Genomic DNA, 72,089 nt, shown 5'->3' with positions numbered 1-72,089 from the left:
CGGACTGCTTACCAGGCTGAGTGAGGATGGTGTCGGAGGAGCAGCGCTGGACTGGATTAAATCCTATTTGTGCAACCGGACGTTTCAGATCTCGTCCTCACAGGCTCAGTCAGACACCTTTGTTTCGCCCCATGGCGTACCTCAGGGCTCAATTTTGAGCCCGTTATTTTTTAATCTGTATCTCCGCCCTCTCGCCGATCTAGCAGAGCGAGCTGGTCTAGAACTCATGACCTATGCGGATGATTCGCAGATTATTTTTTCTCTCACCAATTCGGATCCTTCATCCCCTTCTGTGCTGAAACTAGGTCTTCATGAAGTCTTCAGCTGGATGTCAACGAACCAGCTGAAGCTTAATGGGGAGAAAACGGAGATCCTTCTCTTAGGTAAAAACAGAGACCTTTGGCAGGATACTCACTGGCCGCCATCCCTGGGCGCTTTTCCCATTCCAGCTACCCATGTCAGAAATTTAGGGGTGCACATCGATGACACACTATCGATGAAACAGCAGGTCAACAAAGTAGCTGGTACTTGCTTTACTATCCTCAAATGGCTGTGGAAAATTATCTGGATGCTGCCTGTTGATACCCAGAAGACCGTAGTCAATGCCCTTATTACATCTCGGATTGACTACGGTAACATCCTTTACCTGGGTTCCAACTTAGCCGTGATCAGGCGGCTCCAGCTAGTCCAGAACTCCGCAGCCAGGTTGCTGTGTAAAATCCCCAGGAGAGCAAGGATCTCTAAGCACCTTAAAGACCTGCACTGGCTCAGGGTGGAGAACCGGGTTCGGTTCAAAGCCCTGAACTATATGTTCAAAATAAAGGCAGGAACCGCACCAAAGTACTTGCAAAAGTTAGTTAGGCCCTACTCTCCTGCACGTAATCTTCGTTCCTCAAATGGAGCAAATTTTGTGGTACCCAGATTGAAACTGGCCAGAATGGGAGGGAGATCCTTTTCCTATCTGGGACCCGTCCTCTGGAACTCCCTTCCCCCAGATCTACGAAAGGAGGAAAATGTTGCCAGCTTTAAGAAAAGCGTTAAAACCTGGCTTTTCAATAAATAATTGTGGTCTCTGGCCGTTTTGCTTTCTGTGTTGTTGGATTCTTAGTCCTGGCGCCGGGAAACCCTTTGTGGGTATCTGCGCGCATTACAAATGCAAAAAATAAATAAATAAATAATAAATAGAGTATTTGGCGGAGAAAGAACCAGAAAGTACAGATATTTTGAAGACAAACATGTTGGATACATACTATACATACATACATACTATCCAAATAGAAGTCCTCATCTTGAGAACGTTTGTCTCTATGAAGTTCTTCAAAGCTATATTTATAAGAGGAACATCAGAGAAGATATCAATAATGGAAATGGAATATGGAATATATGCTGTCATTGGATGTGAAACAGAGAAAAGGTCATTTGATTAATCATCGAAAATTGAGTTGTGAAAATCCAGACAAAAGAGAATTTTACTATTTGGCTCTTTTGCAACTCTTTAAACCATGGCGAGAAGAAGAGGAACTACTTGGAGATTTTCTCTGTTATGAAGACTCTTTTAATGCTACGAAGGATACCATAGAATGTCCTGTTTTTCCAAATTATCTGCAAATGTTGAATGAAGAAATAGAACAAGAAGCAAAAATTGCTGCAGAGATTGCGAGAGACAGTTCTCAAGGCAGTCAGAGTTCTGCTTCATTGAGTCAGGATCCACTAGGAGGACCAATTACCCAAAATGAAGCTGCCACTGCCATGGATGAGGTGGAAAGAGCTATGGAGCAAGCTCAAGAGGATGTAATTAATTTAGAAGATTTGGTGAAACAATTAAACGTTGAGCAGAAACTGATATATGACGAAGTCACAGAACAGGTTGAACATGGCTTGAGTCATGAGAAGAAAGAGTGCTCATGTACATCATTTAAGCCTGTCCGACTGTACGTGAGTGGAGAAGCGGGAACTGGAAAAAGTTTTCTGATTAAAGCAATTGCATCTTATCTGCAGAAAAGGACTGAATCACCGCTGTCTTGTGTTGTTACCGCTCCAACGGGGCTGGCAGCACATAATATTAAAGGGATTACTTTACATCGTTTACTGATGCTGCCAGTGGAGCATGATAACAAATTGCAATATCACAAGCTATCTGGAGATGCGTGTTCCGAAGTTTCGAGAGTCCTGAAGAAAATGAAACTTCTTAACATTGATGAAGTAAGCATGGTGTCAAATATAATGCTTGCTTTTGTGCATTTGAGAATGCAAGAAATTCTTAGAACAGACTATGATGTTTTATTTGGAGGAAAACATATTATTGTTTTTGGAGATCTTCTGCAGTTGACTCCAGTGAAAGGACAACCTGTGTTCAAAATGCTCATGCATGAAGATACCAGGAAGTGCCTAGGAAGCATTGGAAACGTTAATATATGGTTAAACTTCAAATATGCAGAACTGCTTCAAAATATGCAGCAGGCAAAGTATGAAGATTATAAAAATATTTTACAAGACGTAAGAGTAGGAAAAATAAGTCAGCAAGGGAAAGAAGCTTTACATGGACGGTTAATTTCAAATTTGTACCCAAATGAAAACATTCTTCCAGAGAATATTTTTAAGAAAATTAACGAGAGGAAATCTGCCATATGTTTGATGCCAACTCTGAAAGAATGTTCCATGTTCAACAACAAAATGTTAAATTTAGAAAATGAAGAGATAGTGAAACTGGAAGCTACAGATAAAATAGAGCATATGGGAGCAACAATTGTTTTGTCTGAAAATTTGAAATCAAAATTGGATTCATTAGAGAAGAGTATATCTAAAACTGCTGGTTTTGAAAAGACTCTGAATGTGTGTTTGAATTGTCATGTCATTTTGAGAAGGAATTTAAATGTTGAAAGAGGTCTGGTAAATGGAGCAATGGGTCATGTTGTTGGTTTTGTGAATTACAAAAATAGAGATGAATTGAAATTATAAAAATTAAATTTGATGGCATTGATGAAATAGAACAAATTTGTCGTTGTTCAGCTAGATTTTTGCTCGTGAAAGACTTATATGTTCGCCGAAAACAGTTTCCTATTTGTTTGGCATATGCAGGGACAATTCATAAATCTCAAGGTTTAAGTGTAGATAGTGCTTTGGTGAACATTGGAAGTTCTGTGTTTAAAGAGGGTATGGCATATGTGGCTTTATCACGAGTCAGAACTTTATCAGGATTGTACTTGATTGAGTGTGATGAAACAAATATTTGTGCTGATCTAGATTGTGTTAAAGAATACAATAGGTTAAGAAGAGAGTATGCTCCACATTTGCCTCAATATCCTCTGATTGAAAAACGTGTGGTAGGCCGAAAAAGAAGAAATGAGAGTAATTGCAGTGAGGTAGTAGCAAAAAGACAAAAAGTAGATGAAACTGTAATTGTAAGCAGAAGGAAAAATCAATCAATCAATCAATCAATCACAGCATTTATATAGCGCGCTACTCACCCGGAGGGTCTCAAGGCGCTTGGGGGGGGGGGGGGGCGCTACTGCTCGAACAGCCAGGTCTTGAGCTGCTTCCTGAAGGCGAGGTGGTCTTGGGTCAGGCGGAGGTGAGTCGGGAGGGAGTTCCACGTCTTGGCCGCGAGGTAGGAGAAGGATCTTCCTCCTGTGGTGGCTCTTCGGATGCGGGGGACGGTGGCGAGGGCGTGGTTGGTTGATCGAAGCTGGCGTGTGGGAGTGTAGAAGTTGAGGCGGTGGTTGAGGTATCTTGGTCCTTGGTTGTGTAGGGCTTTGTAAGCGTGGGTGAGGAGTCGGAACGTGATTCTCTTATTGACCGGGAGCCAGTGCAGGTCTCTCAGGTGTCCGGAGATGTGGCCGTGTCGGGGGATGTCCAGGATGAGCCTTGCTGAGGCATTCTGGATTCGCTGGAGTCTCTTCTGGAGTCTGACAGTGGTTCCGGCGTAGAGGGCGTTGCCGTAGTCCAGGCGGCTGGTGACGAGGGCCTGGGTGACCGTCTTCCTGGTCTCGGTGGGGATCCACCGGAAGATCTTACGTAGCATGCGCAGGATGTTGAAGCATGACGAGGAGACGGCGTTGACTTGTCTGGTCATGGAGAGGGAGGAGTCCAGGATGAAGCCCAGGTTGCGTGCGTGGTCTGTTGGTTTGGGTGCGCTGCCCAGGGCAGGGGGCCACCAGGAGTCGTCCCAGGCAGAGGGCGAAGATCCTAGGATGAGGACTTCCGTCTTGTCTGAGTTCAGTTTCAGGCGGCTGTTCTTCATCCATTCGGCTACGTCTTTCATCCCCTTGTGTAGGTTGGCTCTGGCGGTGGCGGGGTCGTTGGTGAGGGAGAGGATCAGCTGGGTGTCGTCGGCGTAAGAGATGATGTTGAGGTTGTGTTGGCGTGCGATGGCCGCAAGGGGGCTCATGTAGACATTGAAGAGGGTGGGGCTGAGCGAGGAGCCTTGAGGAACGCCGCAGATGACTTCGGTGGCTTCTGATCCGAACGGGGGGAGGCGGACTCTCTGTGTCCTTCCGGCGAGGAAGGAGACGATCCATTCTAGTGCCTTCTCTTGGATTCCGACGTTGCTGAGGCGCTGCTCTAGGGTGCGGTGGCAGACAGTGTCGAATGCCGCGGAGAGGTCCAGGAGGATGAGGGCCGCTGTTTCCCCGTTGTCGAGCAGGGCTCGAATGTCGTCAGTGGCTGCGAGGAGGGCGGTCTCGGTGCTGTGGTTAGCCCGGAAGCCGGACTGCGAGTAGTCCAGGGATCCATTCGTCTCGAGGAAGGTGGCCAGCTGCTTGTTGACTGTCTTCTCGATGACTTTGGCCGGAAACGGGAGGAGCGAGATGGGGCGGTAGTTTTTGAGTTCGGTGGGGTCCGCTGATGGTTTCTTTAGTAGAGCGCTGAGTTCGGCATGCTTCCAGCTCTCCGGGAAGGTCGCGGTGTCGAGGGAGGTGTTGATGATGTCCTGCAGGTGGGGCGCGATGACGGAGTCGGCCTTGTTGAAGACGTGGTGAGGGCAGGGGTCGGTTGGAGATCCGGAGTGGATGGAGTTCATCGTGCGTAGGGTTTCCTCAGTGTTGATCGGGGTCCAGGCGCGGAGGGTGGTGGTGGGGGGTGCAGGTGCTGTCGTGGGGTGCGCTGGCTGTGTGCTGAAGCTGTTGTGTATGTCCGCGATCTTGTTGTGGAAGTAGGAGGCGAGGGAGTTGCAGAGGTCTTGTGATGGGTTGATGTCGTTGTTTCCGGCGCTGAGAGCTCTTTGACGATGTTGAAGAGTTCCTTGCTGTTGTGGGCGTTGTTGTCCAGTCGTTCCTTGAATGTGGTTTTCTTGGTGGTGCGGATCAGTTGGTGTTGTTTTCGAGTGGCGAACTTGAGGGTGGTCATGTTGTCTGGTGTTGGGTCTCTGCGCCAGGCTCTTTCGATGGTTCGGCAGTTCCTCTTGGAGCTCTTGAGTTCGTCGGTGAACCATGGTGCTTTCTTGCTGCCGGGTCTGCTGGGCGGGGTCCTCAGTGGGGCGAGGTCGTCTGCGCAGTTGCTGATCCACTTCGTGAGGTTGTTGGCGGCCTGGCTGGGGTACGCTGAGCTGGCGGGGGGGGGGTCCCGGCTCAAGGAAGCGGTGAGCTGGTCGGCTGTGATCTTGTTCCATCTTCTGCGTGCAACCTGTTGCTGGTGGTGGTGGATCGTGTTCTTTCTGTAGCTGAAGTGGACGCAGCTGTGGTCCGTCCAGTGGAGTCCGGTGGCGTGGCTGAAGGTGCTGTCCTTGCTGGAGGAGAAGACGGGGTCGAGTGTGTGTCCGGCGTAGTGGGTGGGGGTGGTCACCAGGTGCTTGAGACCGAGGGTGGCGAGGTTGTCCAGCAGGGTGGCGGTGTTGCGGTCGTTGTTGATTCTGTTGAGGATGTTGTTGGATTTCAGTTTGAAAACAGTTCTGGTGTCAACTGCTATGCTAATGTAGTAGTTAATGTTGTTTTTTTCTTCAAAATTTACAAAAACAGATTGTCGAAAATCGGGAACAAACATTGTGCTGTTTATTGAATTCTGTGTTAGAGAAATGTAGTAGTGATAGAGGAAAAATAGAAAGTGTTTCAGAAATTAGAAATCTTGTAGACATATGTTCAGGTCAAAATCAATTTTCACAGATAATTCAGCATGATTGTCAGGAATTTTTAATGTATATGTTTGATGTATTGGAAGATGAAGGAGTAGATATAAAAAATCTTTTTAACCTTTCTTATCAATGGCAACATGACTGTGATAACTGTGCTTCATCAAGTACTACTAGAATAGACTCTGAAAGATTTATATATTTGACTTTACCAGACTGCAAATCAGTGCCTTTTAATAATCTAGTTAAAGCAGCGGATCACAATATGGTGTGTACCCAATGTAAGTCTACAATGCTGTCCACATTATTTCTACAAAATTATGGTCACTATGTCATTTTAATGTTCCAACGATGTAGACCTGATGGAACTAAATTGACAACTTCTATTAAAAATTTTGTGGCTTCTCAGTTATCGATATCAGGAAGAACCTTTGCAACTGTAGCTATTATTTTTCATGATGGTCCTTCTACAACATCAGGGCATTACACATGCTATTTAAAAACTTCTAAAGGTTGGACCCAATGTAACGACACTCATTTGACTTTCAAACAACGTTTGCCTTTTGGCTTTATAAATTCATACCTAGTGTTTTTACAGCCAAAATTTAGGTAAAAGTAATTGGCCAATGAAGACGGGAGCAGTTAATAAAGGTTATTTTGCTGTTTAAAAATATATTCTGAGTAAAAGTGATCCAGGCAATATAAAAAAATTACTTGTCATATAGGTACTGTAAGTGGATCTCATAGTAAGTGATATTAGTATTATACAAAATGATGAACATGAGTGAGTCAGAGATGGTTTTACAAATACTTGAATATTGTGAAAATGTTGTAGAGCCTTTCTTTCAGAACGTCGGTAAAAAGGTAATTTCAGAGTGCCTTAGAATTAATTTGAACAAATACTCATACATGGAGAGAAGTGTGGAGAAGTGTGGCTCAATGGTTAGAGCAGGCAGACCTTGATGCAGAGCTCTGGCCAGGGACCAGGGTTCGATTCCCGCCTCGGCGGGTCTCTGGCTCATTAATTCCCCTGACTAGATATTCTCGCCTCAGTGCCTGTTCTGATCATGGGTCCCACGCTGCAACACTGGGCAATAGCTTGCTTAGTCTCCACAACGGCCCCAAAAGCGCTGGGATGCCTGGCTGCACCTGGGGGGTGCCCAGGAGTGGACATTTCCCAGGAAAGCCAGGAAGGGTTCCAAAGCGGTATACGGACAGCGCCGGGACACCTCCGGTGGAGGTAGCTGTGCGCTTTACAAATTCCGACATTTACATTTACATCTGACACTATTTGGCCAAATGGCCAAATGGAAAGGTGCAGGAATGAGTAAAGAGTCATGACTGAAAAAACGGAGTATATGAAAATATTGAAAATATTTCAGATGTTCTTGGAGCTTTTCTTATAGAAAGTCGATGAAATGGATTTTTAAGTGAACAGCAAAGTACTTTCCAACGAGAAAAGGACCACCATGATACAGTATTTGGCCTCAAGGAAAAGTATGTCAATCTAAGTTTAGCGTACATTTGTCATTTGTCAGTATTTAAGTTTTTTTTTTTTAAAACTCAATCTTTTAGATTGTGTTTTTTTTTCCCGCTGTCATATGATGAGTAATTTGAACTCACTGTTTTAAGTGAAATTCAATATATTCTGAGAACAGCAAAAATAAACTATGTAACATGTTGTACAAGTTATTCTATAGTTTGTATTGTGTAATTTAAATTGTATTCCCATTGTCTCACACTCACTTTCCTTTTTCCACCCTCTTTCAGCTCTTTTTACTCACTTATAATGTCTTTCTCTCACTTTCTGTAACCCCCGTTCCTTTACTCCACTTCTTTCACAACCCCTCATTCTCATTTCAACTGTCTGCATCCCCTCTCTCCCTTGCATAACTATTCAGCTTTCAGTCTCTCTGCTTTACTTCTCTTTTCCGTATTTTCCTCCTTTGCTCTTTTAGTAATTCCTCTTTACTCACTCAGCAGTATTGTTGCACTCTATCACTATAAATCACCCACTCTCCCTCGCTTATCTTTGTTTGCTCCTTTCTTTTGACCTCTTCTCTCTATATAATTAAAAAAAAATCGATTTTCCCGGGGGGAGCGCCCGGTACGCGCACCGGGGAGCGTACTTTGGTGAAAAATAGTGAAAATAATAGTGTAAAATAATCATTTTGAGTGATTACAGGTAGGGTAGCTCTGAAAAGAGCTTTTGGGTTCTGTGGCTGTTTTAGGTACCTACAAGTACGTCCCACACACACCCACACGCACACAACCCCACACCCCCACACCCACACACTCGCCACACACACTTCACACACGCACACCTCCACCCACACCCAAACACCCCACACCCCCACACCGACACCTTACACATCCACACCCACACCCACATCCCACACACCCACACTCACACACACACCTCACCCCCCAACACACACACACACACGCACACACAGATACCTCACAGACACACCCCACACATCCCACACACACACCTCCCCCCCACACACACACAAATACACACCTCACAGACACATCCACACATCCCACACATACATACACATCCTACACACATACCCCCCACACCCACACACACCCCACACACACCTCACACACCCACACTCCCACCTACACCCAAACACCCCACACACCCACACCCACACACACACCTTACACACCCACATCCCCACCCACACCCACATACCCCACACACCTATACACCTCATCCCCCCCCAGACACACACACACACACATACACACCTCACAGACACACCCCGCACATCCCCCACACACACCCCCCCACACATGGGGAAAACTCAGTGAAACACTAAAATAATAATTTAAAGTGCTTAGAGGTAGGGTATCTCTGAATAGAGTGGTTGTGTTGTGTGGGTGATTTAAGTACCAACATATAGGTACCAATGCAGAGTCTTAAATTCAATGTACACCGTTTCCTCTGTAGATAATTTGCATGTTGTCATAGAAGTTATTGTGGTATATGGAATCCATACCATAGTCTGTCAGGAAAGCAGAAAGAACATGGAGGCAGGAGATGAAAAAGAGATGTCAAATACACATTGGAGATAATATAGTGGGAGAAAGGAAGTATCTATGAGCAAAATTACTATGTAACACAAAAAAGTTGCACAGTATACTATAAGTCTGACTTTACATTATAATCAATGTGGTACTAGTTTAAGAATTACATATAAAAATGAATAATGTCTCAAACAATTTTAGAATTATTAAATATACATTTACTTTTCAGATTATTTTTCTAAATTAAACATAACTTCTATCATTTGACTGTCAGAAATGTCCTCATATTGAATTAACAAATCCACAGATTCTACACATTGTAGAAGTTCATGGTCCCGTGATTCATCCATGAATTCCAAGTCATTGGGTTCAATGATTTCTTCATTGTTCATCTCCAGGACAATTTCAAAGGAAACGTTTTGTTCTCCTTCCATTTTTGTGATGAAATTTGCATAAAAATAAAAAAAAATCAGTAGAAGTATGGCACTGTTGGGTTTAAGTTCACCCCTCTTTACTTATACTACCTGGTCTTTTCTCACTTTCCCTCATCGTTCTTCATTTATCGTGGTTCCGCCACTACCCTTCATTCTCCATGTTTTACTGTCCTTTCTTTTTCTTTTAACAGCCAATCACAGTCTCACACTATCTCTACTTTAGTGTTCTTCCTCTCTCTTCCTTTCTTTCGCTCCTTTAGTCATTTTACTTTTCTCACTTTGCTCTTTTTCTCTTAACATAACTCTCTTTGTGTCCTTCCCTCATGCTAACTGCTTCATTACATTTTTTTTTTCATTTTTTTGGGGGGGCGCGCCCCGGTACGCGTACCCTAAGGACAAAAAATTGACAGAGATCCTTTAAAAAATATAGCTTTAATTTTATGAAATGAAAGGTAGTTCTAAAAAGAACTGTTTTTTTATTCTTTTTGTTGTTTTATATTTTTTTTAATGTTTTTTTAACATTTTGTACTTTTTTGGCTTTTCAAAACAGTTTTATATTTTTGTTGTATTTTTTATGGGAAGAAACAAAGAGAAAGGGAATTGAAAATGGCTCAACTGGAGCAAAAAACAAAAAACGGAAAAAATTACTTCTTTTGTTTGGGGCAAATATGATTGTCACCAGCAAGGACGATCAGCTTTACGCTCTTTTCACCATAGGCGATGAGCTTGCCACATTCAGTACAAGTGACACTAAAAGTACCAAATCGTTCTTGGATACAAGGCATCACCTATGATGTTTCTGGTCCCGATTGAGTGGATTGCTTTCTTTTGGAGCTGGTCCTTGAACACTGGGGGAGGTGACTGGCCAGTTCCCTGATCTCTGCACGAGAATAGTTAGCAGGATGCTTCCGGGTCATAAGCCGAATCATGGTATTATTACCAAATGAATATTTTTTATCTGGATTGCCCCTTGAGAGTTCTGCACCACAGATTCGACATGTTACCTTAGCAGCATTAACTTTTTTCTTGCCCTCTGGAAGTGAAAAAAACTCCCATACAATGTGTTCTTTTGGCTTGTATGGGGTATTTTCTTCAGGCAGCCATCTGCTCCCCTCCTCCTCTTCCTCTTCCTCTTCCTCCTCCTCCTCTTCTCCACCAGCAATGTATTGTTGTGGTGGTCCTCTTGGTGGTTGTGGTGGTGGTGGTGGTGCAGATGCTCCAGCTGTTGCTGCTACAGTAGCCATTTCAAAGTACAAAAGAATTGTCTCTGTAGATGAAACAGGTCTTCCTCAGTCAAAGGACAAAGTCAGAGTGAGGAAGAAAGGTGGGGGTTTTTATCATTTGGAAAACAACTGTGCTGAACCAATCAGAAGTGTTATTTTCAGGTCACAAGACCAAGGCTTTACTCATATGGAAGCCAAAACTGTTCTGCACCAATAGAAAGTGCTATTTTCAGGTCACAAGACCCAGGCTGGTCACAAGACCCAGGCATTACTCATTTAGAAACCAAACCTGTTCTGCACCAATAGAAAGTGTTATTTTCAAGTCACATGACCCGACGCGCTTACGCTATGCGCCCCGGGGCGCACCCGTAGTCGCGCTCCGGGGCGCGCCCGCGGGCGCGTAGCGTAAGCGCGTCAGGACGTTTCGCGATCGTATGCGATCGCGTGCTTTCGGTTGCGATTACGCTGTGCGCCATATGACGCATCACTCGTGTACCTGATACGTCACGATGTTGTTTTCGTTCGCGGCAATAGCACTCCCGGGACGCTCCCCGGTACGCGCCCCAGGGCGCGCCCCAAGTTAAATATAAAAAAATAATAATCATTTTTGACATAATTATACAATATAAAATTCGTTTTAAAAGGTATTATTTTTTATACCTATAAAGATTTGCTATTAAAAAACCATTGAAATTCACTGAAAAAACCATAGGTTTCACACCAGTTATAGTTAGGAATTAGCATTTAAAAAACCTATTAAATTCACTGAAAAAACCATAGGTTTTACACCAGTTATAGTTAGCTGGAAACTTTACTTGCATAAAACCATTGAAATTCCCACGTTATAGTTAGTTGGACTCACTATAACTTGCGCGTGCAATGCACTGCTGATGATGTCACATATTACATCACTCATGACATGGTCAGTGACATCACTCATGACATCACTGATGACACCATCCTTGTGACAGAGTGACAGACCTCCTTTCACTGTAATGTAACCCTTGAAACACATATTCAAAAATAGAAACAAAAATTTTCAAAAAAATGGAGAAACCCATACCAGTTACAACAACCAATTCAGTAATTCCACCATCTATATACACATCCACTCATTCACCAACAGTTCTATGTAGTCACTCATACATATACTCACTCATCATATGTAGTGATACACCTATACATCCTGTTACACACCGACAGTCATCCAAAAGATACTGTCACACATACTCACACATGCAAATAAACTATTAAACATCCCTTTATTTGCATATACAGTTATACACACACTACCACTTTACTTTGAAGGAAACTTACACATACTTACTCTCTTAAACAATCACTTATAGAAACACATACTCATTTAAAAAGGAACTCTTACAATCCCTCACTCTCACAAATACTTACTTATATACATCAATATTCACATATACTACATTAAAACATATGTAGTTACTGATAAAGACACTAGTGAGACAGTCATTCCCTCACTAACATACACATATACACACTCATCCACCCATACAGTCCTGCACATGTGCTGTATTCAAAACACATACAAACAGAGAGTCAGTCATTCATGCATCTATGTGCTAAGTAATACCCCCACCACACCATACAAACACTTATACTGATACTAAGAAAAACATCTAATAACCCATATACCTACACATGTAGCTACACACCAACCCATGCAGCCACTTATACACAAAGTGTTACATTAATACATATATTTAAATATTTAAACATTACTCACTATTATTTATTTTTCAGAAAGACACACATTCACTGGATGTGTCATCAGTGATGTCATGAGTGATGTCACTGACCATGTCATGAGTGATGTAATATGTGACGTCATCAGCAGTGCATTGCACGCGCAAGTTATAGTGAGTCCAACTAACTATAACGTGGGAATTTCAATGGTTTTATGCGAGTAAAATTTCCAGCTAACTATAACTGGTGTAAAACCTATGGTTTTTTTCAGTGAATATATATGTATATATGAAGCACACCCAATCCAGGAACCCTCGAACTCCAACATCCACCGGAGCACTTCAAGGCGAGGAAAGAGGAGCTGACCCAGAGAATGCAGTGAGCAAATTACATTTTATTTGTGGAAGCTCGCCCTGCCAGCATAACGTTTCGGCCTTCACAGAGGCCTTGGTCACATGACGGCAATGTGGGAGGGGGACTATTTAAAGTGCAAGTGCAAAGGGAAAAAAGGTTACAATTGGTCAAAAAAGGCGCTTTGCTATAGCCATAAACAGAGGACAAAGTAACTGCATAAATGCATGCTGCCCCACTCAATGCTGCATATTAACAAGACCATATGGAATGTTAAAAACATGTAAACAATGCACTCAAATCTACTAAGTAAAGACAATAATTGTTCTAAACATGTAGATACAGTTAAATGTTGCTAATGAAAATACAATTAATAATAGCATATAATACACATAAATATTTAAAAGCTCGTAATTATATTAAATACAAAAACGTCTTCATGAATGTGCAAAATATGCTAGGCAGCAAAAAGTGCAAGTGCAGCAGCAAATATCTGACTCTAAGTAGCATTAGCATCCACTATATATAGATGCTGAATGGACAGAGAGGAAGCAGCATTGTGTAAATATACAAACGGCTAAATTTGTCTAACAACATATTATAGCCCAAGTGGGCTCGTAATCCTTGTATTGACCTATATACAGAACTCTTAAAGTGCAAGAAAAAAGTGTGAACTGTGCAAATTATATGTGTTGTTTAAAATAGTCAAATACAAAGTAATGACTAATTGTTTTTTAGGATGATAAGTGACTAAGTGTCAGAGAACAGACAACGAGGTAAAAAAGATTTTATATATATACAGCAACGTGACTATATTATAAACAAGAAACCAAACCAGACACCATACTCGACGGCCTGTCGACAGGCTGAGTCATGTGTTTTTCATATCGTCGAGAATAATGTTTTACGACCCTCTTAAAAGAATCAGAGGCAGGTGTAGAAATCCTCTGTGGCGTTAAGGCCGCCCGGGGTTTTGCTATCGAATTTCAGGATATACTTTGTCTCAGTGAGTCACAAAAGTGCTTCCCTATCACCACCTCTCCTTAAAGGGCCAATGGCATCCACGAGATAATATTGTAACAGTTCACTCTTGTTATCATGATGTACCTTAAAATGTCGCGCAACAGGATATGATGCATCGCTGGTGTTAATGGCCCTGATGTGCTGGAGTATCCGCTTGTGAACCTGCAACTTGGTACTCCCAAAATATCGCAGGCCACAGGGACACTCCAGCACATAGATAGCAAACTCTGTTTTACACGTGAGTTGCTTACTGATTTTGAAAGGATTCTGAAGCAGAGGCCGGGCCCACGTTATCGGCGTTCCCCCCGCTTTCATGTGAAACCTCACTTGAGCTGCTTTCCTGTCTAAAATCAGGATCCCCCTTGGATGCATGCCCGGCTAAATGCCTAAGCAATGTGGCTTCAGCTGTAAACTGCTTGCTGAACCCCCTGCTTAACATGTCTCTGAGTTCCGGAGTGGTCCCTAGAGAGTGGAAGCATGCTCTCATTCTCCCGTTGATCAAAAAACCTCTGCTTGACCCCTTGCAGCTGGCCAACTATAGACCAATCTCCCTCCTCCCTGCTTTGGCGAAGGTGGCGGAGAAGCATGTTCAGCATACTCTTACCACCTTTATTGAGAATAACAAACTGCTGCATGACTCCCAATCTGGTTTCCGTGCCAATTATAGCACGGAGACAGCTCTTGTGGAGGTGACCGACGCCATCAGGGAGACGCTTGATAATGGGGGAAAAGCTATGTTGGTCCTGCTGGACCTGTCGGCGGCATTCGACACCGTCCCACACGCAGGGCTCCTTTTAAGACTCAGGAGATAGGACTGCGGGGGACGGTGTTGGATTGGTTTCAATCCTTCTTAGCCGACTGTCGACAGGTGATCTGGGCTCCACCGTTCTCTGCGGAAATGCCTTCGCTAGAGGTGGGGGTGCCTCAAGGGTCCATCCTGAGCCCCACCATCTTTAACATTTACATGGCCCCTTTGGCGAAGGTCGCGGAGGCATTTGGAGCCCGGGTCATTTCATACGCTGATGACACCCAGCTCCTGTTTACTTGCAGGAAGGGAGAGGTTTTTGACGGCGGCAGAATCAAAGACTGTCTGAGTGCAGTCTTTGCATGGTTTCAGCACCAGAGCCTGAAATGCAACTCGGATAAGTCCGAGCTGCTCTTTTTTGGCTGTGCCCCTGACCCTGGCTGGAGGACATGGTGGCCCCCGGACTTGTTTCCCCCGGAGAAACCATCCTCCCAAGTAAAAAATCTGGGAGTGGTGTTTGACGACGATCTCTCTTTTCGTCCACACATCACGGGTCTAGCGGGGAAATGCTTCGGCATTCTCAAGATGGTGAGAAAATTTCTCCCATTGCTCTCCCTACAATACCGCAAGAATATTGTTCAAGCGCTTGTGGGATCGCGTTTAGATTATGCTAACGCACTTTTTGCTGGACTACCTAAATATCTGGTGTCCAGATTACAAACTGTCCAAAATTCAGCGGCCAGAGCAATTTTCGGCCTTCCACGGAGAGCCAGTGCCTCTCGCGTGGCAGGTTGCATTGGCTATCAATGCCTTGCAGAATCAGGTTTAAAATCCTCACGCTGGCATTTAAAGCCCTCCACTCTACGGGCCCTGCTTACCTCAGGAAGCGTATTGCTTTTTACGTTCCCCGGAGGAAATTGAGATCTGCTGATTTGGCGAAAGTGGAGGTGCCAGTGATCAAACGAGTGCGGATGGGAGGCCGGTCTTTTCAGTTCTTGGCAGCCCGTTGCTGGAATGAGCTCCCTCTTTCACTTCGCAAGGCTAATAACCTTCTGGCCTTCAGGAAGGAGCTGAAGACCGCCCTTTTTTCTGCATAACCTGTGCGCCTTTAGTGTATTCGCCTCTGGGTCTTCTTGGTTCTGTTCAGGCCTCTTTGCTAAAGCGTCGGGACACCCTTTCCGGGTAGCCGTGCGCTCAAAAAGTGCGGTTTTAACATAACATAACATAACATATCGGAAAAAGGGGTGATAACCTCAGTTTTGTTAATGCCATGCTTGCAGGCTTTGCAAGATGCACATTTGCAAAATCCTCTGCTCGTGCTAAGCCAATTGACCGGGGCCATGATTTCAGGGCTGGATTTAACCAACTCATCGCCCAAAGAACGGGCTTTTCTGAAAGTGATTAAGGGTTTTAATGGCATACACTCACCGATAGATGGATCATTACGGATGAGGTTCCAATGTTTATTCACAATCTTTCTCAATGCACTGTGTTGTTTGTTAAACAACCAAATCAGTCTGGTTTGTTGCTGAGGCTCCCCACAACTAGAGATCATATTTTTCTTATATATTAGTGCCTCCTGTCTAGATAGTGCATTGGCTTTGCGAATTGCCATGTTAATGTCTTTCTCCTTATAGCCTCTTGCCAAGAATCTACTATGGCTAGCTCGCTGGGCAGACTCACACTCCTGATCTGTACTACAAATGCGTCTTATTCTCAGCATCTCCCCGTAGGGGATGCTGCGTATAAGATGGGGTGGGTGGTGGCTGGTGGCATGCAACAAAGTGTTGCCAGCCGTAGGTTTCCTGTATAATTAAGTTTGGATGTGGTCATCAACTATTGAGATCTCTACATCAAGGAAATAGGCTGTTGTGCGGCTAATATTGGCAGTAAACTCAAGATTTAACATATTGACATTGATGTTTCTTACAAATGTTTCTGCCTCTTCAAATGACCCACGCCAGATTAAAAATATATCATCGATATATCGAAACCATTGTAGAATGTTATTGCGGCAAATGTCTTCGAAATCACCATGGAGGACCTGTCTCTCCCAGTAGCCCACATGCAAACAGGCATAACTGGGAGAGAAACAGGCCCCCATGGCAACTCCTCTGACCTGTTGGTAGTACTGCTTATTGAACATAACAAAATTATTGTTCAAACAATGGCTAATCATGGCCATAAGCATTTTATTGTGCTGTGACATAGCTGCTGGTCTAAAATCTAGAAAATACTGGATTGCTCTTACACCATCCTGATGATGGATACTCGTATAGAGCGATGTAACATCCAATGTAATTAACCAGCAGTCAGGGTCCCAAACGATGTTATTAATTTTTCTAAGGAAATCACCAGTGTCTTGAATGAAAGAAGGTAAACCACTCACAATATCCTGTAAAAAAGAATCTATGTAGATGGTCATATTTTCCAGCAAACCTCCACAAGCCGAAATAATTGGCCTGCCAGGAGGAGTGGTAGCGTTCTTATGGATTTTTGGAATGAGATAGAAAACTGGCATAATTGGATGTTCATTCTTCAAAAATTTCAGTTGTTCCATACTCAATAATCCCATACTACGCCATCCCAACAACAAGGAGTAAAATTCAGATTGTGATTTGGTAACTGAGATCTTATCACACCGTCGATAACACAACGAGTCATTCAATTGTGAGAGGGCTTCCTGTAAATATAATATTCGAGGCCATAAGACGACGTTACCGCCTTTGTCCGCTTGGCGGACAATTATATTTTGATCTCCTTGGATTCTCTTTACCAGGTTAGTGTATTGATTGTTCCGTCTAACCTGTTGGCGACTGGTTTTTAAGACTTTGGCATGTATTTCTTGATTTCCCTAGCAGTCATTTCATGGAACACGTCAATATTGTCATGAATCATTACTGGTGCAAAGGTGTATATATATATATATATATAACAAAGGTTACATGGAGGTTATAGTTAGGAAATAGAATTTTAAAAAACCTTAGAAATTCAGTGAAAAAACCCAAGGTTACTGGGACATTATAGTTAGACGGACATTTTGCTTTTACAAAACCAGAGAAATTCAGCAGTTATAGTAAGTTGAGCTAACTATAACTCGCGACCCCGCAATGCACTGCTTATGACCCCAGATATTACATCACTCATGACATGGTCAGTGACATCACTGATTACATCACTGAAGACATCTTAAATTACATCACTGATGACATCATCCAGTGACTGTGAGTGTTTATAAAAATGTTTATGAGTGTTAAATATATATAACAAAGTATATTGATGAATCAGTGGCTGTACGAGTGCCTGTATGGATAATTCATTGGGTGCATGACTGTCTGTATAAGTGATTAGGTGTCTCAGTGAATGTATGGGTGAGTAACTTGATTTTGAGAATGACTGTATCAGTCAGTCAGATGGTGGGTAAGTGGCTGTATAGGTTGGTGAGCGGGTATGTGAGTGGTTGTATGGGTGATTGGTTGGGTCTTTGAGTGCATGTAGGGGTGTATGAGTGTCTGTGTGGCTGGGTGAGAGAGTGTGTGACTGCCTGCATGGATGAGTGAGTGGGTGGGTGAGTCAATGGTTGTACGAGTTAGTGAGTATGTAAGTGAGGGGCTGTATAGGTGATTGAGTGTGTGTATGGGTGTATTGGTGAGTGAATGAATATATCAGTGGTATATGGGTGAGTAAGTGGATATGTGAAAGGCAGTATAGGTGAGTGTTGTAGTATATGAGTGACAATATGTGGGAGTGACGGATTGTGATAGTGGCTGTAGGGGTGAGTGTGTCTGTGTCAATGACTGTATACATGATTGAGTATGTGTTAGTATCTGTATGAATAAGTGAGTGAGTGTGTATAACTGTAAAGGTGAGTAAATGGCTATGTAAATTACTCTCTAGGTGGGTGAGTAGGTGTGTGAGCATCTGTATGAGTGAATGAGTGGATATATCAGTGGCTGTATTACAGCGTGAATTGCTGCATGGGTGGCTGTATTAGTGACTGAGTGGATGTGTGTGTAGACCTACTAATCAGAGAGTGGGTGTGTTAGTACTGGTATGGGTGTGTCAAAGGTTTTAAGAATGGTTGTGTGGAAGTTGTAGTTGGTGGATAAAAGGTTATATGGGTGTGAGTAGGTGCATTAGAGATTTTGTTAATGATGCCATCAGTGATGTCATCTATGATGGCATGTGAGATGTCATGATTGGTATCACTGACCATGTCATGAGTGATGTACTATGTGAGGTCATAAACAATGCATTACAGGGGCACAAATTATAGTTAGCTCAGCTAACTATAACTGCTGAATTTCTCTGGTTTTGTTTGAGTGAAATTTCAGGCTAACTATAACGTCCCTGTAAAATGGTTTTTTTCTGAATTTCTAAGGTTTTTTAAATGCTAACTCTCCACTATAATGTCCCTGCAACCTTTGTTCTTTTCAGTGAATTTTTAAGGTTTTTAAAATTCTGTTTCCAAACTAAAACAGCCATGTAATCTATTTTCTATTTAAAATGGCTCTAAGGGGTATATTCTTATAAGCTTGTATTTTCTCCTTTACACTTTTTATATTTGTGCTGACTTCAACAGGGTGTGTCTAAGTCATCTGAAACTCTGCATCCTGTCTTATGTTTAGCAACCATATACACACAAACAACGCAACAGCTCTTGTCAGAGACCCCCTAATACCCAAAACAAGTATTTCGTAAAGGGTTTTTTTCTTTAGTTTTTTTGGGATCTTCACGACGATGTCGCGATCCCTGCAGAAACGTCGCAAAAGCAGAAAATAAAAGCAGACATTCAATGACCACCAATACATCCAAAAATAATATGGAATATGGAGAAGGTAGGCAGCAATCGTGCTCTATTTGTTAATATATATCTCTACACTTTTCCCCTTAGATCGCTGATCCTAGCAGAGTATAAAATGGAGAAAATGCTTCACCTGTTTTGTACGCCTCCCCTCCCCCCCATTCTGACTCTTGATCACAGTCGGAGTCAGATATGGCAGGGGTCCTGACCGTTTGTGATTTTCTCATGCTCAGAACTGTTCCATGTGTATTTGAGAATATGCTTGAGCCCAGCACGCCAACTGATATATTTGGCGTGGCATCCTCAACCGATGCTATTAACGCTTACCCCAGGAGCCAAAAGGGAATTTTTACTGACTTCTAAATTTCTCTTAATTAAATAAACCACTCATAATGGTATCTATTTGACCATTACCCTGCACATATTACTATATACATACTTCTTTAAAAAAATGTTTAATCTCAAGTTTTTATAGTTAGGGCCTCATTACGATGTCAACCGATTACGATGTTCGCAGTCAAATTGTAAACTGAACCGTCTTTCCAAATGGGTTCTGACTGGTTCTCAGAGAATTTGTGTCGGTCAGAACTGCATCGTACAGCTATACGGACAGCGTTTCTTACTGAGCGATTACGATGCCGGTTTCCAACAGCCTTTCCGAGTTGGCCTGTCTGACATGAAAAGGCAGCCGGAAACTGACTTTGAGGGCCCCTGGCAGGTGTCTCTTCATCCTGCGTCCTCTGGTTTTGGGCCGAGTGGTACCTAAGGGACCCCCTGTAAAACCCTGCACTGTGTGGCAGGCACAATGGGGTGCCTGTGACAGAATGAAGGGTTTTCCTCACACCCCCCATTTTCCCATAGGAGCCTGTGTTGCCAGGCGAAACACAGGCTCCCGTAGAAGTCAATGGGAATCCGACCGAACAGAGTTCAGTCAAATCGTAATCGGTCGGGCAGAACCTCCGACCTCAAGTTGGTCGGTTCCGATTCTGAGCGAGTCAGGCAGAGAATTTCTGCCCGTAGGAAGTACAATAACCATATCAAAAACAAGAAATACCAGCTTCTTCCGGGAGGTACTGGATAGTGCCAAAAATAGACAGAAGGAGCTCTACAGCATCATCAGACAACAAACCTCCAAGCCAGTGGCCTCATCCGTACAGGCGCCCAAAGATCTCTGCGACAACTTTGCCCACTTCTTCAACAACAAGATCACAAAAATCAAACTTTCATTAGCCTTAAACAATTCTCACCCCACAAAGAATATCACAGCTGTCCCTCGTGCACTCTCTCCTGGCTCTTCGCCCACCCCCTGGCTTAGCTTTGGCCCTGTTCAAGAAACTGAGATAATCTCGTTGATCTCCACTGCCAAACCATCAGCGCATATCTCTGAGCCCATTCCTCCCCTTCTAATCAAAAAAATGAAACACGCTTTTGCACCACTCTGGGGCAAAATCATTAACAGCTCTTTAAAAAATGGAGTGGGTCCCGATTGCCTAAAAATGGGGCATGTCACCCCCTTGCTGAAGAAACCCGGTTTTGATGCAACAGATTTGAACAATTTCAGACCTGTATCAAACCTCCCCCTGCTCTCAAAAACACTCAAACAATGCGTTCTTCATCAACCAACACAGCACCTGGACAACATCAACCTATTGGACCCCCACAAGTCTGGTTTTCGAAAAGGTTGCAGCACAGAAACTGCGATCCTGAACATCATGGATGATATCCATGGATCACTAGACTCTGACAAATGCTGCCTCCTCATTCTCCTTGACCTCTCGGCAGCTTTTGATACGGTGGACCACAATCTCCTCATCGAGGCTCTTCAAGAAAAAGCTGGTCTTGGCGAGGTAGTTCTCAAGTGGTTTTCCTCCTTTATACACAATCGCACACAAAAAAATCAAAATCAAGAACTTCACCTCCGAAACGCAACAAGTCAGCAAGGCGGTCCCCAAGGACCGGTGCTCTCTCCACAACTCTTTAACATCTACATGGAACCACTAACCAAACTACTCAGACAAGCCAACATCTGCTTCCACCTCTACGTGGACAACACGCAGATCTATTTGGAAACTACCTCTCTCAAAGACATCCAAAGATTAAACGAGGTCTTGAAAGATGTTCAAGAATGGCTGACTAACAATCATCTGAAACTAAATCCAGACAAAACCGAGACACTCCTCATCTCGAACAAGGAGGATAACCCACAAATCGCTGAATGGTTAAAGGCTATCGATGCGCTCAAAGGAAATCTTACTCTAGCAGACTCTGTCAAATCTCTAGGCATCACCTTAGACCCAAAATTGAACATGACGAAACACATTAAAAACTCGGCCAAAAGTGCATTCCTTAACCTTAAACTTCTGAACAAAATCAAACCCTATATTCCAATAAAGGATCTCAAACTGGCCACACAATCTCTTGTACTGTCAAGACTGGACTATGGGAACGCAGTCCTAACAGGAATTCCTAAATCGCATCTAGCACCGATAAAAACAACATAACATGCGGCAGCCAGAATGATCACCGGCATCAAAAAATCTGATCATATCTCACCTGCACTTAAACAACTCAAATGGCTTCCTGTAGAAATGTGAGGTAACTTCAGAACAGCCTGCCTAACCCACAAAGCTCTACATACAGGCAAACCCGATTACCTGGCAAAAAAACTCAAAAAGGCAGGTCAAGCCAGAAATCTTCGAAGCTCTAACTCCCTCCTTCTCATCCCACCCAAAACCAGAAGGAAAAGAACAGCGGACTGCTCTTTCACTAGAAACGCCCCCAAACTTTGGAATTCCATCCCTCCGCACATCAGAACCATACACTCCTTTGTGGAATTCAAAAGTCAACTCAAATCCCTCTTCCTTACCCGTTCCTTTGGTGGTGGACAACACAGGACAGTCAGCAACCATTGAGCTATGTGACTCCCAAAATCCTCGAAACCATAGACTCTCCACAAGACAATTAGGTCGCTCTATACTATGTTATTCGTTCACTGTCTATCGCCCACTGTCTTGTTTTTGTTGATTATATACTTTGCTCCCACTGTAAAGCGCTCTGATACCTTCAGGTCTTGACAGCGCTATAGAAAACCTCTAAAATAAATAAAAATAAATAATGTGGCCCTAAGTTTCTTTAAAATCAGTCTTTCAGACCTATTGTCCGTTTTCGCAGTTATTCAGGACTTGCATTGACATTGTTAACCGTGCCAATCACCCCTTTTCTTTAAAGCCTAAAGCATATATATCCACACATACTACAGTATTTTACACACTTGTGGTTTCTTACAGTAGTCTCTAAAGTCATGTTTTTGTAGAGAGTTTCTATAAAAACCATCCCTAAAACCTATTTTCTGTTTTAACTGTGATGCCAGAGATCATGAGGATGTCAGTATTCACGATTCCTCCGGACACGTCACGAAAACGGAAAGCAAAAGCAGACGACATTCAATGACTACCAACACATCCAAAAATCCATTCTGAAAATTGCTCTACACATATTACCATATAAATACTTCTTTCAAAGCATGTTTAAACTCATATTTTTGTACTAAGTTTCTATGAAGACTCTCTTTCAGACCTATTTCTCGTTTTCGCAGTTATTCGGGATGTTGCGATGACGTTGTTAACCGCAACAATTGTGCCATTTCCATAAAGTGTAAAACACATATATCCACACAAACTACAGCATTTTACACACTAGTGGTTTCTTACAGTATTCTCAAAAGTTATGTTTTTTAGACTGTTTGTAAAAAAAATTCTCTAAAACCTATTTTCCGTAATCACGGTGACCCCGGGGACCGCAACAACGTCGGTAATCTCAATCCACACAGACATGTTGTGAAACGGGAAAACAAAAGCAGACATTCAATGGCCACCAACACATTAAAAAACTATGTGAAAAAAAATCCTTTCTTACCTTTGCCCTACACATATTACTATATACATACTTCTTTCAAAGCATGTTTAAACTCATATTTTTGTACTAAGTTTCTTTATTAAACATCTTTCAGACCTATTTTCTGTTTTCGCTGTTATTCAGGACGTCGCAATGACTTCACTAATGGGGTTGATTGTGCCTTTTCCATAAAGTGACAAAACACGTATGCACACACATTACAGTATTTTACACACTATAGGTTTATTACTGTACACTTGAAACTCATGTTTTTCTAGTGTATTTCTAGAGCAATCATCTCTAAAACCTATTTTCCATTTTCGCAGTGAAGCCAGAAATTGCTATGACATCTGCAATCATGATCTCCGTGGTCACGTCATGAAAGCAGAAAGCAAAAGCAGGAATTTAATAGCCCCACCACATTAAAAATATATACCTATACAATTAATTCTAACCATCACAGTAAATAACTCACCATACAAATAACTCTATAAAAACATTTATCAATACCTCAAAATCTCTGTACAATGCCTATTAATGAATCAGTGATATATACTTTATATTTCCACTAATATTCTTGACGACGTTGAAAGTTGCGATGGTACATGGGGGCCGCATTGGCGGTCCCGTCGTCGTCACGAATATCGTACACGATTAAAAAAATCAATTTTGGACACATATCTTGAGTCATCAACATCTCCATTTCTCAACCATGGGATAAATGTATTTCCAACCTAAGTCCTTATGTGGGCTGTCACACAGAAATTCAGCCCCATTAAGCATTCCCCATAGATAAAATGATGGCCACAACTTTCTATTCAGGGTGTGTCTAGAGCCTACCTGTTGGCGTGTGCATCAGTTATTCATCATGAAAGCTTTGCGAAATATCTGTGGCCAGAGATATCACTATAATTTAAAAGTTACATTTCCCCAAAACTACTGAACCGATTTACATCAAATAAGCAAAAGGCACTTCCTTGAACCGACATCTACCTCCCAGACAAATTTGATGGAAGTCCGTTCAATGGTTCAGGTTGTACAGGTGGCTAAATGTTCATAAGGGAATTAACATTACAAACACAACCTTATTTCACATCCCAAACTCTCAGTCCCCACTGCACGAGTCACCCTCAAACTGTCCCTAACAATAGTTCCCACTGTGACACTTTTTGGGCATAGTTTCATGCAGATTGGTCAATTGACGCCAAAGTTATAGCCAAGTCAAAAACTGCTTTTCCTATGCAATGTAGGTCCTAACTATAACTACCTTCTGGGGACTGCCAGTAGGTTATTTATATATATATATATATATATATATATAGCTTCTAGGAAAGAATGAAAAAAAAATTTTTTTTAGACTTTGCATCAGAGTGAAGAAATATTGCTCCTCTTCGTCTCCAGTCAGCGTACAATTGTAGTGCCATGTTAACATTATCTATTCAGTTGGCAATATAATCAGAGCCAATGAAATTATGTGATTCTGCAGCACTGTGTTTTCCGCTTAAATATGGAGTTGCCCCAGTTACCACATTAACCATCATCTTCCACATAATCTGCAGATTATAACAATAAATGTTGTTTCTAACTCAAACGGATCAAAAGTTACTAAAATTGAGGCAACACATACTGCTGTTCAGTGGAAAGGCAAAAGTTGAATGGTAATCTCTTGGGTGAGTCTTTGGATATTAAACTCGTAGTAATGAGGTGCAACCTTTGCACATACCATGTTTTATTGGGAAAAAAGGACAAAATTATGAAGTGACACTATCTCAAAATGTGCTGCATTATGTTGCATAAATTGCCTTTTATTATTGCATACTTTAGTCAATCCTGCTACATAATTTGGTCCTCTTGTGCTTCATAATTCCATTGGTCTTGAATATAATATATCCATCAGTTCATCAACATGGCAAGTAATGTCCTAGCTGCCTTACCATGTTTTGGTGTGGAAGAAGATATACATTTCAAAAGATGAATGCATTTAGTGTCTAGTTATGAGTTTGGTGGTCCGACGACCATCAAACTCATTGTGGCGTAGCAGTGGTGGTCCGGCCGCCGCTGCACCAGCAGTCTGACTGCCCTATTACAAGTTGGGCAGTTGGACTGCGATGGGACTACCGCATCCTCCAGGGATCAGAAATCCCTGGCGGTGTTTGCAGCGGACTTGAAGGCTGCAATATGCCTGCGGTGCCGCTGTACCACTGCCAAGCATATTACATGTTTTCTCTCCTACCGCAGTTTTCATGGTGATTAGCGCACCATGAAAATTGTGGCAGAGAGGAAACAAAGGGGGCCCTACAGCACTATGGGTTGCAAGCAGGGGGGCACAGGTTGTGCCCACCTGTGGGCATGCACCTGAGTTCCTGTATGACATGAACTGCGCAGAGTCAATGCCGTACAGGAACTGCCTTTAGCACTCCCATTGCAGTGCCCATTTTCAGGGGCACAGCCATGGGACTGCTAAAGAAATGCCACCAAGAAATAGATAACACGTAATCTGATGGTTGGTGCTCACACAACTTTGGCGGTGTGGGAGAGGGGCAGTGGCATGGCGGCCCCACTCCCAAATTCTTAATCGAGCCCCTAGTTCTTTTATGGTTTTTGGTACTTTGTTTTTTTGGGTGATTTTTTACTATGAGTCAACCTTAAATACGTTATATGTTGCATTCAAAGTTCATCTTTACTTGAGCCATGCCCACATTTTAGGGCCTCTATATCAAAATCCATGTAAAAAGAATACCTTTATGTGCCTTGACTCTTGAATGCAGATAATCTCAGTGTGCCAACAATTCAATCACTGCGGCACCTGTTGTTGCTTCAACACAATAACAGCATGCTTGCACAGAGAGTATTTCATAGTCATAAATCTTTTTGGGCCAATTCAATTAAGCCTTAAAAATTTAAAATGTAAAACAGTTAAAAATCAGATTTAAACCAAATATAGTCTGCATCCAATTAAAATGGTTATCATCACAATCCTGCCTTCAAAAATGTTTAATAGCGTATTTTTTCCTTAACCTAAAAAGGGTAACTATGTAACTCAAGACAGCAGTACAATTTTCAAGTGAAGAAAGTCATTCTAAATATACTAATCACCTTTATACGAAGTAAAGTGCTTATACATTAGTATAACTCATAAAAAAAGCCTTCTAAAAATATTGTACAGGGAACAAAAAAATAAATAGTGTGCAGTCAATTGGACAGATGTACCATCGCATGGGCAGCATGGGAGAGAGTTAAACCACGTACCAGCTAAAGGAAAAGCTACTAAAAAGTGAATTGTGTTGAGTCTTAACCTAGTCAAATAAAATCTATGCCTTTGGCTAACAATCCAGGATAAATAGTGTTCCGAACCTATGGTTATAACAATTTGCAGATACCTATTAAATGAGCTCATGTCCAATGATCTTTCTAGTCTCGTGGCTTCTCTATGTGATTTGAAACTCCATTTGACTATTTCTTTAGACTAGGGAGTAATCCTTTATGGTATATATCAAATAAATGTCTCAATCCCAAGGTATAAAGGGTATCTTTGACATAAGTCAGCCATGGAATAGCAAGCATATTATCTAGACTGAGACAGTCCATTAACAACTCTCTGGAATATTCTGCCCGAGGGTTGTACAATAGCTTTTGCCACATTAAGAGTGTGGCAATCTTAATTTGGTCCTCCACAAAGCCCATACCCAGTTCTAAATGGGAAATGAAACTTAATGTGGTTTTTAGGATAGCTAAGAGCTTACATAAGAGACTATTTTCTGCTACTTGTAACCTGCACAGAGAGTGAGGAAAGCAATGGCATTGGAACAGTTTTCAGAGTGGGGGTGCTGCCATCACTTTTACATCACTGAAGTCATAGGGACTATGAAAAATACCATGCACCACACAAACTAAAACCATAGCAAATGATCCTCGCCCATTCAGCAGTAAAATGTAGCTGATGGAGCAATTTGGAGCACATTGTTGCTAATGTATGACTAAAGTATGGTGTGGTAGCGCACAGTCATTTACAGAGACCACTCTTTAAATGGCCGCTAAACTTGCATTGGACATGCAGTTTTACTGATAAAGCTATAAGTTGAACAAATGGTAATGTGTGAGGATCGGGTCACAGTGAACATTTATTATTTGTGTATCAAAGTAGTATAGTGTGTTGATTTTTGTGATCCTATTATAATCTTTTTTTGCATCACACTTCAGAATGTCAAAAAACAGCACACGTCATTTCGGTTTTCTTTAATGCTTACGTATGTTGAAACATGTTTACAGTTTACTTGTAGGTGTTTAAATCTTGTTGTCTGTTAGAAAAAATTGACATCCTACAGCCTTCGATTTCACAATCCTTCTACCCTGGCAAGATTGTCACATAGCTCATATTACAAACTCCTATGAGTTTTCTGTCAGAGAAAGAAAAGAAAACACTAGGGGCCCAATTACGAGTCTGGCAGTCCGAGGGCTGCCAGACTTGTGGTGGTGTGGCCGTTGCGGTCTTGCAACCACCACATTATGACCCTAGTGGTCGTGCCGCTCTGGGACTGCTGACTCCTCCAGAGAACCGCCGTTCCCTGACAGTGTCATGGCGGTCCAGAGGCATTGAATAGCTTGGTGGCCCTATGAAGACATTGCCTGACATTTGATTCTGTCTTTGACCACAGAGCAAATGTAACTGATACAAAAAATATAAAGGTATTTTTACTGCTCATTCACCTTTTGAACTCCAGCATGGCTACTTTGGGAGTACAACAACATCTCCGCCTCCTTTACTGGAGGCGTCAATGGGCAAAAGATGGCGCAAAATGGTCCTCTTACCCTTTTGTAAGCGTCCCCGCAGGTGATTTTTGTGCACAGTGTCACAGCTTAAGTTATCATCTGCTAAAATGCAATAATGCTTACATCAGGGCCAAAAACACACATGCAGAAAGAAATTCTTCTGTCAAAGCATCTATTGCACCAAAGTTGGTGTAGTTCTGAATATGATCATGACTTGCTTAGATTCAAGCAAATGACCTTCATGAAAAAACACCTTAGCACATTAAACTCTTCTCTCCTATTAGTCAAAATACACCATATTTGTCCTGCATTACTGGACTCAAACTATAGGGCCACCTAGCGGCAAGGGCCATCCACCATCTTAAAAATGGCAGCCTAACAATAAAAAGGAACGAGGGACCAATAGTTTGACTCTCCCACCTCTGTTCACATATGAAGAGAGATTTGTTTGCGGTGGTAGGTGTACCTACTTCCCCAGCCCTCGAGGAAGCGCATGAAATAAGCCGCACAGGTGCTGCAGTCAAATAGTTATCCCTCCGCATGCACTCACACCCTGCACATTATCTCCTACTCAGTATTAACCACACCCTAACACCTCCCTACATATGACATAGTTCCTGTTCAGATTCGTCCCAGAACCATGAGGGTCCTAAAGAGCATAAAATCAAAATGCTACAATAGGCCATCATACTTTTTACTATAAAACTGGTTATTTATTTATATATGAAAAGGGGGGCTGAACAAGGACTGAGACAAACATACAACTGCATGAGGTCAGAATGCAGACATTTCTATTGGTTAAGATGTATGCCATTTGTCACCCGAAAGGCTGAATGACAACGGGACGCAGAGCAACGCCATATTTGAGATGTTCAAGAGTGAACCACGTTTATAAATAATCCAGTGCTTATTTTGAGCCAGTGGTTTCCAGTGGTAGGCCCTGGCACTTAATTGTTAACACCCACACTTATGACAGTTTGCAGCACGGTGGTACTATCTATCTTATTTAGAGATGAGCACAACAATAGTTGTTTATTGATTTTATATACATTAAAATTATTTGTATCTGCCGCTCAAGTCATTCTTAAAGCTTTGGGGGCCTACAATATTATGAATTGTCACACTTGTAACAATGTGTTGGTTAGTGGTTTTCATTAGCAGTGCTGGCAGGAGCAATGGGGAGTACAAGATTCATTGATCACCTGACCAGGGCCCTGGCACTTTTTTTTTTAACAATTTAGGCCCTGAGGTAATCCATAGCTTGCCAGCCACCGATTGCCATGATTTGGCATGTTTTGGTACAGCAATTTGACCCAGCTAGTTGTGTGAGGGATGGAAGGAGACGCGCTCAAAGTTTCACTCTCTCCCAACCCGCCTGTTGCCCACATGTTTTGGCCTTTCACATCACTAGAATCAAAGCCTTCCATTGTGACGAAAAGCCCAGGAGGCGACCAATCAGCGCTGGTTGTGTTGTTTTTAATCCATCGAGCTACGAAGCCAGAGTCTATGGTCTATTTATAGAATAAGAAGGAGAAACCCGACAACAGAAGGAAGATCCAACATTTAGAAAACAATAGGTTGTTATTCAAATAGTTCAATAACTGACTTGTGTTTGTCGGTGTTGAAGCGCTACCCCACTGAGCCATCCTGATTTCAAGGAGCTGGCTTTGACTTGACAGGCATTATTTTTACATGTGCTTGCTTTCCAGCAGGGTACACTGTCTGCGTCGCTTACACTAACAGTCAATGCGTGGTGCTCCGAGATACACGTCTTTGACTGTCACAAAGTACCCTATTTCTCATGGCCTGGGAAGCTTGATGGAATAAAGCCAGGTCTTCAACTACAATGTACAGGCATCTAACCCCCTTATGGCTTCACTTGTTGTTTTCATCTCTGTCTTAATATGAATTTTGCTCCATTCTTTTAGTTTACTGCTTCATACCAGCAATATGTCTTCCCATTTATTTTCTATCGCGTGCTCTTCTTCCACTCCCTGTTCATGAAACCTGTTTTTGACCAATCACCCTTGAAACTAAACACCTTAAAGTCACCTTCATTTTGCTTTCGGCAGGCTTTCTTGAATGCCTAATGGATTTTAGGGTGTCTTATAAAGTGGGTCTTGGCAAGCTATCAAGAAATGCAATTTCTGACTTCTTTTGCAAATTATACTCAACTGTCCAGATGTTTCTCCTTTTAAAACTTTTGGTTAGCTTTGTGGAAATGGACCAAAATAAAGATTTGAGTTTCTCGTTTTACTTAGCGAGAGGTAACATTTAGAACTGGCCATCTCTCTTTTTAGAGCGTGAACCTATTTCTGTGGAAGAACAGTGATTTATTTACTCTTCTTATTGGACTACACGCAAGCAGTGGCAGAATGGATCATCGAGTATAACTCTCATGACGGATATATATGATAATATAGAGAGCACAAGTTCATGACCTACCAATTTAGCCTGTCAGTCTATACATTTAGTACTATTAAGTTAGTTAATAGTAATACATTATCATTTACTGCACTAATACACTAGATGAAGGGAGTATGAAGCAGAGCTCAATTTAAGCTGGTGGTTTCCAGTGCTCGGCACCAGCACTTAATTGTCAACACCACTACTTATGACAGTCTGCCACATGGGGGTGCTGTGTGTCTAAATTAGAGGTCAGCACAACAACAGTTCTACATTAATTCCATTTCATTCCAAGAAACTTTATTTCGGTCAATATAGACCATAAAAAGTGCATGTGTGAAAACAGTTTACACAGGTAAAAACACATAACATAGAACCGTTAACACATAAATAGGTATACAGATTACACATTTGGCAATATTAGAATACAACAGAGTGATCACAGGGTGGTCGATTCGGGGAGTTCATGCCTTCAGCCCATCCTCAACCAGCTACCATGTCTGTTTCCCTGTGTAAGCCTACTATGGTCCTAAACGGGTGCACATACAATTTTGTCCAGATAAAATCTCAACTCATCAGTAAACTTAATTATTAAAACATTAGATAGCGTTCAAATGAGTTAAAAGATTGTGAAAAAAAGAATGCATACAGTATGGGCTTTTATGGGTAGGGTGGCAAGTATAACAAGATCCTACGACTACATCTTGTAATAGTAGTAAATTGATTCATAGTATCACAAGGATTTTGTGCCTCGTTTCAATCATCCCAATGCATGTTTATCCTCAGTGATACCCAACAGGTACTGTGAAATTAGCCACTGTTTCAAAATAACGAGGTCTATTGAATTTAACATCGGAATATGGCTTTCACTGTTTCAAGTCTTGCACCTCCAAAATAATAGACCTTGTTATTTTGAAACAGTGGCTAATTTCGTAATACCTGTTGGTTATCACGGAGGATAAACAGACCCCTGATGAAGGGTCTATGACCTGAAATGCATTGGGATGATTGAAACAAGACATGCAATCCTTGTGATACTATGAAGCAATTTACTCCTATTACAAGATGTACATTCACATGTGAGAATTAACATAGTGATGTCGAAACATCCAATAAAAATACATTTTTCTGGATAAAGAAAAATTGAACAATTGTGGAACTTATTTGAATTTGAAAAAGGTTACACTAACCGAACAGGAGTGCAACAGGGGGACACTAAGGAAGACAAACTTAGTGCTTTATTTTGAGTTTAGCTAGGTTGAAGACCATAAATTTGGTCTTCTGTCTGTTGATCTCCAACCCCCTGTTTTTGCAAAAAATAGCAAAGCTATCAAAACCCTCTGGAAGCCCATGGCGACCTTGATAATAACAGTGTGTCGTCCGCAAACATCATTGCTGGCACCTTACTATGTGCCAGCTTTGGGGCATCATTGTTCGTTACCTCAATAAGTTTGAAAACCAGAGCGTTGATAAATAGGCAGAACAGGGTAGGGGCGAGTACGCACCCCTGCCTTACTCCTCTATTGACTGGGAAATGGGAAGTTAGTTCACCACATTTCCGATACATCACTGGGCAAAGTTGCCCTCGTGCAGTCTCATGAGCAGACTCAAGAGGTAGAGGGGGATCCCCAGGTCTCTAAGTATATCCTACAATTTAGTTCTGGGGACCAAATCAAAGGCTGTCTTCAGATCTTCAAATATTAAATAGAGACTGCCACCCTATATTGAATTGTTTTCCAATATAGGAGTTGGAGTCTAAATATTTGGTCGATGGTGGAAATGTTTTTTCTGAATCCGGCTTGGTATGGGCTCAGGATTTCATGTTCCTCCATCCAGACTTGAAGGCAATCGAGGAGTACCCGTGCAAACAGTTTCTGGGTAACATCGATCAGGTTGAACGGCCTATTACTTGTGGGTAAGAGGGGTGAGCCCTTTTTAAAAACTGGGAACATTTCTGCCCTGGCCCAAGCTTCAGGGATCGCCATACCTCTCATAATAGCATTAAATATTGTCCATAGGTAGGGTCCCCATATTTTTTGTTCTGCCTGAAAGAGGTTCCCCGGTAGCGTGTCCAGTCCCGGAGCTTTGCTGAGAGGAAGCTTTCTTATAGCGTTTAAAAATTCTGTTAGAGTGATCTCGGGGGCCTCTTCGTGGATGGTCCCTAGGGTTATAGTGGATGTTTCACCATTTGGGCCAGCAGCTTACTCCGTGTTGTAAAGAGCCTGGAAGTGTGTCTTCCATACAACAGCTGCAATGTTTGGTTCTATGGCTGACTTCCATTCACTACTGCCAGTACAGACTTTTTACCAGAACGCCTTCATGTCCCTGTTAGATAGGGCGATTTTGAGGGCATTCCATCTTTCTAATTTTCAGCTCTTCTTTGCTTATTGGATGTTGTCTCTGTAAAGCACCCTCATTTGTTTAGTTAAGTGCCTGTCCTTGGTTTTGATGGCATCTAGCAGAGCTCGCTTAGCCTTTCGGTAAGTGTCATTGAACCAGGATCGTTTGACCCCTTTTCTCGCCTTGGAGGAAACCCTAGGATAAAATATATTGCCCAAATTGGATGTCAGCTCTGCATGCAATGCCTCTATTCTATAAGTGTTTGGAAAAGAGCCCATTGTGGTGGCAGCCTCCCCTATTTCTAATATGGATGGAATGATTAAAGAATATAGTGTGGCCAGCTTCTTGGATGAATGCTCGATTGCCCCAACCTTATTCTTCTTCTATTGTTTGAAAGTATTAATCTGCTATCTAAGGAGGTACCACTAACCATGGCATTTACAAAGTCCCGCAGCTCCAACTCCATGGTCAATGCGTTGTGATCGCTGTCCTGTCGCAGCAGGACAGCCAAATCAACAACCCTTTGCCATAACCTGGTCTCCACAAAACTTTTGTCCAGCAGGGAGGATTGGCCTGTTCTATTAAAAGTTACCTTCCCTGTTGTGTCTGATTTGGTACGGCCATTACAGGATTGGGTCAGTGTGACTGAGTTGATCTTGAGTGCCAGCGGGGTCCAAGCCTTAATCGGTGGAATTTGAGGGTCAGGAATTAGCCAATGCAGATCCCCTTTGCTGGGGATTGTATCAGTAGGATCAGCAAGGGGCTCAAATTGACAGGTAAAATCACCCCCAATATTTAACCACATATTTGTGGTAACTGTAGCAATGAAGGTGTTCAATTGATCGAAGGTCGGTGATTCGTGGCTGAGGCTTACGGGTCGAGAATAGAGATTGATAAAGGCTACTTTCAATTTGGCAGAGAAAGTAAGTACAACGCAGTGGATATCGTTAGAAATTGGATTCAACTGTTCCACTGTGCATCCCAGGTGCGTAGCGACCCAAATACATAAGCCCCCAGATGGTCTGCCTCTTCTCCCCACAATGGCAGGTAAATTGAATGTTGCAAACCCCGGCCTTACTATGTCTTCCCTTGCCCAAGTTTCCTGAAGCATGCCCACTTTATGTTGCTCCACAAAAAGCCCCCAATCTGGGCAGTGCAATTTGCTTTTTAGACAAGCAATGTTCCAGGATAAAACCCTCAGCTTGTTGTCTGAGTTAAAAGGGTCATCGAGTGTTAGGAATTTGGGTATCTTCCAGCTGGGCCGAGGGAAAAACTTTATTAATTCAATGTACATTAAAAATGACTATTACACCTGCCTGCAAGACATTTTTGATAGCTTTAGGGGTTGTAAATAGTCTAAAATGTCACAATTATATGGGTGTATGATGGTTAGTGGATGTGTTGGTACCGCTAGTAGGTGCAATGGGTGGTGCAAGTTACGGTGGCCTCTTGGTATTTACAAATTAAGAACTGGCATGAAGCATTAAACATTTACATCCTATTAGCAGTTATCGTTTCAAAACTTATACTTATCAAACTTTTCACCGGCATCTTAAACAGAAGTGCTAGTGACAGTGTCACATGCATTCTAGGCCATATTACCACATGAACTGCAAATCTTTTATGGTGGCCAGGATCCTACTCCCGCAGCCACCACAGATTAATTTTGCTACTACTGTGCCTATACTATCAGCTAAATTTAAGATGCAGATATGTTATCAGATCCTATATATATTTCACACCTTATCCCTCCGACCTCCAGTTGGTTGGATTAAACAGATCCAATCTGACCTTGCACGTTATTTGGAACGGCCGCAAACCACGGATGAAGCAAGCCTTGACGATGCTTCCCCCCGAGACGGGGGGAATCGGTGCCCCCGACCTCCTCCTTTATTACCAGGCGGCCCAGCTGCGCCACTTGGTGGAATGGAGCTGACTAGAGTCGGAGAAACACTGGCTTTTCCAGGACCAGGCGACAGCTGCTAAACCACTACAGAGCATCCCCTTTCTCAATAGTAATTGCAGACCGCCATCCCTGTATGTGTCCCACATCACCCGAGCTACCCTAGACACATGGGACCACACTAATCTAAAACACAATCTCACCAGTTTCCTCTCGCCTCTTACCCCGCTGTTTGAAAACCCTGATTTGCAGACGGGGATGGACTTGTCGATGGCCACCAGATGGAGGGCCTCTGGATGCCGGTCGGCAGGCCACCTCTTTGAGCTGAAAGTAATTATTCAATTTAATTAGATGAAACTAGAATATGGTCCCTGTGAGTCTGAGAGATTTCGCTATGGTCAGATTCGTCATTGGGTCCTTCATCCTCAGATGTAGCTGGGGGTTAACAGGCTCCTAACTACATACGAAAAGTGTCTGGTCACCCGCACGTCCGACAAGAAACTCACATCCGACCTCTATAAAATGCTCCTCACCCGGAATACACATACATACAGCACCAGCCGCACGAAGTGGGAGAGAGACTTGGGAAGGACACTAACTCATAAGGAATGGGAGGGGATATATTACAAGGCGGTCACTCGGCCTACCACATGGGTTTGACAGAAACTCTCACCAAACTTGTCTCTTACTGGTATAATACCCCCAAACGACTCCACTCCATAGACCCCTCTCAGGAGGTCACCTGCTGGCGGGGAGGTGGGCACACTGGTACACCTCTTTTGGGACTGCACGCACATTCAGGGGTCCTGGACCCAGGCCTTAGACAAAATAGACATGCACCTAGATACGCAGATACCGCGCTTCCCAGCCTATGTTCTTTTGGGTCTCCCCAACCCGGTGACCTTCCCACTCCGATCCCGTCGAGGGCGGCTGATGGCGATAGCGCTGGGCTCAGCGGTTCAAAACTTTTTAGCACATTAGCATACTACCCGGATCCTCACTCTTGCAAGCTGGCTGCACTGGCTCTGGCACGTTTTGGGGATGGAGAAATTGACATTGACGACGGCGGCTAGGAGTTCAGAGTTTGTAAAGTTGTGGCAACCATTTCTGTCCCTTCTGACATCCGAATTTAGGGAGGTCACCTGCCCAAGGTACCTTCACCTGTTGCAGATCTCTGATTCCCCAGGGGAGGGTAGAGCCCTAGCCTAAGGCGCAGGATCCCAGCGCTGACTCTAGTTTCTTTCATTTGGTGGACAAGGACCGGAGGGTGGGAAGGAGGAGGGGAAGTGGGGTTCAGTTTCCAACAAAAAGTGGGTTTTGTTCTGTTTGTATATGCTCCCTATTTTCTGAAGCACCTTGCTAACGAAGCAGTACAATGCTTGAGGGCTGTCTTCAGCCCAATCTGAAGGAAGGTGTTATGTATTTTGAAAAACCTAAGAAAAGATTTAAACCATAAAGTCTTGGGAGGAATGGTTGCCTGCACCTGAATGGACTGTGTCTGTCTTCCACAATGCTATCTCCACCCCCTGGAGGGAGCCTGGCCTGAGCAAAGCAGAACTGATTATGTATGCTCCTTGGACTTTGTTTGTGTCAACTTCAAATTGAAATGTGGTATAAGCATTGAGGCCCTGACCCCAGAACTTTGTATTACTGCTGTACTAAGGAACCTGCCAGGAAGAAGAGCTTGAAGACCGTGAGGAGAAAGTATGTAAATGTAAATGTATGTATACTTGTAAAGCGCACTATCACCTTTCAGGCATCCTGGCGCTGTATACCACTGTGGAACCCTTCCTGGCTTTCCCTGTGAGATGCCCCTTACTGGGCACCCCCAAGGTGAGGCCAGGCATCCTAGCGCTTTCGGGGCCGTTGTGGAGATTAAGCAAGCTATTGCCCAGAGTTGCAGAGTGAGACCCATGATTAGAGTAGGCACCTAGGCGAGAATTATCGAGTCTGTGGACATTGAGCCCAAGACCCTGCCGCGTCGGGAATTGAACCCTGGTCCCGGGCCAGACCTCTGCCTCAGGGTCTGCCGCTCTAATCGGTGAGCCACACTTCTCCGATGTATGCTTTGCTGGGTTGGCCTGCAGTTGCTGCTTCTGTCTTGGACAGGGAATGGACTAGACTGTTCTTTCTGCATTCTAATTATCCACCAGGGTTTGATATAGAGCTTGCCTCCTGTTGGAAGAGTCAGGGAAATCAAAGGCATAAACATCTTCTGGATACTGGCTTCTGGAACTGGATGTTTCAGCAGCCACAGAGGAAAAAGGGAACCCAACACCCTCAACAACACTGCTGCTGACTCTGTGACCTAAAGACACCACAGAGGGCACTGCCACACCGCAACCCTGGATTCACCAATGACGACATCCGATGCCACCACTAAGCCTCTGATTGCAACGTGACCTGTGGGCAATGCACTCAGAACCACTTCACTTTACACTGCTGCCCTGGTATCCCCAATGATAATGCCACAATGCTGTCACTGGTGCCGCTGCCTGCACAGTGACGTGTGGACACCACTTGTGGAGAACACAGAGGACCACCCCACTTCACACCGCATCCTTGGGTCTACCGACGACAGTGCTTCAGAATGACACCACCGCTGCTTGCACCGTGACCTGTCAGAACGTGTTAGCACCGCAACGAGCATCACTCCACTTTGCACCGCAGCCCTAGTCTCACTGACGCCATTGAGCCGATGCCTGCACCACGACCTGAGGGCACCACATATTGCACCACTCCACTTCACACGGCAGCCCTGACACCTGCCGATGCCTGTGCTGCTGACTTCAAACTCCTACAACTACTTACGGAACCTATGACTGTCGACATTGCTCCTTTGGAGCTCACCGCAATGTCCTTTGCCCTGCGTCTCCAAAGGTGCTTTTTTATGGGTCTCACCGACACCGTAGCTGGCCATGATGCTGCAGTCGGCCAGAACTGTTTAGGCCCGGCCAGAGCTGCGGACTTCAAGGAACTGTATATAAAGTCTTTTTTGTTTTATTGGTATTGTATATTACTGTATGGTATTTTTTTTTATAGTTTTGGTCTTGTTTTACTGCCTCTGGGATAAACCTGACTTCTCATGCCAAGCTACCAAGGGGTAAGCAGGGTTAATTTTAGACATGTAATCCCCTTATCCTGACTAGAGTGGTGGATTCTGCCTGGCTTAGGTGTAAATCCTAGCCAACTGGTAAACCCATTTGTAACAAGAGTCATGTAACCTTTTGATACACATATTACTGAGGCTGAGACCCTGGTGTGATCCTCTAGTCACTCACATGGCTAGTGTTTGGGGCTATCAAGTATAGAGATACTTTTGCTGTGATAGACGGATCTCTAGAAGAAGAATACAGAACAAAAGTGGGCTCTTCAAAGTGGCAACCCAGAACACAAATTTCAAAGACAGAGACACTAAATCACATTTGTATCTGGAAATGAATTATACAAAGGGAAGCTTGAGACTCCCAAATTGTTAAACTGAAGCTGTACATCTGTATGAGGTATGCCTGTTGTGACCAGGACTGGGGACTAAGGTCTGCCAGTCTCCCATTTTGGGTGAGGGGACCCACCCAGGACATTCAGAAATACTTGTTTGGAGCCCAAGCTTCTGTCTGATCCAAGACCAGAGAACCCTGTGAGGAGAAGATCACCTGGAGGTAGTGAGGTCCAGTGGGGATCCTACAAGTGGATCCTGGAAGCAGAGTTTGAGATTTGGGTCTGTCAGGACTGCTGCACCAATCGGGCTGTCAGCCCATGAACACTGTCACATCAATTGGGCTATCTGCTTGTGAGCATAGTCTGTGACCCTCATATGCCCGGTGGGAGCTATGGTAAAAAATTGGAGTCATTACCCTTAGTGCCATCTGAAGGAAGAAAAGGGCAGCTGTCCCGTGCTACATTATTACCTAAAGAGGTCACACATCTTCTTCATTTTGTCGGTGACCCATATATGTCAGGTGGGGGCTAGGTTGAAGATTTTAGGCCAAGAAGGGGGATGTTACCCGGTGTGCTGCTGTAACCTGAAGGTGTGTCCGGAGGGGGCCATAGTGAACTGATAGAGTTATTGTCCTGAAGCAGCATGCAACTGTAAAGAAGGAGTGGGGGCGCGACCCACAGAGGGGGAGCAACAATGCAACTATTTGAACTCGTGAGCACCCAAAACCTACCATCAGACTCAAAGAGAGACTTACCGCTGACCCAAGGAGCACCATGGATGCATGCAGCCTCAACCGCAGAATACAGCTTTCTAGTCACTGCTGGGATGTAGACATGCACTCGCCAAAGGGACACACCAGCAAGAGCGTGTAAGACGCATTATCGGAATGATGGGCCTGTGGGGGACATAGCTGTGACTGATGCACTAATACACAGGCACACTTTGACTTCCTCAACGCCATTGTAGAACTTCTAAGACTTGAACTCACAAGCTGGGTATAGCTTGGATGTTACTTCATATAAATGGGAAATAACCATAGTCCTTAATGGGACTCGAGAGCTGACCCACGTAACACTAGCATACATGCCTTATGATACTGTATATGTATTATTTGCAGTGTACCGTATTAATACTTTGAGTTCTTATATAAATATTAACTTTTACATTAGAGTACTTTACTGAACAATCATTTATTGGGATTGATGAATATGTTAGGGTTATGAGACTGTATTCCTCCTACACCTACCTTCTCTTTGAGAAGCCTTGGACTGTTCGACCTGCGCTACCACTGGCAGTCAAGTGCTGAACGGGCAATAGGTCCAGCTGCTCAGAGGCCATAATAATCCAGGCACCAGGACATTAGGAGTGAAAGGACTCAACTTCCATATTTGGGTCCAGTAATGTGGCTCTCTGAAAGAGGTTCTGACATCCTAAAACCAAGTATCTGTGCTAACTAGCTATATATGCAAATGCCCTTAGAATACTGAACAATTTGCTTTATGCCTAATATTCTCCCCATGAAGAGCACCTCAACCCAGAAGGGCCATTTATATTAAACTTCTAATCTTGTTTTACCTTATAGTCCGCTAGTAGTGTCCTCTAGCAACTGAAACATACATTCCACAGGAGAGGAATTTCTTTTTCTTCGGTTAGCAGTGTGCTTTGGATAACTCTACATATGTCTGGCTCCTGGCTATCGCTACCAATAAAAATATGAATGAGCACAAATATCTTTATTATAATTGTATTAACAATAGTGTTTATCATTTCCATAGCACTTTCAATACTACATGATTAATTCCCTTCTTGACCAAAATGTAATGGCACAACCAAGGTCCGGTGCCTAAGTTGCAATCATAAAAACTATTTCTCAAGAGATACACTCTTAAACTAGGTGGGCTCATTAGGTTATTTATCCTCCTTTTCTCACCAAATGTTTGTAATTTTAGATAGTTGCACCACAGGAAAGCACTCAGTATTATAAAGTAAACATAGTATGCTAGTAAGTTTGCTGAGACCCTTCTGACATTGGGTAGAAGAAAGAATACCACTAGCTACTCATGTGCCTTGGTTTCCTGAAAAGCGACAGCAATATGGACATCGCCAAGAAAACCATTCAGTTACACTGCATTTGTTGGGAGTAAACATGACTTACCCTAGTGTAGATCTGAAAGATAGAGCACCCAGAAGTCCCAGTAATAAAAAGGACAGTTGACCAGAGCTGTAATATTTGTAGAAGTTATTGTGTGTGACTGCAGTGTATAGGCTACAATAAATGTTAATAGAATATTCTTAGGGTAACCATATACTTCCAATTTCTTTGCACTGATTCTGGGGAACTCCATCCTATGTGAATCGTAGCAAATAAAATGCAAACATAGCTTATAGGTGGTAGTATTTAAGAATATTTGCAGTGAATCAAGTCATTGACAATCATTCTAGTACACCTAACATCGAATTATAATGTCTCTGCTACATGTAGTCGTCAGGTGACCTTCGTAGAACTGCCAACTCAGAGTGTCATAGGATAAAACACTTCATACAAGAAATTGGGCTACTCACTTGGGAAGAGATAACCCTTACTAATTTAATAAGTACAAACTGAATAGGTGCAAAACTGAACTCTTAGGGAATCCCTATTAAGTGGCGTGTGAAAGTGGTCCAAGCTGCAAGAAATTCCCAGAGAAGTGCATGTGAAGTTTAATCATCAGTAAAAAACATGTTAACCCCTTCGACGCTCATGACGAGCTCAGCTCGTCATGAGGTACACCTCTCGTACGCTCATGACGAGCTGAGCTCGTCATGAACCGCGGGTTTTTTAAAAAGTCAGCGCACAGCGGGAAAACCCGCAGCGCGCATGGTGTTAAAGTCAAGAAAACAATCAAATAAAATCTTCAAATAAGTTAAGAAATACAGAAACTTTTAATGAGCAAAATGGCACCAAAACAGATCACAATTGGATAAGAAGAATTGTATTGTAAATTCTTTGAAAAACATAAGGCAAAAAGCATCTAGAAAAAGTGTATCTCCATTGAAAAATAACAGCTCTTGGATTGACTGAGATCTTAGTGCAATTTCAGGATGACCACAATGGTGTGGTGTTCAGATTAAACAAGTGGATTATCGTGGTCAAAGTTTTAACCTTTTGACTTATTTTGTTAGGAAGTCATAGTCCTTCATTAGGGAAAGATCCAAGGCTGAAGTCATCAAGGGTCCCTTCAACTCAGGTATGCCATTGTTGAGCTCCTGCTGAACCTGTTGGTTTTTGTGCCAAAAGCGCTGAGCAGAACTAAGGAAGATAGCAACCTAGGTCACTCCATTGTTCGGATAGATGTGCTGCTTTGCTCCGGTCCAAGGATTTACCTTCAAACTTAATCACTTAATTGGTTCTCAATATCCACCAGTAGAACAAGGCTGGAACCTTTAACTAAGCAGAAATCCAAGAGTCTGGGCATCTTTACTGCAAGGCCAACATGAACACACATTCAGCACAGTAAAAACCTCAAAGTGGGACAAAGCTGGTTTTCTTGGATGCAAAGTGAGCACCTTCCCTAAATAAGCCTAAGCACCATACTCAGACAGGTCTTTTATTCAACCTGATAGGCTCCAGCTCTGTTGAACTGGAGCCTCTAGAAGTTATTTTTTTTGTAGGACAGTGCATCGCTCCTAGTGCCTCTTCACTTTTCTCAGCTCCTGAGGTTAACTGCAGCAGGTATGGGAAGGCGTCAAGAGAGCAAGAACGAAAGGGAGGGGGAAATAGAAAGAAAGGAATCAGAGGTAGAGAAGAGAGAGAGGAGAGAAGGAGAAAGAGAATGTATAGATAGGAAGAAAGCAGTTGGGTGAGGATGTGCAGAGAGGGGGGCTGTTGTGAGCATTTTTGCCAGGAATGCTTTTGGTTCCCCTGTCCAACCCTGCTCAGCACCTTCTTCCCGTCATCCAGAGGTGGAAAAAATGACTACATGCTGTTTTTCTCCAATTGCTAGGAAAGTTCCTTCTGGCCGCTTCTGCAGCCCCAAGCCCTTGGTGCATTCTTCTAGGAACTCGGTCTCTATCCAGCCAAAGCTCCTACAGGATCTAGTCCTCAATGGTTAGCTGGGCTTTGGAGTCAGGAGTTCTTCTGCTATTTGTGTCACTGAAGCAGACGAACAGTAGGTCACCCATGTGTGGCAGCAGGAGTCCTTGAGTCCTCTTTCATCCAGCAGACCCTTCTTTTTACGGTTTTATAATCCTTAGTCCATGAACTTTCTGAGGAGGAGGCGGAGACAATCCAGTCCTCCCACCCAATCTTATCAACCAATCAATCAAGAGTATTTGTAAAGCGCGCTACTCACCCGCTAGGGTCTCAAGGCACGGAGGGGGGGCTGCTACTGCTCCAAAAGCCAGGTCTTGAGTTGCTTCCTGAAGGAGAGATGGTCCTGGGTGAGTCGTAGGTGGGTGGGGAGGGTGTTCCAGGTCTTGGCCGTCAGGTAGGTGAAGGATCTTCCTCCGGTGGTGGTTCTGCGGATCCGTGGGACGGTGGCGAGGGCGAGTCTGGCGGAGTGGAGCTGGCGGGCTGGCGTGTAGAACATGAGGCGGTTGTTGAGGTATTCGGGGCCCAAGTCATGGAGAGCCTTGTGTGCGTGGGTGAGGAGTCTGAACGTGATCCTCTTGCTGGTCCCTCAGGTGGGCGGAGAGGTGGTTGTGTCGGGGGATGTCCAAGACGAGTCGTGCTGAGGCGTTCTGGATGCGCTGGAGTCTTTTCTGTAGTTTGGTGGCTTCTGCGAGGAAGGGCGGGAGACGGACTCTTTGGGTTCTGTCGGAGAAGAAGGAGGTGATCCATTCCAGGGCCTTTCCTTGGATTACGGCGTGGCAGAGGCGGGTTGTCAGGGTGCGGTGGCAGACCGTGTCGAGCGCAGTCGAAAGGTCGAGCAGGATGAGGGCGGCGGTTTCTCCGTTGTCCAGCAGGGTCCGGATGTCGTCAGTGGCCGCGATGAGGGCGGTCTCGGTGCTGTGGTTCGCTCGGAATCCGGACTGCGATGGGTCGTGGGAGCTGTCAGCTGTTTGTTGACGGTTTTCTCGATGACTTTTGCAGTGAAGGGGAGGAGCGAGATGGGGCGGAAGTTCTTGAGGTCTGAGGGGTCTGCGGTGGGTTTCTTCAGGAGGGCGCTGATCTCTGCGTGCTTCCAGCTCTCCGGGAAGGTGGCGGATATGAAGAGTTGTTGATGATGTCCCGAAGTTTGGGTGCGATGATGGAGTTGGCTTTGTTGAAGATGTGGTGTGGGCAGGGATCGTCTGGGGAGCCTGAGTGGATGGTGTTCATCGTGTGGGTGGTATCTTCCGTGCTGACCTGAGTCCAGGCGCACAGGGTGGTGGTGGGGGGTGTAGGTTCGGTGGTGGGGTACGAGTTCTGAGCGCCGAAGCTGTCGTGTATGTCGACGATCTTACAGTGAAAAAAGGTAGCCAGAGAGTTGCAGAGGTCTTGAGAAGGCGTGATGTCGTTGTTGCTGGCATTGGGGTTGGAGAGCTCTTTCACGACGTTGAAGAGTTCCTTGCTGTTGTGGGTGTTGCTGTCCAGTCGTTCTCTGAAGGATGATCTTTTGGTGGTGCGGATCAGCTGGTGGTGTTTGCGGGTGGCGTTTTTGAGGGCTGTCATGTTATCCGTTGACTGGTTGTGGCACCAGGCTTTCTCGAGGTCATGGCAGGATTTCTTGGAGTCTTTGAGATCGTTGGTGAACCACGCGGCTTTCTTGCTGTTGAGGTTGCTGGGAGGGTTTTTCAGTGGAGCAAGGGTGTCGGCGCAGTCGGTGATCCACTGTGTGAGGTTGCGTGCTCCTTCGTTGGGGTTCGTGGTGTTGGTGGGCGGGTTTAGGCTCAAGGAGGTGGTGAGTCGGTCGGTGGTGATCTTGCTCCAGCATCTTTGGGGGGTTTATTGAGGGTGGTGGTGGGTCGTTGTTTTCCTGAAGTTGAAGTGTACGCAGCTGTGGTCAGTCCAGTGGAGCTCGGTGGTGTGGCTGAAGGAGATGTGGTTGCTGGAGGAGAAGACGGGGTCGAGCATGTGGCTGGCGTAATGGGTCGGGGTGCTGACCAGTTGCTTGAATCCGAGGTTGGCGAGGTTGTCTAGTAGGGCGGTGGTGTTGTTGTCCTGGTCGTTATCCAGGTGGAAGTTGAGGTCTCCTAGGAGGATGTAGTCTGGGGAGGTGAGGGCGAGCGGGCTGATGAAGTCTGCAATGGCCTCGCTGAAGTGTGAGCGTGGTCCCGGGGGTCTGTAGATGAGGGTTCCTCTGAGGGTGGTCTTGGGGTCGGTGTGAATCTGGAAGTGCAGGTGCTCTGTGGTGGCGAGGGTGTCGTCGGTGTTGGTCGTGATGCGGATAGTGTTTCTGTGGGCGATGGCGATGCCTCCTCCGGTCTGGTTGTCGCGGTCCCTCCGGATGATCTTGTAGTCGTCCGGGATAGAAATGGCGATGTCGGGGGTTAAGGAGGCGTTCATCCAGGTTTCCGTGAAGAAGGCGACGTCTGGTGCCGTTTTGTCCAGGAGGTCACATAGTTAGACGGCGTGTCTGTGGATTGAGCGGGTGTTGAGCAGGATGCATTTGAGGTGGTTGTTGTTCGCGGCTGTTTTGGCTGGCGCGGTGCAGGACCGAGTGCAGGTGAAGTAGCAGGCATCGCAGGTGAAGGCTCCGTGGGTGCATTTCGGGGTGGCTTGGTAGCAGGCTGGATGTCGGCCGGTGTTGAGTGCGTGGATGGTGGCGGCGTTGTAGCTCAGTTGGGTTGGCTGGCTCTGGCGGGGTCCAGCGGTTCTGGCGCTGGGCGCGGTCCAGGCGTGGATGGGCGTAGACGGGCTTGCCTTTGGCGCGCAATCGGCGCACCCGCTGCGCGTGGCCGCTGTGCGTACGCGCGATCCTCGCCATTTATGGCGAAGAGGGAGGAAGGAGCAGCTGGGAGGCGGGAGCGGGGCGGCGAATGTGGAGCAGGAGACAGGAGAAGGGGGCAGGGCCGCCGGAGAGCAGCGGCGGGGAGCAGAGGGGGGTTGGAAAGAGCGGGAAAGCGGAGCGGGGGAGAGCCAGGGCAAGCCTGGGCAAGCCTGGAGAGCCAGGGCAAGCCTGGAGAGCGAGGGCAAGCCTGGAGAGCAGGGGCCCTAAGGAGAGGCGTCAGCAAGAGGGCCAAGCAGGCAGCGGCAGCAGAATCCGGGCACACGGGGGCCATGCGGTAGTGGAGTGACCGGGTCAAGGGTCTTATCTACCGCCAGGCTGCACTAAACTTTAGGCCCTGAACCCAATAGAAGTGATGCAGTTTTCCACCTCTCATCACCCCATCAGTAACCACATGCATAGATATATGATGGCCAGTTGTATACGTGGGGAGAAGTGGAAGAAAGAAAACATACTTTATCACTCTAACTTGTCACTTTTAATGGTCAAGGATACCTGGAGAATGTAGTGGATATCAATAAAACAAATAAATATTCTAAGTAAGTCGCCCAAAAGGGTTCTGTAACTGTAATAGTAAACAGATGTATCTTAGTAATATCTATATGGAACCAGTTCTCTGAACTTTGATGTAAAACCAGCAAATTCCTGAACCCTAAACACCCAAAAAATGAATGCGTCAAAAATAAATACTCTGGCAATTCTTTTTATGATTTTAGAAACTACCTTAAGCTTTGTCACTATGCACTCCCTTGCAGAAGATCAGTTACAGTTTCTAATTAACGTATGCAGAACTACAAAATAACCAACAAAGTTAATGTTTTGTTCCATATTCTTAGCAATTCATATGTGCCCACTAGAGCTTTAATACATTGTGCAATATGTTCTAGTTTAAGAATCCTTCCTGGTACATCACATGATGATATCCCTAAGTTCAAAATGACAACCTCAGTCTTAGAAGACTTCAGATAACTATATGTTTTCATCAACAACACAACTTTTCTCTGTATTCCCAATGCTTCGCAATACAAGACATTAGAAAGCAAAAGTCTTGGCAAGTACATTTTGGGTCCACGTAGCAAGGTACTGGCTGCAGCAACATAGTGGCATGATTGCCTACTTAACGCCTCATGGACCTCAAATGAAGATATCCTTAGATATCCAAGATGGCTGCCGACTCTCCTGAAAACACAAGAGTTCATTGTCTGCTGGGAATTGTAGTTCATTGTCGGCATGCTGCTGAGTAGAGCGCTCTCAACATATCCAGCCTTAATCCAGACAAGGACTACTCTCTATGATGACTGCCAGCCTTTCCTTGCAGAAAGGAGCTTACTGCAAGTTAGTTTAATGTACCACTCCCCCGCTCTTGAGCTATAAATATTATGAGTGTCTCCAGTCCTGCTTCATAATATCTACTCCCGTTCCCTAGGTCCACCTTCTTTTTGAGCACTAGTTCTTTCTTTCCTGTAAAGATTTCAAGAAGCCATAAATTAAATATGGCTAAACCATTCTTCCACCAGGAGAATTTCAGGCTCCTCCTAAATCCCTTCCCTCTTTTGAATAAGTAACCTCTCTGACAGGTCAAAACGTATTCCCCCTCCTGTTTGGAGTTGGACTGGTTTTCTGATAGAATTTCGATAACAAAAATATAGTGTGGACAGAATGTCATGTAAACAATTACAGAGGACCAAAATATCGGTTTTGTAAGTGCATGTAGGTAAGTATAGATCTACTATTCTTAACTCCACATCTACGTACCTTAATGGTATATATGTCATGAAGGTAGATATATGTGGAGTTAAGTATTGTGAAACAATCAATCAATCAATCAATCAATGCATTTGTAGAGCGCGCTACTCACTCGTGAGGGTATCAAGGCGCTGAAGGGAGGGGGGGTGCCGCTACTGCTCGAATAACCAGGTCTTGAGGTGTCTCCTGAAGGTGAGATGGTCCTGGGTCAGTCGTAGATGTGCGGGGAGGGAGTTCCATGTCTTGGCTGCCAGGTAGGAGAACGATCTTCCTCCGGTGGTGACTCTGCGAATCCGTGGGATGGTGGCGAGGGCGAGGTTGGTGGAGCGGAGCTGGCGGGTGGGGGTGTAGAACAAGAGGCGGTTGTTGAGGTATTCGGGGCCCATGTTGTAGAGTGCTTTGTGTGCGTGGGTGAGCAGCCTGAAGTTGATCCTCTTGCTGACGGGGAGCCAGTGCAGGTTTCTCAGGTGGGCGGATATATGGTTGTGGAGAGGGATGTCGAGGATGAGTCGTGCGGAGGCGTTCTGTATACGCTGAAGCCGCTTCTGAAGTTTGGCTGTGGTTCCTGCGTATAGGGCGTTCCCGTAGTCCAGTCGGCTGGTGACGAGGGCCTGGGTGACCGTCTTTCTGGTTTCAGTGGGGATCCACCGGAAGATCTTTCGGAGCATGCGCAGGGTGTTGAAGCATGAGGACGAGACTGCGTTGACTTGCTTGGTCATCGTGAGGGAGGAGTCCAGAATGAATCCTAGGTTGCGTGCATGGTCCGTGGGTGTCGATGCAGTGCCCAGCGTCGTGGGCCACCAGGAGTCGTCCCAGGTGGATGGGGATTGTCCTAGGATGAGGACCTCCATCTTGTCCGAGTTGAGCTTCAGACGGCTGTGCTTCATCCATTCTGCGACATCTTTCATTCCGTCCTGGAAGTTGGTTTTGGCGGTGAGAGGGTCTTTGGTGAGGGAGAGTATCAGTTGGGTGTCGTCGGCGTAGGAGATGATGTTGATGTTGTGTTTGCGTGTGATGGTGGCGAGGGGGCTCATGTAGATATTGAAGAGGGTTGGTCTGAGTGAGGAGCCCTGGGGTATGCTGCAGATGATCTTGGTGGCCGCGGAGCGGAAAGGAGGGAGGCGGACTCTCTGTGTTCTGTCGGAGAGGAACGATTTGATCCAGTCCAGGGCCTTTCCTTGGATCCCAGTGTTGTAAAGGCGGGTTATTAGGGTGCGGTGGCAGACGGTATCAAAGGCTGCCGAGAGGTCCAGGAGGATGAGGGCGGCTGTCTCTCCGTTGTCCATCAGAGTCCTGATGTCATCGGTGGCTGCGATGAGGGCGGTCTCGGTGCTGTGGTTGGCTCGGAATCCGGACTGGGATGGTTCGAGCGAGTTGTTGGCTTCGAGGAATGCAGTCAGCTGTTTATTGACGGTCTTCTTGATGACTTTAGTCGGGAAGGGGAGAACATAGATGGGCCAAAGTTCTTGAGGTCTTTGGGGTCCGCTGTTGATTTCTTCAGAAGGGCATTGATTTCTGCGTGTTTCCAGCTTCCAGGGAAGGTGGATGACGTGAATGAGCTGTTATTGATGTTCCGGAGGTGGGGTGCGATGATCGTGTCGGCTTTGTTGAAGATATGATGAGACATGGGTCAGAGGGGGATCCGGAGTGGATGGTGTTCATGAGGTGGGTGGTATCTTCAGTGCTGATGGGCGTCCATGCGCTGAGGCTGGTGGTGGGGGTCGTTGGTTTGGTCGTTGGAGGCAGAGTCTGGGGTCCGAAGCTGTCGTGTATATCTGTGATCTTGCGGTGGAAGAATGCGGCGAGGGAGTTGCAGAGGTTTTGTGATGGTGTGATGTCGTTGTTGCTGGCGCTGGGGTTGGAGAGCTCTTTGACGATGCTATAGAGTTCCTTGCTTTTGTGGGAGTTGTTGTCCAGCCGCTCTTTGAACGATGTCTTTTTGGTGGTGCGGATCATCTGGTGGTATTCGCGGGTGGCGCTCTTGAGGGCTGTCATGTTTTCTGATGTCCGTTTGTGGCGCCAGGCTTTTTCGAGGGTTCGGCATGATTTCTTCGCGATTTTGAGGGCGTCTGTGAACCATGAGGATTTTCTGTTGCTGGTCTTGCCTGGGGGTTTCTTCAGTGGAGCGAGGTCGTCGGCGCAGTTGGTGATCCACTGTGCGAGATTGTCTGCTGCTTCGTTGGTGTCAGGGGTGTCGACAGGTGGGTTCTGGCTCAGCGATGTGGTCAGCTGGTCTGTGGTGATTTTGTTCCAGCATCTGCGGGGGATCTGTAGCATGTGGTGGTGGGATGTGGCCTTCTTGAAGGTGAAGTGGATGCAGCTGTGGTCGGTCCAGTAGACTGGTGGAGTGGCTGAAGGAGACATGGTTGCTGGCGGAGAAGATGGGGTCGAGCGTGTGGCCAGTGAGGTAGGTGGGCGTGTCCACCAGTTGCTTGAGTCCGAGGTTGGCGAGGTTGTCGAGCAGGGTGGTGGTGTTGTTGTCGTTGTTTTTCTCCAGGTGGAAGTTCCGGTCCCCTGGGAGGATGTACTCTGGTGAGGCTAGGGCGTGCGGGCTGATGAAGTCGGCGATGGTTTCGCTGAATTGTGTCTGTGGAGCCGGGGGTCTGTAGATGAGCTTTCCTCTGAGGGTGTTCTGGGGGTCGGTGTGGACCTGGAAGTGTAGGTGTTCGGCAGCGGTGTTGGCCCGCTGCACGCGTCCGCTACGCGGCCGCCGCGCTGCCTCCATAAGAGGCGAAGTGGGAGGGAGGAGCAGCTGGGAGGCGGGAGCGGGGCGGCCCATGGGCGAGGGCAGGGGGTACAAAAGGAAAAAGGGGCGGGGCCGCAGGGCAGCAGCGGCGGGAAGCGGGGAGCGGGGGGGTCACAGAGGTCTGGGGCGCAAAAGGAGCGCCTCCAAAATACAGTACAGCTACAAGAAACAGTGGAATACACAGCAGACAGAAGGGGAAAAACAGTTAGCAAAAACAGGCAAAGAAACAGGGAAAAAAAGTTAGCAAAAACAGTTAGCAGCCACCAGGGGTGAACCCTCGACAGTGGGGGAGCAGAGGGGCAGAGACTCGGCGATGGAGCCGTGCGGCGTGGGGAGTGACCTTTGCCATTGAAACTTACATTAACAATATATTTGTCCTTAATATTCTTGACACAATATTTGGTCAATACAATTTTTTTCCTCTATATTTTGTCCAAACACCGTTGGAGACTGAAGGTCAAGGAAGGCCGTTGGAATGAATCGAGGCAGATCCTGTCAGCCCCGTTTGAGATCCCAAGTCAAAAGTGGAAGTTCAAATGCGGCCCTTTGTACTGACAACTTCTTCCGCCCCCATCCCTGTTGTCTAAACCCTGCTGAGTGGCCAGTTGTGGCCAAAACCCTTACCTTACTGGGCTGTCAGGCCAATCCATTTTACTCCTTAGGGTAGGGTCATTAACTTCAGCCTGGACTGTGTATTGAGCCTCTGAAATTGAGATGAGTGGCAATTCTAGGCTTTACAAAGTACATTTTTATACTTTTACACTATACTTAGAAAATCTCTGATTTCACAATTAAATCAGATTGTGAAAATTGAGTAGAGAATATCCATGATTACTTGTCTTATTATTTTCCCAGGCGACAGTACAACTTGAGTGTTTTCATTTTACCTAAGCATGGTCCTGGAGAATGTAGTCCCATCCTACGCAGTAACAACAGCTTTTGGGCTTTAGTCACTGGGAGCGTACACTACTTTAGATATGTAGTGTGCCACTTTCTTATATATTAGGAATCCTGCTATGTGAGCTTAAAAACAGAATTTAAGTATGATTGTTGATATATAAAAGATTTTCTACTCGACAAAGCCTTTTTTGTTTCAATGTGTCACTACAGTGCATTTATCCTGCAGTCCAGCCAGAAAAAAAGTGACACTCCTAGCAGCCACTTCGTTTTGTCGTACATACACAATGTGATTCACATATGACATTTAACCTCCATGCCCTTGATGTATTCTCCGCTATGGCCTTATAGAAAAGATAAACAGTACCATTTTAATGGCAGAACACCTGCAATGTGGCCCAGAGTTCTAATATTTTCAAAATAGAGCCCAGGAAAAGGTGACCCATCCAGGGTGATCATGCACAATAGGCAGATTGCCTTGCACTTGGCAGATTGCCGTAAATTGGCTTATGGCAATGTTGCACGGCTGGAACATAATGCACATTTGTTAAGATTAGTTCATGACCTATGACCAAAAGTATTAATAGACTAGGAACAGTCCCAAAGAGCACTTCCAAATGTCTCACTGTTTCATACATGGATGTTCATTCACAAACTGGAACCCTATTTATCTCCTGTGTTTAAATCATGGTTTCGGTTTGTAGTAATAGGACTGGAGCAGGAGTAGATATGTCCTTCACAAGGTCACTCCATCTGCCCTCTGTCACAGTAATAGCATTATCCTCGGCACAGGTCCCAAGTAATATTTACTTCTCTAATACACAATTTAACTGCACAAATTCAACTCACATGACGTGTATGCAATAGCTCTGTGCAAATCAGGAGAAAATTGACACAATACTACACCTTTCTACGATTTTGCAACCGTCCCACTTGTTTTGGATAGTAAATGTGTCTTGTTTTAAATCTTCACCATTTTCCATAGAAACTCGTGGCAGGGGATTTGGAAAGACATCATCCCTCCTCTAATCTCCCCCTCAAACAGAATTTCGGATTGAAAGCTACCATGGATAATGCCACATGAAAGTGAGCAGCCGAAAAAAACTAATAAGTGAGCGTGGATCAAGCTCATTGTCATTGCATAGTTACAGATGCCACAACATCAGAGAGGGGACCCTTGATTGACACATGGTATGCATAGCAACTACAGGCCAGACAGAGGGCCCACGGAACTGAGAAGACGACCCGTCCTTTTGCTCTAACTTCCAACACACCATAAACATTTGAGATTCCGACTGGTGTGGAAGCTGTTCTTTAACAAGGTATTTGGGACATATTTGCGTGGCCCCTCTACTCTGCGGAGACAGCCAGGCCTCTTTGGGAAAAGATTCACATGATTACCAGGGACATTTTTTCACTGGCATCTTACCGTCTGTTTAAAATTATTATGCATTTCATGTTTGTCGATTTTGGTATGTTGGTATTCTAACGACTTAATTAATGTTCTCTAGAACTTTAAGTAAATGCCATGTATTGAACTGTGTACTCCTAGGAGTGTATAGCTAAATATTTACACTGCAGGTGAAATTGCATTCGAGGTATATTGAGCGGGGGGTGGGGGGGGATATATTCTGAGAGATCTGTTTGTGAAACAAAATGGAGGCGCAGCCTTCTCGATAGGGGAGTACCGCTATTAATGTGCGGGATCGGTCATAGGAACAGTAGACAGACTCAACGTTCTTACAGTGCACGCGGTACAATCCTTTACCACAATACTGTAAATATATTCCTTTTCCGTTCTTTTAAAAGACAGACACAGCACTTGTTCCGGTTGATTTTTCGTAGACAGAGCCATTGAGGCTCGGACGTGTTATATACATGGCAAGGACATATTCAGCCATTATTATCTTACCGTTAGTAGGTGCCTACATGTATGTTCCATGTCAAAAATATTCAATAACCATTTTTAGCTACAAGTTAACAACGCCTAAAGTAGATGAATAGAAGAATGGAAAACGTCAGCGGAAATATTCAAAGTGAATATGAACTGTAATTTAATTAGTATCTTACACATTTATTTAAATCGCGGCTTTACAGGATGCATAATTTACGAATTAATGAAAACCACCATTCCATGGACGGTCTGATGGTAGTTTTATGAACACCGCTGTCCCTTTCTTTGTAAAATGGGTGATCATAAACGTGATTGGCAGAAATCATAGAAGATGAAAAAGGCTTTATTCTTCGCCATGTTACTGTGACTACATGGGAAGACATACAACGAATCAATTGGGCTCTCCATTTGTCGCAATCAAGGTCGATGCGCCTTTGTGCTTTTTTGAAATCGTCATCCCTTGCTATTTCTTTTTCACTGTATAGCATGTGCATGCCTAATATGATGTTGTTCATTTACGTTAATGTTTCATTATTCTGTCAAAGAGAATAAGAAACAAGTAGCTGCAAAATTCACTGCACGACAGACGGGGAAAGATCAAAGTAATGGATGCATAGTGATTTTTGCAGCCACTCGTCTCTTATTTTTTTACATATATATATATAGGTTGAAATTCTCTCCCTCTTTTTCTCTATCTCTCTATGTAAATCAACACATACAGATATATATGATATATTCTATATGTATGTTATGCATATTCTCTGTGAGTGTGTATATATATATATATATATATATGTATATATATATATATACACACACACACGTATATATGTATATATATATACAGATATATATGTTATATTCTACATGCATATTCTTTCTCTTTATATATTATATAAATGTATATATATATATATATATATATATATATATATATAGAGCGAGAGATAATATGCATATAGAATACATCAGATATATCTGCATGTAAATTGTTTGAAATGCTCTATCTAGCTATATGTGTATACATACAACATATATATCCGTATATGGAGAGAAATTCATACATTGTATATGCAGATATGCAGAGTACAATATGTTAATATTTGTCATTATATGGAGTGGGACAACGCATAATTAGTAGGGAAAAAAACTAACATTTAATTCACATTGTTTGAATATGTTTGTATAAAATATCTGCGTCCCCGAAAGAACAATTGGCACCAATTTCACTAAAGAGCATAATATGCACAAAAAAAGCGAATGGGCATCTGAGAGTACGTTTTGTACGTAAAAAGACTGTGGCACCAAGTGCAGATGTCGATGGCAATGGAAATATTTACACTACTTGAACTCGGCCAACCACGGGACCATCCATTTTCTTCCCATCCTGCTATAATTAAGTAATAAAACAAAATAGGTTGTGAGGTTACGTGTAATAACCGTCCATCAAAACTGCATCCACTTTAGATTTCAATTAAATATTCCAGGGCATCCTACCCGCAGTGCAACGTGTGGTCGTGGCTCGCGCGGGAACAGCGACTTACTCGGGTGTCCATATGCGGAGAAATATTGGACGCAGCCGTCATCGGTTATGAGTTAATTAAACAAACGGCTGCAGTCGGCACGTGCAATTGTGTTCGAAAATAACACTTGGAAATGTAATACCGCGTCATTTGGACAGTGCGATGGTGCTGGGGCGGACTGTGATGAACGAGGGCCACAGGTTTAAAGGCGCGCGCAGAGCCCGGTTCTTGACTGGGCACGGGGGCAGTGATGTCATCATAGTCTACTGCTCCAAACAGCAGCATGACTGCCCTGTTTCTTTCATTATGGTAGAGTTCCCCAGCATTGGAACCTGCCAAGAACCTGCCGCATCTGGAACATAGGGTCATCTCTAAAAATGCAAAATTCAGGCAATTGTTGAAAACCTGCCTCCATAAGCAAGCCTATCAAGAAATTTCTTGAGCCCTGCTGATTCAGTAACTTAGGGCCAAGATACCATCTGCTGGAAGTGTTCTCTGTAAGCTGCAGTAGCAAAACATAACATAACAATCATCCCATAATTATTCTTTTGTTAGAAGTACTTTTGCTAAAATAAAACACATTGATAGGAAACATATGCCATCGCAAAACCAAAGTATTGAAATTATGCACAAGTCACCCTTTAGATTTAAATTCTTAAAGCAAGTGTTAAGGAAGGCATTTCGGGGGATTCTTTTACAGTGAAATTAATCTCAAACTTCCGAAAGGTACACAAAATTATTGCAGTTTGACAAGACTACAAACTTCTATGTCACAAAGGGAATGTAAGAGCTGCAATACAAGTTTCCCCTACATATAGAACAGGAACAACTGCGGAAGTAGCAGTGCAATGTTCACTCCCGGCATTAGCTACAGCTTCAGTTGTGATCAGAACATGGATAGCAACAGTGCAAGGTAGCAAGCTTCCCCCACACAGCACATACAGCAACAGAGCAAACTTCCATCATGCATTGAACTGATGCAGGCAGCAGCAATGCCTCAGTCATTTAACAGTCCCTACTCTTAGCCTTACATTTTCCTCACCCTGATCATCATTTACTCACCAGATGCCTCCATCTGCAATTCAGGGATACCAGACACAAGGCAATGTCCTGATTCAGGAACTAGGTGGGAACATATATTTCCTACTCACCTCGGAGCATATATATGGATATATTTTTTGATTGTTCAGATTCTTTTACAAGTATGCAGAATCACATATAAATCTTCTGGTTTGGCGGTCATTAGTTCACTAAGAAGCATCATGCCAGCTCACAGGGTGACACTATTAGGATTTCACATTCTTTCATGTCTACAGGCAATGCAAGTATTGATTTGAAACGTTTAAGGGGCAAAGGATCACCAACAATGATGAGCCACCTCTCAGCATGCTGCTAATAGAGCCGCATGTCGGCCCATCACTTCCAAGTTTGCTGCAGGGTAGGAGCATTTACCGTCTGAATGCAGGGGTTGACAGTAGTGAATGGCCACCTTACTTGGTGTCACTGGGTCGGCTCACAATTGTATGGTTGCTTTTTCATGTGAGTGTCTTGAGTCTTTCAAGGCAGTTCAGTTTCTGGTCTTGATACGACTTATCAGTGATACAATCTCACAACTGTGCAAGTACACTGGATCTCTGGGCTCTTGTAGTGCAATGAAGGTTCTTTTTTTAATTCAAGTAATTTTTATTAAGATTTTATATGAGCAAAAGAGTACAGACAAGGTAGAAATACAACAAAGAAACAATTTCCCTATGGGGAGTCATAAATGCAGTTAAGTAATACATTATAGGTTTTGTTGAGAGAATTGTCATATAAAACAATGGATATGTGTATCCATAAGTGTGTGAGACGACGGTGAAGGTTCTACTGTTATATGTATGGAGGGAGTCGAGGAGTTAATTTGAGGAATTCTGGGATGGGTTACCACAACTGCTCTCGTAATGAGGTTTTAGAAAGAAGTAAAACTAAGTATAGAGACGAGATAGTACAGGTGAGAGAAGGGTGTGAGAATAAGAGCAGAATCGAAGGAGAGGTATGTGTGGGATGATGTGAGGGGGCAGTGAGATGGGGTAGGGGTGGACAGGAGGATGCAGTGAATTGGCAACAGTTATGAGGATGCATTAAGAAAAAAGTTGCCTAACTTGGACCAAATTTTCTCTTTTTTCCTTGATGTAGTTCTTAGGTATGTGCTCAGGGAATTATCCAACCCTCTGTTGAATTGTACCCATTTCCACCAAGTGTGAGTTGAAAGATTGGATAGGTCTTTCCATTCAGAGAGAATGTCTTTAAGGCTGGTCGAGACAAGGATGTCCCATAAAAGGCTGTCCTCTTTATTCAGCATAGAGTGTGTATTGAGGTGAAGGATTCCCAAGGCGATAGAGGCTAGGTCAGGAATCCAATTCCAATTTAGAATTTGTGATATGGTTTTACCTATTTCTGCCTAAATGTTTTTTGAGAAGGTGCAATCCAGCACCATGTGTCTCAGGTCTCCTGGCTCTTTTTCACAACTCCAGCAAGTGTCAGAGTTTCGGAGACCAGGTTTGAACAGTTTGGCCAGGGTCCAGTGGGGCATATAAGCCCCAAGTATCTAATCTGAGCTAAGGATGCTGCCATGTTGTTCGAGGTATGGTATGCTCAGATGTACAGCCAGTTCAACTGTGCTTCCTGAGGGCTATTTGTACCCTGTAGGAGGGATTCCTGTTTGTTTTGTATTGACCTGGTTAGTGCAGAACTAGTAGGGGATAGGAGAGAGTAAAGTTTGGAAGCTACATTGCCTCCTTTGCAGTATGAGTGTAAAGTGATGGGAAGGTCAGCATTGATAGGGGCGTAGTGTCTGGAGATAATTGCTTTAATTATTAGGAAGTGATAACAGTCTAGATCATTTAGGTCGAATTTGGCTTTAAGATATCAGAAAGGCAAGGGATTGTGTGGTGTGCTGGGTCTACTAGTAGCAGTATCCTTTTTGTGCCCACGTCTCTAGGAACATTATTTTGCTGTCTATTTTAAGGTGTTCATTAGACCATAGTGAGGCAAGGTGGTGAGAACTGCATTTTTTTATGGTGTTAGTTATACATTTTTGGAAGGGCTTGCGCTATGCAAGTGAGGATGCTTGTTGAGTGTTCCGTTATTTGTTGTTAATTGTAATAAAGGAAGTGAGGGAGAGTGTTCTAGTCAGTGCTTTTTCAATCTCGAGCCATGAAGGCGAAGTGGCGTTAGGAGGGAGAGCCAAAGTCTTCCCTGTTTAGCTAGAATGACCTGCCGATATCCCCTATAGTCTGGTAAATTTAGGCCACCCAGTGTTTTTGGCAGTCTTAGTTTCTTTCCATCAATTCTGGATTTTTGGGATTGCCAAAAGAATTTGGGGAGGATTGCATCTATTTTTAGCAAAGAAAGTGTCTGAGAGGGATAGAGGTGACGTACTGATTAAGAAGTTAATAAGCTGTGTAATCGTCATTTTGATGGACTCTATTGTTCCCTACCATGTGATATATCTGGAGAAGTGGAGAAGTGTGGCTCAATGGTTAGAGCGGCAGACCCTGATGCAGAGGTCTGGCCCGGGACCAGGATTCAATACCCGCCTCGGCGGGTCTTGGGCTCAATTTCCTCGGACCCGACAATTCTCGCCTCGGTGCCTTATCTAATCATGGGTCCCACTCTGTGACTCTGGGCAATAGCTTGCTTAATCTCCACAACAGCCCCAAAAGCGCTGGGATGCCTGGTTTCACCCTGGGGGTGCCCAGGAGTGGACACTCACAGGGAAAACCAGGAAGGGTTCCTAAGCGGTATACGTACAGCGCCGGGACACTACCTTCGGGAAGTAGCTGTGCGCTCTATAAATATCGGTACATTTACATTTACATATCTAGAGGACCAATTGTCTACAATGTCTTGAATTTTACTCAAGATCATTTTCTCGTTATGGTCAATGAACTCTCTAAGATTTTGGGAGCACCATAGACCCAGGTATTTTATTTTGTTGGGAACCTATTTGAGACTACGATTGCCTATACTGGATCTGTTACAGTGGATATTAAGAAGGTGGGCCTCGGTTTTGTCTTTGTTAAGGCAATAGCCGGAAACTTGGGCATATTAGTTGAAAGTGGACATGAAGTATCAGGCGTTCAGTATACTGGAAAAGGAGCACTTGTGCAGCAGTAGAGCGTGGCTAGTTAAATCAATGCAGCTCAGGAGAACCTGTCATTAGGATAAGGTTCCCATGTCGGCCAGTTTAGAATCAGGTGGTCTCCTGTTGCCTATACGAGAGACGAGATCGCCTCAGCACCACATGCTGGAAAACGGTCCTAAATGAAGCTAAGTTGCCACCAAGCAGCTCACCATGATTACTGCATGCCAGATGGGTCAAGAACTTCCCTGCGGGATCAATGCAGTCACATTTGGCGGTAGGAAATGCTCAATGCAATGACGGGCACAGCGGACCACGCAGTCTAAGCTACCATCTTTCTCAGGGGTAGCCACGCCTATAATGCAAAGTAAAATTTAGCTCCACCTAAACAAACCACTGACCTAGCAGCCTGTCTATCACTGGGCAGCAATGTCATAGTGAAGAGAGCCACCCACCAATAATGAATGGTCCCTAGATTTCTCTTTCTCTGATTGTCATTTCAGGCATGGTGATTCCGAGCAGGGATATACATTAATGTGGACGGGAATGCTTTGTTCTTCTTTCTAACCCGTATGTCCACTACATGCACTCACTCTGAAGCTTTCAAGTGCGCTATCACCACGTGTAGGCTATACCAGAGAAATGAAGTGATGACTTACTACAACTCCTTATAAGTAGGGCACCCGGTTTTATTGATTTTCTTTTTTTTTTTACATTTCTGTCTGTATTTACACATATTTATTTTTTGGCTATCTTATCGGTATTTATCCATATTTCTTTTATGTTTCAAGAATAAATGTAGCTGTAAAATGGTATATTTCTGCATTTAAATAATTCTTCGACGTGCACTCAAACATGGATGCCTGTCACGTCTTCGCAAATTAAGTAGCCACTTATAACAAAAGACTACACTCAAAGGTACATGTTAGCATTATACTTCAAATATATGTTAACATATGCCTGTATTTAAGGAAATCTCGTCCTGTATTTTGTCCCTTTATGCTGTCTGGCTGCTTAGCTGTTGCCTGGAATTCATGAAAGACAGCATGGAGTGTTTCCCACAAGAAGGAACAATTTCAGTATTTTTCCGCTTTTAAAAATAAAAACAGACAGGAAACACAATGTTTTCTGTCTGTATTTATCTGTAAAAAGCAGTAAAAATTGAAAACTGAAAGCCTTACTTATAAAATATACTATACTATAGTTTTTATACTAATACAAGACCTAACTATAGGTTGGCATTTTTCTGCCTGAACCAAGTGTGCCTTTCAGCCAGGGTCCAGGATCACCTGGCAGCTGGTGGCTCTCCTGTGGTGTGATGTGTGTTGCTCCTAGACGGATCACTGACTAAATATCGAGGGACAAAATATAGACTACCCAAAATATCGATGCCAAAATATCGACAGACAAAATATCGAATTCCTATCTACAAACAGGTAAGTACCAAAATATTGAATCCAAAATATCGTTTAAAAATATAAACTTTGTAAAAATATCGAATTTCTTAAAAATAATATCAAATTAAAAAAATATAAAAAATAAATAGCTAAAATATACTTAAAAATACTTATATTACCTTAAAAATATTAAATAATGAATTTAACTTATAAAAAAAGACAATCATATATGTTAAAACATATATATATATTAACATATTTATAATAAAAAATACACTATATTATTACCGTAGGATAGCGGGAGTGTAAAAATTACTATTCCCACTGCTGGAAGTGCAACAGTAGGGAAAGCGTTAGATAGTGTAAGGGTAAAAATTACTATTCCCGCTCCAAAGAGTGCAACAGTAGGGAAAGCGTAGGGGTAAAAATTACTATTCCCACTCCACAGAGTGCAACAGTAGGCAAAGCGTTGGATAGCGTAGGGGTAAAAAATACTATTCCCACTCCAGAGAGTGCAACAGTCGGGAAAGCTTTGAATAGGGTAGGGGTAAAAATTACTATTCCCACTCCAGTGAGTGCAACAGTAGGGAAAGCGTTGGATAGCGTAGGGGTAAAAATTACTATTCCCACTCCAGAGAGTGCAACAGTATGGAAAGCGTTGGATAGCGTAGGGATACAAATTACTATTCCCACTCCAGTGAAAATAAATTAATATAATTCACATCATTATCAATTAATCAATTAATAAAAATTAATTACCAATTAAGAATTAATTAATTACCAATTAAAATTAATTAACAATTTATTCAAAATAAATACCAATAAATAAATTTACACATTTAATAATTATAATTAAATTCCCACCCTATTCCCCTATAAACCCACAACTCGCTACAGAAAATAAATTAATATTATTCACATAATTATCAATTAATGAAAATTAATTATCAATTAAGAATCAATTATTTACCAATTAAAAATTAATTAACAATGTATTCAAAATAAATACCAATAAACTAATTAACATATTTAATGAATTATAAATAAATTACTTCACACCCTATTCCCCTATAAACCCACGACCCACTACAGAAAATAAATTAATATTATTCACATAATTATCAATTAATAAAAATTAATTCGCAATTAAGAATTAATTAATTACCAATTAAAAATTAATTAATTTATTCAAAATAAATACCAATAAATTAATTAATATATTTAATTAATTATAATTAAATTACTTCCCCCCCCCTATTCCCCTATAAACCCACAACCGGCTACAGAATTAAATTATGCAAAAATTAAATAACAAAATTACTTACTTAAAATAAATTACAAAAAAATATACACTTTTTACACATATACTAACATACAAAACACTTAAAAACATTCGATATTATTAAAAATTCGATATTTTTAATAACCTATATTATGTACTTCGATATTTTGACTTTCTATATTTTTAAAATCGATATTACATTACTTACCTTAAAAACGATATTTTTGATGTCTATAATCTGTCCATTCGACATTTTGTCCATTCTATACTTTGGAGTCAATGTTTGTGTTACTCGATATTTTGGACTCGATATTTTGACCATATACCCTCCTAGACAGTGGAAAGGGGACCTGGGTATGTGGAAATGTGGGTCATATGGACTGGATGGATGGGGAGAGCTGTGCCCCTAGTCTAATTGCACTTCAAATGGTAACCTGTACCCAGCCCTTCCTCATTTTGTAAGAAGCCTACTCTGTCACTGGCAGATGCAGCCCATAACTGGTCCTACCTGCCCTTTGTTTTGCCAGCCAGGCTGGAGCTAAACTCAGAGTACATAGAATAAATTCGCTCATGGACCTATGAAGATTGGAAGAAGGACTGCCCTGAAGTCTCAAAATTTGGAAGGAAGACTGGACCTGCTTGCCTCGAACCCAAGACCACAGAAGTGACTACGCGGGTCGGTTGGTTGACCTTATGTTTGAGGTGCAGGGACACAACAAGGTTCCAAAGACCTTTCCCTCGTTCCAGCCGACCAGACCCAACGGGACCTGACCTAGTCCCCTCTGTTGTCCTCTGTGGGATGAGCACTGACCCCCAAGTGTTGTCCTCAACGTTCTGGACTCTTGGCTGAACTTACAGTGTGCTCTCTCTGCCTCACTCAAGGCTTCATCAGATTTTATGCAGAGCAACACCAAGCGATGCATAGTCCAGCAGAGCAATGCACCTTCTCATCGACGGCCTCACTGGATCTGACGCAGAGCAATGCAGAGTCCTGCAGAGCCATTCAGCTTCTGTCTGAAAGCATCATCGGATCCAGTGCAGAGCTTTGTAGTGCCCCACAGAGTCTCGCAGCACAGTCCTCGCACTGAACTCAGAAGGTAAAACTCCCAGCAGGATGAGTCTGGTCCTGTATCCAGCTTGTGCTTCATTATGGTAGGCCAGAACTTCTGAGTTTGCCCTGGTCCGAAGTGAACAAAGACCCGCAGTTGGATCTTTGCTCTTTTTGGCGCTATTTTTAACATTACATTTTGATAGTTCACAACTCCAGTACTACTAATTGGGTTTTTGTTGCTTTTGTGTCATTATATTTATAAACATTTACTCTATCTTATCTTAGAGGTTCGAGATTTTCCTTGTGTTGGGTTTTTCACTTTATTACTGTTTGGGCTCTGCTTAAATACTTTTCACATTACCCCTAAGTTAAGCCTGACTGCGTTTTTGCCAAGCTATGAAAGGGTTAATCAAAGGTTTATTGTGAGATGTTTATATGTAGTTGAGGCCTTCCACACTTTCTAGTCCTTTGAGATGGAAGACTAGGTTTATATTTACTAATATTTTTACACAATGTTTGCATGGCAAATGTGATGTAAATTGAGGCGAAATCTTTTTTGTCCAATTTACTTTCCAGAAGAAAACTTTTTTTGCGCTTGAAATTCACTTGAAAGTAGAGCAAATCAGCAGCTAGGGGTCGATTCCGATCCGCTAAAAAAAAGTCCGTACGAATCGTATCCGGAGCCCTCTCCGTACGACTCGTACACATGCCGTACGACCCGAGGAGTACGATCTGGACCGGGGCATCAGGACGCGATCCGTACAGTCCACGTCAGGTAAGGGCGATTCGGACGGAAAAGCGCACAATCACATACACACTGTACGGTGCGTATCCCCCATGGTCGCAGGGGTACGCACCGTACACCCAGCGTACATGGTGTACGGTGCGTACCCCTGCGATCATGAGGGGTACGCACCGTACCCCATGTACGCTGGGTGTACGGTGCGTACCCCTGCGATCATGGGGGGTACTCACCGTACCCGGCGGGGCCGTTCCATACCTGTTTCGGCACAAACTCTGCTTTTACCGCTGTTTTCAGCTCCCGTAAAAAAAGGGGCGTACGGTGCGTACCCGACACTTATCGTACTTGCTGGGTCGTATAAATCCAGCCATGAGCCGTACAGATATCGCATACAGCGGGTTCCGACAGGGACTGTACGGGGATTCGAGTCGTACGGTCTTTTGCAACTTTGCACGTGAGCGACACTGTCGAATTTGCATGTGTGCTGCACTTTTGACTGTGCATGTGTGCTGCACTTTACAGCGCACACTCAAAGTACACAAACATTTAGTTAGTCTACGCATAGTAGTTTGTACTAGAAGTGTATCCTTCTAGTACAAAACCTATTCTAGATTCATGCAGATACCTGTGCACTAAGGTGCAAAGGTGAGTGCATGCCAGTCTGCAAGCTGATTGTGCACTGGCACTAGGCTGAAAGGAGGAGAGTGCCATTTCTCTGTAGATATGGTGCTGTCCTGTTCTCTCCTTTTCACGCAAAGCTGCACAGCATTTTTCACTGCTGTGATTCATAAGAATTTATAAAATAGGCCCCTCTGTTTCACCTCAGCTCTATTGATGGGCTTGCTGAAAAAGGTTTAGAGGAAAGGCAGAGAATGGTCAGGTAAGGGGAGAGAAGTTGAGCAGTGTGGCCGACTCTGGCATACACTTAGTGCTTTTCAAGATAAGCACCCAATTAGATCTATGTTCTATGATGCTCAGAATGACATCATGAGGTGGGATAATGACATCCATGAGACATTTTTTACTGTTAGGTTCATGTCCACTCACCAATGTTATGTTAGGTCCCTTACAACCTTTTGCTCAATACACTGGCAGTGTAAAAGTAAACTGGAACAGAGAAGGAGAGGTCGGCTCTTCCATTCTCCTCTGATGCTCCTCGGCTTGGAGGCATATCTTGAAAGAATTTATTTTGCTTATTAATTTGATTGCCCACATGTAGGACATTGTTCCAGAGCAGGTGAGCCTCTTTCCTCGCCTGAGCAAACCACTACAGTTGGAAAGACTGCCTGATGTTGTTGGATTATCAAGAACAGTTGGATTATCATGAAACTGTTGGCAGATAAGGGACGAAGATCCTGGATTCAGGAATGCTGCTGACTACAAAAAACCTGCAGTAAGGGTAATGAGTTAGATTGGGCAAGAGCTTCAATATTTTCTTTTACTCTTACTCTTTTGAACTATAAACTGCACTTTAACACCATCCCATCAGATTCTTGGATGTCCTAGACCTGCCGGTCTGTCAACTTTGACCAGGAGCTGTAAACACTTGCGAACACAATTTGGAGCCGCCCATGGCAGATTTGATACCACCTTGTCAGACATCAGTTGTTGGCTTAAGCTGCTAAATATATGATACATGTGGAAATCCTTGAAGTCATAACAGACACCTTCCTCTTCCTCTTCCTCGTGACTTAAACCTAGGAAAAGCTAGAGGTTTGCTGTTTTTCCGACTTATCCCTTTTACAAACTTTGCACTCATCCGTTTGCATTTGTGAACATTTTCACATCTTTCATTGACCATTGTTGAATCTCTTGAAAAATGGTATTACTCTTTCATGTTTGTCTTACTAAATGTTTTTTTTTAACTTAAACTTGGCATAGACCTTTATTTTCTGGCTCACTGCACCTCACAGATTAACTCAGTTGTTCATATGCTTCTCTGAGCCAGATATGAAATTTCACCCAATTAACCTTTGCAGAAACGCGTTTATCTCATTAACTGACAGGTGGGACAAAGCCCGGCATGTCAGTTTCCTACAGCACGATCATAAGCAATAGTAAAAAAAATAGAGACGCACATTTAAAATAGGATTTTTATTCAGGTTATGTGTTCCATGTGTTTTCTAAATGATGTTGTCAGTTGCTAGATTCCAGTTGAATAGTTTGTAGTTTGAATAGTTTTTAGTTTGCAACGTTTGTTCTATGTATGAGCTTGCAGTAAGTTACCCTTAATTTGAAAGCAACTACCAAGGTGCACTTATAGCAAGAACATACGACAAGGTTCCAACTATTGTACTGTAATCACTGTTACAATTTCCTTCCCATCACAAGGTTTAAAATGTCAGCAGTGAATAGTGAGGCAAATGGAAAACAGACGGAATGTTCTCATATGGGGTGTTGTTTTCCGTTAATGGCTTTTTATTATTGTTTCCAAAATAAATATAGGTATTGCAGTCATTTGTGTCTGACTGCCTTGTAATTTTCATGAAAAGAACACATCTTGAAAAATGCATTTTCAAAGAATCTATAATTCCATTAAGCAACCTGCTTAGTGCATAATTCGTGAAGAGCAGACGCTCTATATACTTAAGGACTTTAACTTAACATAAAAATACTGTGGAATTCGTCTTTATTCCAGCAGTAGAAGTTTTGTGAGCAGTAGCCTTTGGGAAAGATGAATACATCTAGACTGTTGTAGAACCTAGAAATTTGCCAATCTCAGAAACTTGTGATTGGACAGACCAGCATGCGCATAAAATGATTTCTTTAATGGTGGGCATACCAACAATCTTTCTTTACCTGGGCCCAATCTGTTTGGTCAGAAAACAAAAACTGAATACAACAAGAGTAAACCTGTGGAAACTAAAGAAAACAACCTAGCATATTTTGGGTGGCACCATTTCAATGTTAAACTATTTGAAGTGGTTTGTTGCAAACAAAGTACACATCTCTTACAGACTGCTTCCACAGGGAAACACCTCACTGCTTAGGGATGGTGAGGATCAGTAAGGTTTATCAGTGCCTGCTTAGTGAAAAGATGGTGAGAAGGGATTTGATGTAGAAGTCATGCTCATACCCGAGATTATTGCAGTCTCGTACCTATTTTTTTTACATTTACATTATTTACATATTTATATAATATGCTAGTGCAACTTCAAGAGGACGTTAGAGTAGATCTGTATGCTGAGATGATAGGTTGCACCTGAAAGATGCTTGTACGTAAGACAATATTTGGAAATGCATGATAACTCTTGCTGAGAGCCAGAATAGTGCACACAAGATGGAAGACAAGGGACAACTTATTTGGCCATTGTAAGTGCGGTAACACCATTGTTGAATTCATTTCTATTGCTGAAAGGCTAGTGTAAAGTGAAACTGGATTTCCGTGGTGATTTGTGTGTTAGCCACAACAGCGATTAGGCCTGGAATAGTGCAGGGATATACTGCCAGATTCATCAAAGACCCGTTTTGCGAGTCTTTAATAGCGATTCATAAGGAATCGCTATTAAGGACTTGCAAAACGGGATTCATGTAGGAATTGCAAACAATATTGCGATTCCTACATGTTCCTTATTTGCGATTAGCAAATTGCTAATCGCAAATAAGGAATAACTCCCCATGCATTCCTATGGGCCTACAGGCCCATAGGAATGATTGGGGAGTTATTCCTTATTTGCGATTAGCAATTTGCTAATCGCAAATAAGGATGCGATTTCAAGGGTGCAGGGGTGTCCAAAGGACACCCTGTAGCACCCCTGAAATGTGAATTTACACTGATGTTGTGCACACACATGTCCAAAGGACATGTGTGTGTGTAACATGCAACTTAGAAAAATGCATTTAAATGCATTTTTCTACGTTTTCGCTATTTACCACGAGGTTTGACTTCGTGGTAAATATTGGTCTTAAATTGCGAATTCGCAATTTTTAAATGTTTCATGAATAGCATTTAAGGAATCTCTAATAGAGATTCCTTAAATGCTAATCCTCGCACATTTGCGAATTCTTTATTAGCTATTTTTGCATTAGGGATGATGAATCCCAAATGCAAAAATTGCACACGCAAAGGGCCAGATTCTCAGAATCTGGCCCTTTTGCGAGCGCATTTCGCTTGATGAATCTGGCTGATAGTCTCCATAGTTTTTTTAAGAATAAGCTGGTTCTATTGGTTTTAACCTATTAGATTAAACTCCTCAAATTGCTATTGAGGCAAAGTCCCAGCTTTTAGGCAGCCTGGCTTAAGGTCACAAAATTTTTCAGAAAAAGGTAGCACAATGGTAGTGGAGCAGGACTGGAGCACCTTATGGGGGGGGTGAGGGGGTGCTAGCAGGAGTTTTGGTTTTGTTAAGCATGTATGCTCTTATCACGTGATCCTCCTATTTCTTTGTGTCCTTAAATATAGTATACAATTGATCTCAAAACTATAGGCTTTCTTGTATATCTGTGTGTCATATACAAAACAGTGAAAAGTTATCCATTCTGTCTGGAGAGAGTCCAGTGTGCATTGTCGAGAGCGAAAGGCAATTAAATACTTTCGTATTTTACTGGACTTACCTCCATGGACTTCCCTGTTTGATCCATCTCCTCTAATAAGCAAAGAATTAACTAACTCAACTACTTCATAGTTTGACACAGGGCAGCAGTAGTGGAGTGAACTCTTTCAATAAGGTCTTATATAGATGGTGACCCTTGAATTTACCCAAAAGATAAAGTGTTGAATATTGATGTCAGTCTTTCATGAAGGTCCACAAAGAGGTGGCAAATCTATGTTTCTAATTTGTCATGTGACAAACTTGTCTTTTTGTTTTTTTCCTCTGACATTGTTGTTTTTTTGTTTACACTTAAGTTTGTATTTTCTCAATTGTATATGCTTGTGTAACCTTGTGAGCACCAGTGTGTTATTGTGCGTTTGATATTTGTTTATTAACAAAATATATTTTGATAATACATTTGTGGGTACTTGACGATTCATTCCTTCTATGAATGGACTATTGTTATGATTATGATTATTATTATTTCTAATTAATTTTTGAACCACTGTTGCGCCTACATTGCAATTTTATTTTTAAGCACTGTGTTGACAAGGAGTTCAAACAGAGAAGGAATGAAGAAAATGAGAATGGAAGAGGACTAGAGGAAATATGATTGAATGTTTAAAGAGAACTAGGCATAGTATACTTGGGTTTTACTTTGTAAATGGATTTATCTAGCAGTGTCATTGGGGCTAACATGAGGATTTACAGGCCGTTTTCACTTAATGTTTCTTGAGATCAAACATCAGAGGAAGTAGGGGTGGGTGCCCAGGCATCTCCCATCTGCTTCAGTGCAACCTTGACCTCGCCTAGCCCTTATGACCCGTGTTGGTGTCTGTTTCTTCTGTTTTTCTTGTTAGCTGCTCGATCTGCTGCCAACTTGGTAACTTCTCTTCTTGTTTGTGCCGTATGTTCTATCTGCTCCCTGGATCTGTTCAACTGCATCCTTTATTCAGCTTAACTACCCTTTTTTGCATCTTTTGCTTTTCTGACCGCTCCGCTTTGCATGTTGGCCTCTTCTGTCAGTTTTCCCCCCTACTTGTTTCACTGATCGTGTTTTCCTGCCTTGTCATTCCTGCCAGCCTCTCCACCATACTTCCCGCTCTGGCCAAGCCGTCCACCGCCCCACACTCCTCTAACTCTCCAAAGCCTGTTCAGTGGATGAGTGCAGCAGGCAAGTCACCAGTGCGTCGAAGGCTCTCCAAAGGCAACGGTGTCTGCACCTGTCCATGCCTAGACCACACCCAGTGCAGGTACCCTAGTCTACATGGAGAAACAGCGTTTACAATGCTGTCATTACAGAGCAGTACTAATACAATGCGGTCGTTACAACAACCGCGTTGTTAGTACGCAATACATTTACATCACAAGTCATTAGAACAACTTGCTGTAGGGGGCACTAAGGTATTGGAAATCAATTCCAACACCTTCCATATTGTTACGCAAAGTGGAGTAGGAATAGTAAATAATGCTATTCCTAAGTCCAACGCACCACCTACAGCAAGTTGTTCTAATGACTTGCGATGTAAATGCATCGCTTACTAACAACACGGTCGTTGTAACAACAACGTTATAAAAGCACACAATGTAATACATTGCGTTGTAATGTGCTATATTCGTCAACATGCCTCACGGATCTACACCAATGACGAACTCTGCCTGTTGAACCCTGACACCGAGCCGCACCTCAGTCCACAGTGGGCCCCTTTGCCTGCTCTCATTGTCACTTCACCTGTGTCTACACACCCGCTGTCACTGCCTACCCACACACACAGCAAGCCCCTCACCAAGTCAGAACTCAAGATCCACACTCACACAGCACCCACCTCACAGAAGAACACTCACTTACATGCATACTCCTCAGCACATGCTCACTCTGCAAGCACTTCACTGAGATTTGGGACCTCGTCAGCTCCAACGCACTGAACCTAATCTTCCTCACCGAAACCTGGCGGAACCCCACATAGGTGCGAACATCACCTCAGCCATCCTTTCCGGATACAAAATTCTTCACCAGGACTGACGCCATAACCCAGGAGGAGGACTTGGCAACATCCACAGAGACATCATCAAGGGTGCCTCTTACCCAGAAGCCACTTTTATAGAGCATATGCTCTTCAAGCAGAGTAAAACCACTATCAAAGGCACCTTTGCCTACCACCCCAGGACCTCACACCCAATTCATCAACCTCCTCATCGACCTCACCGCACCCATCGCCATGGGCCCCAAAGACTTCATAATCTTAGGCCATCTCAACTTTTATCTTAATGACCCTATAGACTCCAGGTCCAAGGACTTGCTTGTAATTCTACAGACTCATACAAGGCCTCACCAATATCGCTGGGCACACCCTGCCCCCCATCTTCTCCTCCAGGAACAAGGTTAAACTCAGCTACATCGCTCGACTCACATGGTCAGACCATTCCATCATGTTCTTCCACACTACAGGGCCACCAACCACCCTCCACCCCTACGGAGTCTAGGAACACCCAAAGTCAATATTGGAAGAAAGTTACAGAATGGCTCAACGCCCTGCTACTAAACTACCAAGACCCCACCAATCACCTCATCAGTGACACAAACAAACTTTACCAACTTGATCACCAACTGTGCAAATTCCCTGGCGTCCCTGAACAATCCGAAGGATCCAACAAACAAGCTTGCTGCTACAACACTGACCTCAGAGAATCCAGAAGTTTGCAAACAACTCAAAAGGAAATGGAGAACCACCATAAGAAATACCTACACTTAGACACTGTCACCATCAAATAAAAGAGACCAAGAGAAAAGCCCTGACCCTGAGAATCATATCTAGCTCCAACTGTAAGAAACCTTTTGCCATTGTCAATGAATTCACCAACCCAAAAACCCCAACCCAAACCATCAGCCCTACAGAAGAACTCTACACCTCAACCAACTACTTCTATGAAAAAATCACAAAGATCTACAGCAACTTGGAGCCCCAGCCACCCCATCTAAATTCACCCTACTCTCAGCTAAACTCATAAACCAAAAACTACCAGCTGACAGCAGGAAACTCTCTATCCATTGAGACATTGCAGGAACAATGAAGGCAGTTGACTCAGGGCTCCAACAGACAGCTGCCCCTACCCTATCTACAACCTGGGAAGACTAACGATTAGTGCTGCACCCACTTCCATCATCAACACCTCCCTCATGACAGCCACCTTCTCAGATAGCTGGAAACACACATAACTCCTCAAAAAGCCCTCAGCCGACCCTGAAGTACTCAGAAAATACTGACCCATCTCTTTGCTCCCCTTCCCAGCCTAAGTAGTTGAGGAGACCATCAACAGACAACCCTCTGTCCCCCAGCATGCCACAAACTTCTGGCCTACTCAGGATTCTGAAAAAGCCACAGTACCCAAACACCACTCACAGCTGCCACAGAAGACATAAGCACCATCCTCGAGTAAGAACAGAGCACCGCAGTCATTCTCCTCCACCTCTCTTCCGCTTTCGTCACCATCTAACACCACACACATCATGAATAAAAGGACCAGCGGAGTCTGGCACAGGTATGCAAGGTGGGGCATGGCGTGGCAGGGTGCGGCAGAAGGGGAAGTCGACAGACGATGGAATAGGTATTATATATTTATTTAATAATACCTAATCCGTTGTCTGTTTACTTCCCCCTCCCATCCTGCCCCACCCACACCTCGCCCCACTGCGCTCAGCTGTGCTGCCCACCGCTGAAAAGGACCAGCACTCAAACAGATAGATTCTTTCTTCTCTGGAAGAACACAACGAGTCAGGCCTCGCCGTTCACATCAGAACCCAAGGGCACATCCGAAGATTCCTACAGGGATCATCACTCAGTCCCATACGTTTTAACATGTACATGAGTCCTCTGGCAAACATCACCAGATCTCACAGAATCAACATCATCTCCTACAGTGATGATACCCAGCTCATATTTTCTTTTTCAGATGACACCGTCAATGCACGACCAACGTGGCCAATTGGATGAAAGAAAACTGCTTCAAGCTAAACAATGACAAAACGGAAGTGCTGAGCTTTAGGTATGAGAGCCAATAAGGGACTTAATCTGGATAAAGTTACAAGTTCAAGCCGACCGCGATAGAGCATGGGCCAGCTACAGAAACCCAGTTAAGGCCGTTGAACATAGTGCCTTAAATCCTAATTTGCGTACTGTTGCTTGGATCCGTATCAAAGATGAATCATGCAATGAAGTGATGCACCGGTTCTCCGAATCTTGAAATGGAAAGTCCAAACTCAGGGATGTGTCACACAATGGGAGTGATACACAGGTTCCAAGCAGCTGTGAGGCTGAGATGCGCAGTTTGGCATTGTCGTTGAGGCCGCTAATAATGAGAGGAACAAGGGATGTGTCATGCACCAGCAGATCTGTAGGCGATGCAAGCTGAGGTGGCGATGCATGTCTTTGCGATGGGTCTATTCTATGAAGCAGCGGAGATGCTTCAGTTCTGGTTGGGGTTGCACCACACAGCAGTGGAGAAATGCGTCGGTTCCGTTGGATCCACAGTGGCTGGCAAAGTAACATTAGCCCACTTACAAGAGTCCAGGGCACCACTTGGTAGGATCAACTAATAGATAGCAGAGTCCAGGTGCAGATGCAAGGTTGTTGGAAGCCTGTTATGTCCCTGAGGCATCAGAACAGGAGGTCAGCCAACTAGCCCTTGAAATCACTCTGGGTTCAAGAGATGCAGGTCCAGTCCTTCTCACCCATGCAAGAGGGCAGCAGGCAGCAGGTCAGCAAAGCAGGAGTCCAGCAGAGTGCAGTCCTTCAGAGATGCAGTCCTTCAACAGCACAGAAGTCCTTATTCCTGGCAGAGTATCTACAGGTCTAGAAGTGTAGTGGAGATTTGGTGACTGAGGTGCAACATAGATACCCATTTGTGCCTATTACGTGGGAAAGAAGCTTCTAGTGGTTTCCCTTTTAAGTCCCCAGGCATCCTGTCTCCCCTGCACTGGCTCCAGACTAACTACAGGGGGTATGCAGCCCTTTGTGTACAGGCAGGACCCTGCCTCTTCAGGCGTAGGAGGCACTGGCTCCAGACTAACTACAGGGGGTATGCAGCCCTTTGTGTACAGGC

This window comes from Lissotriton helveticus, chromosome 2_2, assembly GCF_964261635.1.
Source record: "Lissotriton helveticus chromosome 2_2, aLisHel1.1, whole genome shotgun sequence".
Taxonomy (NCBI): Eukaryota; Metazoa; Chordata; class Amphibia; order Caudata; family Salamandridae; genus Lissotriton; species Lissotriton helveticus.
Note: the sequence above shows the minus strand (reverse complement) of the source record.